At 42.8% G+C, this 52,750-nt stretch overlaps 4 protein-coding genes across 4 annotated transcripts; 1 reads left to right on the top strand and 3 right to left on the bottom strand.

Annotated features, from left to right (window-relative positions):
* Positions 1-1,658: 1,658 nt before the first annotated feature.
* dgat2 (diacylglycerol O-acyltransferase 2) lies at positions 1,659-11,015 on the bottom strand (the record flags this gene model as incomplete). The annotated part of the gene is made up of 8 exons (XM_079738654.1): positions 1,659-1,813; positions 2,279-2,481; positions 3,338-3,512; positions 4,105-4,309; positions 7,315-7,385; positions 7,871-7,978; positions 8,999-9,127; positions 10,976-11,015. The coding sequence occupies 8 exons, from the start codon at positions 11,013-11,015 to the stop codon at positions 1,659-1,661; spliced, it is 1,086 nt and encodes a 361-aa protein (XP_079594780.1).
* A 3,062-nt stretch (positions 11,016-14,077) lies between these two features.
* mogat2 (monoacylglycerol O-acyltransferase 2) lies at positions 14,078-21,311 on the bottom strand (the record flags this gene model as incomplete). The annotated part of the gene is made up of 6 exons (XM_079738655.1): positions 14,078-14,232; positions 15,664-15,863; positions 16,100-16,274; positions 16,555-16,759; positions 20,090-20,268; positions 21,218-21,311. 6 exons carry the CDS (start codon positions 21,309-21,311, stop codon positions 14,078-14,080), a joined length of 1,008 nt encoding a protein of 335 aa, XP_079594781.1.
* Positions 21,312-22,422: 1,111 nt separating this feature from the next.
* Positions 22,423-35,648, top strand: map6a (microtubule-associated protein 6a; the record flags this gene model as incomplete). Its single annotated transcript, XM_079739043.1, has 5 exons — positions 22,423-23,156; positions 29,865-30,081; positions 30,504-30,733; positions 34,048-34,158; positions 35,501-35,648. The coding sequence occupies 5 exons, from the start codon at positions 22,423-22,425 to the stop codon at positions 35,646-35,648; spliced, it is 1,440 nt and encodes a 479-aa protein (XP_079595169.1).
* A 3,703-nt stretch (positions 35,649-39,351) lies between these two features.
* Positions 39,352-48,348, bottom strand: umodl1 (uromodulin-like 1; the record flags this gene model as incomplete). The annotated part of the gene is made up of 17 exons (XM_079739042.1): positions 39,352-39,539; positions 39,900-39,984; positions 40,073-40,232; positions 40,379-40,615; positions 40,737-40,885; positions 41,031-42,199; positions 42,406-42,543; positions 42,712-42,919; positions 43,126-43,238; positions 43,568-43,828; positions 44,070-44,258; positions 44,626-44,766; positions 45,892-46,078; positions 46,285-46,412; positions 46,550-46,711; positions 47,284-47,526; positions 48,255-48,348. 17 exons carry the CDS (start codon positions 48,346-48,348, stop codon positions 39,352-39,354), a joined length of 3,852 nt encoding a protein of 1,283 aa, XP_079595168.1.
* Between the last annotated feature and the right edge of the window lie 4,402 nt (positions 48,349-52,750).

Here is a 52,750-nt window from a genome sequence, read left to right as displayed (position 1 = left end):
ATATATGTGAAATGTAATATGTAACGGAGCTAAAAGTTTAGTTTTGATTATATTTAAGTGGTGTCCTACGGTGCTGGTATGTTTGTCGGTTGTGTGTTGCCGTATCTCCTTAGAGCGGCGTTGCCATGGGAATGAGGTAGCTGCGATATATATTTGTTTATTGAGGAAGACATCGTCTGGGGGGTATATTTTTTAATGCAGTAGTCTTTTAATATAGCAACACCATTTTATGAAGACATGGGTGCTTCGTCTTCTGTTTACAGGCTTCCTTCAAAATAAAGAAGAAAATATAAATCCCGTCGTTGTTCGTAAGTCCTTCACTAAATGACAACCGTTACATACCAAAAGACAACTCATTTTTGAAAACATAAAAAAGTTTAATTTAAATATTATCAAACAGATTATGCAACCATACAGAAAGGCCTTTCGAGGTTTATTGCTTGAGATAATGATGCACATGGATTAGACACTTGTGTCCACTGCTCTCTAGCAGGACACATGGTCAAAGTAATGAGAACTTACTTTTCAGATTACACTTTTAGCATTGCTTGCTGAACCTTTCCTTAACACATACATGCTAATTTCCCCCTCCAAAATATAAAGAGACACTTCAATTCCAAAAATAAAGTTATTAAAAAACGACCAACAGCATAAACCATTCGAAAACAATTCCCTGAAATTAGCAATGGTTACTTTTCCATCAATACTTCCACTTTCTTTAATGACTGAGGTTTGAATCAAGCTTAAAGACCTGAAGGTATGGGAACATTGAGTGACGTCTCTTTAGACACCAGTCAGTCCCTAAAAGGACAAGAACGGGATGGGATAAAGAACTGTTTAGGGAAGGTCTTGTATTAAAGGCATTTTTAGAACATGACAAACAAAAACAAACATACAAAAAAGTGCACAAGTGTTATTTGAGGAAAAAAGCAGAAATCCATGTCTACCTCGAGTCTTCACAGAATACAATTAATACTTTCTGGCAAATAATCAAAACATCAAAAATGTTTGGCACATTCACAACATGAATTCACTTGGTTTCTCCCTTCACCTACATCTATGCATTAAGTAGGAACAAGTAGGATCTTTGGCTCAATTAGAGTTTGGGTCTGTCTGCCCAATAATAAGAGGGGTGACTCTTTTTGCATTGCGTTTGCATAGAAATTGGATCTCGAGAGGAGAATTATATGAATGCGTCAGTGAGTAATACAAAAAGACAACATGGCACTTCATGAATGTTTTGAATCTGTTAGCTTGTTGCTGTTTTATCGTTTATTGGGCCTGCCAGGACCAAGTGTTCCGCTCCCTATCTCTTCTGATGAAGAATTGCCTTAAGAAAATAAATTGGAATGATGATGGACCATTAATGGCAGTGCATCATCTGAAATTGTCCTCTTATCAGATAAAGACAGAAGGAAGAGAGCACACACAGAATACCATTTTCAAGATGACCCATTTCATTCTACCTGCACATTTCTTAGGGACAAACTACCCTTGCACTGGTCTAGGTCGAGACCGAGTGTCCATTTACAAACGTAATTGTGTGTGTTTAAGTTTGTGGTCCGGAGAGAATCAATCAAGGCACATGAGTGTCTGGTGGGGGCAAAAAGGATTGGTGTATCCAACGTCAGGAGCCCCGGGGTGACCACCAACCCTTCTCACAGGATTTCGAGGACATCGCTCTCTTTTAGACCGAAGTGGGTCTTGTATTTGTCGAAAAGGCACTGAAGGGATTTGATGTACATCGCGTGGTACTGATCCACCACATCTGGGGTTGGCTCCTCGACTTTTGGCACTGTAATGGGCTCCCCGACTGGTGAAAACGAAGAGTGAAAGTGTGTAAACAGAATTAATCAAGAGTAAAAAGAAAATGTGCATTAGTAGGAGTTAAACATTAATGTGCCCTTGAGGTCGGACAGAGTAAATATTGACAGTGTGAATCTTCTGCTGACTGCCTTAAATGGTGTGCTTGTAACTTATAACATTGGCCTTTTAAATTACATTACAGAATGAGCGCACATTTGAAAGCACATTTGACAATTTTGGTGGTCTTTCATCTATTTTTCATCTATTAAACATTTACCATTTTTTGTACGCATATAGGCATGGCGGGGAATAGCAGTATCCGTATTAGGTATTAGTATTAATAATAATTATAATAATAATATATTCTATTTGAAGCACTTTTCAACACACAAAGACTTATGAGGCAGTGCTCTTCTATTAGAAAGTAGACGAGGATGACGTTAACCTTCAAGTGTTAACACTTTAAACTCACCAACAGTAGTGATGGGTTTGCAGTAAGGCACAATGCCCCAGGTGTCTGCCGAGAAGAAGCTACATCCGTGGAATAGACAGGGGGCAAAGCCCACAATCTTCTGCATCTTCCTCTGCACCAGTCTCCACCAGGAACCTTCCTCAAAGATAATCTGCTGGTAAGCGTCATTCTCCCCAAATGAGTACACGGGAACCAGGTCCGACCTGAGGGAAGGCCACAGATTACTCAACAAAGCTCTTTGCTATACTTGGATAGAGTAACAGTTTTTTTTTATGATGACTTTGGTTCATACAAATAAAATCATATAATAAATAAAGACTTTATAACTTTGTACATATTCAAGTAATTCTCAGCATTGTAACTAGTGTAAAATTGATTTTAAACTTTATATATTAGATACATTTTCAAGGAAGGCAAATATCCATAATATAGTAATATTGATAATATTGTGTTTTAAAGGGTACCCTTTTTTAAGGACATACAAAGTAATACATATATATGATGTCAAGTACCTGTAGAATTTGAAATTATTTTCATACTTTACTGGTTTTGAATAACTAAACTTACGTGACCCAAATCCACTATGTGTTGGCTTCTTTTTCTGATGTTGGACTGTAATCCTAGTTATGAATGAACATTCCCGAATCTAAAGCCTCTTTGGAAAAGGCACTACAAGAGAATACATAACCTGAAATAGGACCCGGACTCATTATGGGAAAGGTTCCCACTGGCTTGCACTGAATGTTTACTTATGATGTTAACTAGTGGACTTATAGTTCTGTTTATGGGATTTAGTCGAAGCTCTTTAATAATTGAGCTCAATGTAAGGGACCATGCACTTTCGAGTCAGGATTAAAAATGTTCTCATTATGAAACTCATCTAAGCTTGAAAACCGGTTTTCATAATGAGATATTTATTTTATACATTCCTAGGCATTGAGTATTCAGTGCATCACTGGTATATTGATATATATTAAAAAAAAAATGATATAGCTTCTTAATTTTCTTGGCTCTCCATTATATTTTGAGATGATGAGTGCATGCTTTTGCCAGACATACCCTTTCTCGAGAGCTAATCGGACGAAGCCCTTGCGTCTGCTCAAGGTGACAGAGTTTTTTCCTGGGGCACACTCCAGAGATTCGGCTGCCCCACCGACTACGATCACCACAGCATTCCCTGTGCCATTACAAGTCAGCAGGTAGTCTATCGAGTTCTTGTTCACGGGGCAGATGCCTGTAGAGGGGGGGGAAACAACAACTGAGTTTGTAATTCCTTACTGTGCACAAATATCTGCCATCAATCCCGCAACTCCCTAACCTCACTATTCTGACCTAAAACTTTGGTTCCTTATTGTGTCTGGCACTGATAAAACATTTATTGTGTTTCTCCCCGCTTCATCTGATTATTTATATTGTCCCTTTATTACGTCTAGTCTCAACTTGTTCCTCAGACGCAGCAAAATAAATACAGGCCTGTGTATGTTTGTCCTTAAGTTCCCTTATTGTGAAAGACTCTGACCATGTAGCATACAAGTTCAAGGAAACCAGCTTTGACAGAGGGTTGGATATGATCTAGTAAGAATAGAACTTCAAAAAGTAGCTGTTCTTTCGTTAAACAACCATGATGAATTTGGGCCTCAATATAACCTCAATTGATTATACAGTAAAAGATAGAAATATTGCAGCCAAAACAAACTGGAGAAAAAAGCGTAGCAAGCTTAGATAAACAAAAGCCATTTGGCTGTGCAACAGGCCAAAGCTCAACCGTTGTAATGATGCTGCAGTCAACGTTATCAGAAGTTTAAGCATATAAATATCTGATGTACCTCCAGACATTAGGTAATCTCGAAGGACTGGGAAACGAAAGTTGCCAGCAAGCGTTGCCAGGGACGGCTTGATCCCTGGGAATTTCTTGGAGAAGCTTGTGGCCTCGGTCCCAAAGTTGCAGAAAGCACCAAAACAAAAGATGCCGTGGGGGTGGTATCCAAAAATGTAGTTCCGGCTGGGCAACAGGTCGTGGGTCTTGATCAGCTGAAAGACAAGGGGGGGGGGGGGGGAGAGACACATAATACGTTTAAATTGCTTCTCTGTAGAGTTCGCAAAATTTAGGAACTATCGGTTTATGTGGACAACGATTCAGTAATCTGGAACATTCTCTGGATGTTTGGCCCTGACAAAGTAGTCTAAATAATGCTGTGTGTTCAACCTTCATTTCAATCTACAAATAATAAAAAAACTTTTGCGAGAACCAGGAGGTCCAAACATCTTGTACTGTATATTATAACAAAAGACAACCAGCCTAAGTTAAACACGACCATTAGGAACATAGCTAGTACACACAGCTACTTCTCGTGTAGTCTAGGATTTGTTAACCAGTAGTAGGCAAACAATTTATGTAACCACATTAGGGGGGGGGGGACTTGGCAAATAGAAAACTACACTGGATCAGCAACATATGCCATTGCCAGGGAAGGAAGAATAGGGCATGGACAGCATAACAAGGGTTGTGCAGCAGGGACAATCACTAATATATTCATGTCAGCATAAATTGGTTCAGTCAAATTACTTTTTTCCAAGTCAAATACTATTATTCTCAACATTTCAATGTGACATTATTTAAACACTACAAAATCGGTACAGCACCAGATAGGGTTATTAACATAACCTTTCAACAACAGCAGTAGTTGAAAGAAGCCCTAGCATGAGTTAAGAGAATGATTTAATCAACGTACTCCAGGTTTAAATACAGCCAAGTAACACCAATGATTAAAGTGCAGGACACTGTGGTGAGCAAGGTTCAAGGTTCCTCCAGGGAGCACGTCTCACGTCGTCATCAATTGGCCAACAGAGCACATAAAGATCCATCCATGTGTGCACTGCTATTTTGATACTGTGTGGAATGGGGAGTGAATGTAGTGTCCAACACTGGTCTGATGAAGAACAAAAAGAGTATGGCATTTGCTGTATTTTTATTCATGATTCTACTTGTTGGCGTTGGCCATAGTTAGGGGTCCGAGCAGCGAAGCTGCTTGGTCCCCTATTGTTTCTGTAACGTTTTTTTTTTCCCTCAAATTCTGTAAAAGTCATACTGCAGCCTATACCGTAAGTCGAAAACTCTTGAAATTTCCAGGTATGGTTACCAATAACCCCCACTTCGCATAAACCCAAATTTGTGGTACTGCACCCAAAGGTGGCGCTTATGTAAAAAATCATGAATTAGGCTTATTTCTCCTCACCAGATTGACCTAGACTCAAAATTCTTTCATAATATTAATCTCTAGAATCAGATGCATCATTAAACCCCCTCATCAAACAGAATTTGTTTTATTTAGTTCCATTTGAGAAATATTGGCCAATAAAGTTGGAGCAGTTAGCCCATTTTTTCTTATATGACCATTTTGTTATTGTTTAAAAAAAACATATGACTATCATTAGGTGGATACCAATACCCCAAACGCCAAACGTCCACAGTCTCAACCCATTTTGCCTATATGACCATTTTGTTATTGTATAACTACCATACGGCTATCATTAGGTGGAAACCATTAACAGTGCACATTTTCAGATCTGTACTCTTTTAAGAAAGACATTAATTCTCTTGTGAAATGTGTGCTTGGATTTTTCTTGATGTTGTGTGCTTATCAATAGACATTTTCACCATGTGAATGAGGTTTCATGCAGTTCAGGAATGCCAATGGCTCAAAGCTGGTGATCCTTAGGTTGAGAGTTTGAATACTGATTAGAGCGTTATGAACAAGTTGAACATGACATTCTTTCATTGCCACTCATTTAAGAAACACAACATTTAACAGCACCTGAAATTCATAATGCAATCAACATTCCGGCTCTTCATTAACCGTTTTTCCTTCATAATTAACTGTCATATTTATATTTATTCTGTTAGTGTTCTTGACCTCAAATGTTTAATTTCCCCAGAATTTCAAAGATTTTTCAGGTATATGCTTAAGAAAGCCCTTAATTCACTTGAGAAATGTGTGATTGGAGTTTTCTGGATGTTGTGTGCTTATCAATAGACATTTTGACCATGTGAATGAGGCTGCAGTTCAGGATTATAAGTGGCTTAATGGGATAATGCCTTGTACAGGTGATCCTTAGGTTGAGAGTTTGAATCCAGATTAGAGCATGCTGAACATGACATTTGGCCAATGCTCACCTGAAAGCCGAGGCACAGAATGACATTAAGTGGAAAATATTCATCAACATCTTTCCTTCACAATTATATGTCATATTTATATATCTTCCTTTAGTGTGTTCTTGACTTTTAATTCAGCTCGGACCCCATTAATCACCGCTTGCGGTTATATTCATATATAGTTTTTGTTTGACTAAGAATTGGCTGAGATTTCCAAATCACCTGAAATGCACTCGCAACCTTGACTTGTGCCTCTGTCATTTTACTTTAAATAAACAACAGTTGGGATTTGAGCCCAACTCAAAAAATAGCCATGCTTCAATAGACACGATGTCCATGAGACTGTGATAATGCTTCTGTGCACAGGTCGATTTTATCTTCTACCTCAACTCAAGGTACAGAGAACAGGCAAAGAGGACAAAATACCAGCTCAGCCTTGCTCCTATCTGGCAGGACAAAGTCTAGAACTCCCCATTAACGTCAAGCGGCCCTAATCAACTGGGAGCCAGGGGCCGCATGGAACCTGCAGCTGATAAACGATCCAGCCCTTGATTAGCTGATGAAGCATTCATGCCACGCCCGGGTGTCACGCACAATTGATCCATCTTCCATCACAAAAACCAACATGCCTTTAGATATAGTTAGCGTTAGAACAGGACTATGTAGAACGTTTACACGATTTACCTATGGGTCCATTTCAGGATGGTGTTTTGGCATATTTGACTAGTTTCTCTCTTGCAATTAGTTTCATTTTTTTTCAAAATTGGGGTAGGTATATATTAGATTTAATTGCACATAAAATTGAATCATAGATTTAAAGGTGTGTTTCATGAAAATACACTTTAAACGTATTTAACTTTAATTGGGTTGTCTCTCAACTTACCCTGACTGGAAAGTAGTCTCTGAAATACGTCCACACGGTCCAGTTTCTGACCCAGGAAGACCTCCTGCCACCTGAACAGATGAATAATGTTAATAACTTTGATTATGTTGGAATGTCCTCTGTCGTATTAAGTTTTATAAAAGTATCATTAAAGTGACACAAATAGTCAAATGCACACAATAGACACATTTGCGTGTTCATATTCTGAGCCTGGAATATGGTCCAAACAGATACTATCATTTTAGAAAGCATTACCATATACTAGCAAAGAAAATAGTTTCAATCGTACAGATTACATTTTTCTTCAGATTAACTGTTATGAATGAACTGTTATGAACCAGTAATTGCATATCCTTTTTTTTGGGGACGTTTTAAACCAAAAAATCGTTATTAAATGGTTTGGACAAAAGCTGCCTGAACAGTGATGTCTTATGTTAACAGTCACATCTGCGAGGCGCGAACTGCATGGTCAGATGGCAGTTCATCCAGGCATCCATGCCAGTGGGTATGGATTTAGAGATAAACGTCATCTGTCTCGACGTCCAAGGGTTTTTACCTTGCTTCGGGGTGTTCCAGTCAAAGATGAGCCAGGCGGTGTACATGGCAGCGATGAGCCAGCAGTCCGTGCAGAACATGTAAATCAAGAGCACTGTGGCTGAAAGACCTGCAGACAGAAGGACTCGTCTAAGAAGCTGGAGTCGAAATACTGTCATGTGAAGATGCATACCCTGTACGGGGTCTTCGGTCCCCCATGAGGGAAAGAAGTGTGATCGTCTGTTTTTAGTATGACGTGCTGACTGGTGAATTTGCATAACGTCAGGTACTGTTTTAGAGGATTTCTTCCCTCAGGCAAAATGAGGATTGAAAATGTTTAAAATCTAAGAAGAAATTGAATGGTGTCTTTTTGTACAGGCACCATTTTAGTCTGGTTTGATTAATGTAAACTGATTCATGGCTTATAATATATATATATATATACACTATAGTCTATATGTAACTATTGATCATCAGAATTATTTTACTATTATAATCAAGCCATAACGATTCGACCATTACATAATGAATGGAGGAATGGAAAGTCAAATTACTTAATCCTATTGGTAGCCTTTTTGTGTGCTGAGCATAAGTCCATGGCGAGGGGGGCGGGGGGCAAGAAAAGCACAAATTACAGCATAATTATGCATGAAGCTTACTGCATTGACCTCGTTATTTGGAGCCTAATGAACACAGAGTTCAACACAGCTAAAAATTCCCCAAGGGCCCTTGCACCTATAGTGGGAAAATTATATTTTCTCATTACGTTTCTCTATAGTGTTTAACATTTGGCTCCATTGTAACAATATTTACCTTATATTCTTGAATAATTTATGCTTAAAGTTAACCTTACTTATACTTATTTTCTAAGTGAAGTGAGACTAATGTCTTTGATTACAGAGGGATGTCTGTCTGAGTGTTCTCCGGTCAACCCAGGACCCTCTGAGGTGTTATGAATGACAAAAGGGACAGGGCCCGGAGCCTGCCCCTCAACCCCTGCTGACGCATTTCTCTCTCTACCAATATTCCAACAATTTGGCTTCCTCCTATAGTTTCCACCATAAAGACAGCGAGAGAAACGAAATGTGAAAATAGAATTTTCCCACTAAACCCCAACACTGAAGACACACAGGTAAACTCTTGCACTCACCCAGGGCCAGGAAGGAGATGACCCACTGGAGCACGGAGATGCACTGGAGATGCTTCTCCATCTTGGACCTGCAAAGCCAGGGAGGAGAGGGCAGGTCCTGCAGAACCGAGAGAACACTGGATCCAGTGCCTAGAGACACACACAAACACACACACACACACACACACACACACACACACACACACACACACACACAGGAGGAAGAGAGATAAGGAATAAGGAATGAGATAGGGATTATACAAAACATGAAAATCACTCCTTTGTGAAAACATTTGAAGAAGAAAAAAAACGAAAACTACATCAATTATATATGCTCTTAAAAAGCTAAGTCACTAAGACAAAGTAATGGATTAGAGCTAGGACCGACAATGACCACACAAAAAACAACACAGGCTCTATGCTTGTTTCTTTCTCAGCAACTTTCATTCTTCACAGTGTAATTGCATTAGACTACAGCCTAATCAACGAGGTTGGGCGGGGGCGGGGGGTTGATGAGACAGATGACACACACAACACACACACACACACACACACACACAACACCGTGGCAAGCGCCTACGTCATGTCCACCACAGAAATTAAACCACAATCCTGAGGCACCACTATACAAACTCACCATAACCATCCAACTGTCTCCCCATAAACAGCATGGGACCAAGGTAGAAACTCTCTTCCCCCTCTTCAGTCAGTGAGCACTCAGTCCTGATACAGGGAGCATGTGAGGAAGGCGTCCCACATTAGATTCACGAGAGCCAGAGAAGCTCACAGCACAGAAAAGCCAATAAAGATGGCCTAAGAGACCTGATCCCATTTGTAAATAATCCGAACAACATGATGGCTGAAGGCTAGAGGGTTTAAGTCCTCACAGGGCCATCGATGTTTGGATCGCTTCCAGTCAACGGCCGGGAGGGCGGGAGATGCAATGACCACGTTTACCTTTGGCAGTTGGGTACATTCTTACAGGAGAGAAAGGCTAGGCTTACAGCAGAAGTTTGACTAAAACGGTAAAATCTGTGCTTTTTTGTATTGTATTAATATTACTGCCATCTCTTACCCTTTCTCACATGAGCCAGACCCAATTCCACTAATTCAAGTCATGGAATTTCTGCCAATATCCGTGAACCATCTAGGATTATAGGAGGAACTTTAAGACTTCTACTGAGGTGGGGAAAAAGGATCAAATAAGTCTTTATTTTCAAGCTGCTGTCCAGCAGTACAGCCATTGAGTGCAATAACAAGAACTTTAGTCCGCCTTCACTCACTTATCAGAGGTTCACTGTGTCCATGTCAATAATCAAAACCCATACACAAACGCGCTTACAAAGTCTAAGCAATAGGGCTATTTAGACCAGGTCGATTAACTCATCAATAAATGTATAGTAAACTGATAGAATTCAACAATGCCCCAGGCTTTCGGATGATCACTCCGAAAACATATACAGTAGAATTTTCCAAAAAGAATAATCACCCTCATCATCATATTGATTAAAAACAGAATGAGAGGTAAATCCAACACCTACATCTACAACTTTTAAATGTTTCAACTTTTTAAGTAGACAACTACTGACTGAAATTCAGTTAGGATCGTGGTGTTGGTTTTGATTGTATTCAGTTACTGTATACAATCAAAACCAACAACATCATCCATACAATTAAATTAAATTAATCTTCCAAAAAAAAAAATCGGCCAGTAGACTGACCCACACATACATTATTCTCTAAGCTTTGAAGCCAAAGTTTTTAAATCAACATTCTGTCTTGAGAGTGGCACAAATCAACGCACAGGAACCAGATCAACGCAAGAAATGAACACGTTCGCTTACTTTTCATTTCCAAAAAGATGAGTGAGCAAAGAAAACAAAGCAACTCGACTCAATACGTGCATCCATAACAATAAACCCCAAAACATTTAACATGAGTGGTGCGGTAGAGCATCACACAACAGCATGTCTTACAGTAATTACTGCCGAGTCTCACCTTGGACGACACCCGAATAGGCAGCAAGAAGCGTCTTCATGTCTGCAGATCTGAGTGAATCGATGACCAAACACTGAATTGTTATCTTCTGTTGTGACGTGTGTCCCGATCTACAGCTCCCCTGTCATGACAGGCTTCTTCAGACTGCAATGAATGAGCGCACTAGACAGACATTTAATCTGAGTTGGGGAGGAGCAAGGGGTGAGCGAATCAATCGCCAGTATGTGATCTGCCCGCAGAAAGAATTGGGTGGGTGCCAGCCAAGTTCAGGGATCGATCGGGTGAATGTTTCGAAGAAGTTCAACTACTGCAGCGGCTCGGTCGGTGCAGCTGTATTTATCGAGAGCACTCTCAGATGGGTGTGTGTCGATTGATTGTTATCTAATAACCGCTCTTTGGCAGTATTGTTATGATTTTTCTTTGATACTTTGGAGCAGCCTACTTGGATGTTATGTTGTATTGTCGGAGATGACCGTCATTTGCATTTATTTCCATTCAGTTGGTTGCGAAATTTAAATATAAAACACACCGATAGGGGTTTATATTTTATTTATGTAGCCTGATATTAATAATGCTTAATACGTTCAAACCTATTAAATGACATTGAAGTGCTTTCAGAGTTCAGGGATGCATGAGGTCAGCTGCAGGCGTGTGATATTTTGAGTCTTTATTTCATGATGCGTTCAATCTCATTCTCTAGGCCTACTGATAAATTAACTTTTATATTAAATCAAACTATCATCGATATAAATAGCTCCTTCAAATATCATACCACGTATGACTCTCGGACTCCCGTTCTTCCTTGCCGTCTTTTAAGATTTGAAGTTTTGTTATGTTATTTGTTATTACTCGGATAATAAAAAGTTCCCAAGGCTTTTTTCAAATATAATTATATATAATATAATTATAGCCTAATGTTTATATAGATATTGTAAAACATGTTATCAGCCAATGAATAGGCCAACATTGTAAAGTGTAAAAAAAATCCCCATTACATAAGAAAATTAAGACTACTTATGTTTAAAGATAAGATATACAGTAGGACGTCTTGAAAACGTACTTTCACCTTTGCCTTCAAAAATAAATCAATTCTATCCATTGCTGGATCCTGTGTGAGTGCTTGCATGCATGCTCGCATGCGTGTGTGTGTGTTTGTGTATGTGTGTGTGTGTGTGTGTGTGTGTGTGTGTGTGTGCGTGTGTGTGTGTGTGTTTGTGTTTTTGTGTGTTTGTCTGTGGGTGACACATGTGTATGTGAGTGTGTAGGTGCATCGATGTGCTGTTTCACTGAGCACATGTGAATTTTCCTATTCTTGATACATGATCAGGCAATATGAACATCTTTGATGCTTTAATTAGTGTGTCTCATTCAGCCAATGGTATTCACACACAATATCAAGGACTGTGAATTAATGGGAACATTAAAGAGATCACACTGCCCTCAACATTACCAAGTTAGCGTACAATGGCAGTATGCACAAAAATACAATTCTGATTTGGCTACTGCCACACCATTTTTATATATCTGCACACATATCTGCACCTATCACTATCACTATCACTATATGTCTGCTTACCGTTGCCTATTTCTTGTCGCAAGAGTAGGGGTTTATTGGCCTGGCCTTATTCCAACATGGCTGCCTTATCCTCCCCTGGTCTCTATTTGGATTGCATCAATCCTCCCCTCCACTGTGATAGCCTCGCCAGCCTGTGCCAGAGTGTTCTGGCACTCACTGGCTGCCATGCATCACCCAGGTGGGTGCACCCACCTGGGTGCACCCACCTGTGCCCCCCCCCCTCCCCCCACCTGGGCCCCTCCTCCCCCCACTCACAATGTAAAACAATTGGGGTGTCAGGAAGAAATCTGGATAATTGTGGGTAGTTATTATTGATAATTACCTATTTCATCATTCACAGTTATACTTTTTTATATATATGACCAAACCCTGGAATTTTCCTAGGGATATATTTCTGTGTGTGTCTCTCTCTCTCCTTCTCGCTCTCTCTCTGTCTCTCTCTCTGGCTTTACCTCCCTGACACGCTCTCTCTTTCGCTCTCTCTGTCTGCTCTGTCTAAACTTTCCCCTATTTCTGCTACTCTCTGTCTCAACCTCCCTCTCGTTCTCTATCCCTCCATTCCTCCATCTCTCTCTCTCTCTCTCTCTCTCTCTCTCTCTCTCTCTCTCTCTCTCTCTCTCTCTCTCTCTGTCTCCACCTCCCTGTCTGGAACTCTCAGCCAGGCTGTGTTGAAACAATATTGGTGGTACCCTGCCTAAAAAGATTGTGCCCCTTGCTTAATAAAAAGGCAGCAAAGGTCATCAACAAATATTCTGTAATAAACTGTATCATCTGGCATCCATCACTGATTTAGCTGTTAAAAATTAATAAGAGGAAGATAAACATAGGTTCAAAGCTCAACATTTAAATGATCAAAAACACATATTTTGAAACATTTAATACATTACAAGCCATGGCACACATATACAGTTGAAAGGAATAATGACATAGTGAATGAAATATAATGGGAATAAAAACTTTGATTGAACCGTATTTTGTATATCGGGTATACAGTCTTCAATTGGAAATAAATTACTTATATTTACTATGTAATTGAATATTACTTAATACAATAATTAGAATATGTTTTAATGCATATTCAACCTTGTATTCGATGACGTTTCAGGCTGACTATTTTTAATCAGATTCCACAACCTGAGTCTTAAAATGCTGTGCAATCAGAATGAATATTTGGTTGACAACGGAATTAAAAACCATGGTTTAAGTTTTGAGTTGGACACATCTTCCTTGTTTCCTTTTCATTACCCTCGTTTAATATGTGAAGTAGTTAAAATGTGCTCATAGACAGCATAATCCCAAATAAACTAACCACATGCAATGTTTGCGACAGTGTATCTGATGTCAAGGCACGGGGCAGGTTACATTATTAAACAAACTATCAAACTTGGCCGGCCAATCACAATTCATTCCATACCATGAACCATAGCCTACCTAACTTGAGGTAAAATACCTCTTTCTCAAAGCCTCAACCCATCTGGGTGCGTGAGCCATCCACGCCTCTACACCGAGGCCCCTCTGGATGTGACTCAGACAAAGTTGAGGTAGGTGTCCTTTTCCACGCCGTAGTCGGTCTTGTGCTGGTCAAACAGGTTGCTCAGCTCCTCCATGTAACGCTGGTGGAGGGCATCAAGCTGCTCCACACTGGGCTTCTCGTTCTTCTCCACCCTGATTGGTCGGCCCACTGCCCGGGGGGAAAGCAAGGACATTAAAATTGCAATATGTACAGTACCATCTGACCGTCTGGGTAACATGATTATTGTTGATTTAATAAAAAAAGAACAAATCGAAAGGTGATGGCCTTTATATTGGCCTTTCCTCTACTGATGCTCTGTGCCAGGGCTATTGCAGACATATTGCAGCAGAGTGGTTGATAAAGGCTAAATAAAGCTGAGTTCAAACATCTCTCCGTCTCCCTCCCACTGTCCTTGTGCAAATTCTTTGGCCCAACTGATGATACTCCAACACTAAGTTTTGAATTTTTGTTGCAAAATCAACAACCTTTTGGTTGATTGTAAAGTCTCTGGTAATGCAGTTTACATTTCAATGCCTGAGAGAACTCTCCAAAATGCTTGATTGCTTAATGAAACATTGATGGTAGTTTGGTGGGTGATATTAGAAGTTATAAACCTCTGCTGTGAAAACTAGCCTTCAACGTCAATAACATGGAAAACATAGCATGACGAGGGCGATCATATCTTTTCAAAATCTTGCCATAAGGGCTGCAGGAGCAAAAAGATCAGCAAATTGGAGCAAAAGGCACAGACAGTAGCAGCATCAATATCAGTTTCCCAAGAAGGAGACCTTATTGTGGAAGAACCAACAGTGCTTTAAACAAATAGCCCTATGCTCCACTTGCATGTCAGCCAAGGTGAAATTGCTATACCGCCATATTAGTCTGGAGGACCTAGCCAAGATGGATATGTTTAGAACAGTAATAAGTGACCAGCCATTCAAGTGTTGGTCTTAGTCTGACCTTCTTCTGTATTCCAAACTACATTGTAGGTAAGAACTTTAATGGGAAAATTCTGATTTCCCATCTTGCGAGGGCTCCCATCTAGGCCTCGGATGATTGTAAGATAGGCCTAGGATCATTGTTTGTTTGTTTTATGGATTATTATTAGTTTGTTGTATGATCGTTGTATGTCAGTGTACCGTTATTACCCAAATACAAGACAATAATTGTTATAAGTTCGGTATAAGTCTTTATTCTACCCAGTTTGGTCAGGTTATGATTGGCTTGGCTCAAAATTCCCGCAACATAACCAAAATTGGTGGTCTGAGATCGGTGGGAGAAGAGAAGGGACTGGGAAGCATTTGCATTCTTTTTTTTTTTTTTGGAAAGTATGGCATTGGACAGCCTTTTTGTCAGTGCCATTGTGATTCTCTTTGTATTTCAGGTTTTACTAGCAGTTTTACTAGCAGGCTGAATTCATAAAAGATAAAAAGCTTTTGAGGGAATTCTGGGTATTGTAGTCCGAGAAAATTAAAAATGCTCTATTCCGAATATGACAGAAATGTGATTATTACATTCAGAATAAACATCAACACCTTTGACAGTGCCGTATTCTTACAATATGCAATTATAGATAGTTTGATGGAAAACGTAACTTACCGACTGTGTTTATTGGTTTTCTGTAAGGCATCAGGCCAAAGGAGTACTGGAATACACCACGCGCGTGAAAGAGAGGCAAGGAGATGCCCATCACTGACTGCAGCTTCTCCTGGATTGCCCGCAGCCAGGTGCCTTTTGGATTCCCCACTTGATCAAACACCTCATTCTCTCCAAAGGAGAATATGGGTACCAGATGAGCACTAAAAGAAAGGGTGTAAGCCATTTGTTTCTTTAATCCATGTTGTCGAGTTCGGGTGCCCTTCATGTTATGAAACTACTAATGACCCTTGGTTGACTGCGTGCTTTTACAGAAAGCACCATCAACTCAAACACACATCAACTGGTGCAATGTCTTTGACACAGTAGCTCTCTCTGTAAAGACATGCACCGTAAGAGATGTTCCCATTTTGTGTGTTTATCCCTGCTCGACACTTACCCGTGCTCCATGGCCAGTTTGATGAAGCCCTTCTTATCGGCCAGGAGAATGTTGAAGGTGCCAGGGTGAGCATCCAGGGCTTCTGGAGCTCCGCCCACCGCGATTACAACAGCGTTACCGCCCCCTTTCCTCTGCAGCAGGTAGCTCGCGCTCCCTTTGTCTGACGGGATAAGACCTGCAATGCACAACCACGATCTGTGAGTCGTTGGCACGTAGCATGTCGATTTGGCTTTTTGCTACAACTCTGGATGTACTAGTGTTGATTGGTGACATGTCCAACCAGATGTATGATTAAAAGACTAACACCCCCTGGTCACTTCCCTGGTAGGCTGGAGTATGAATCCATCTATCATGTCTGGGTTAATGCTTCCACTTGTGATACCCCCAGTGGATACATTTTCAAAGGGCTTGGGGTTGGTGGAAAATAAGGTTCCTTTAAAAGGGCCGGCACTGACCTGCAAACATGATGTAGTCCCTGAAGAACGGAGCTCTGAACCACAGCGGCAGCATCAGCAGGTAGCTGTCCAGGCCTGGGAAGAGACGTCTGAAGCCGGTAGAATTGGTGCAGAAGTTACTGAAGGCTCCAGCCACCAGCACACCGTGCGGATGGAAGCCCAGGACATAGTTGTTTCTGGGGTCCAGGTCTGTGGTCTTGACCAGCTGGAAACGACCAGAGAGACCAGAGTAAGAACTTTAATGATGTCATGTATTTCTACTTGACAGTAGACAATCAATGAACGTCAAACCGAACAGCGAGTGGTTGTTGGTTTCTGACCTAAGACTGATGTTTTGATAAATCATTCACTCAGCCCATTCCAGCCTAAAATCAGTTTCTTAAGCTACACATCGGATGAGGAAAATCTCCTACCAATGTAGAACTTATTATCATTTCATTATTAATGTTAACATGACTTTGTCATACAAGGCAGGCTCTATATGGCCCATTAGGTTTGGGATTTGGCATGTTCCAATGGGACAAGTCTGGCACAAGCGTATCGTTCCTTTTACATATTTACTTTGATTACATGGATCAGATACACACACACACACATGCACGCACGCACACACACACACACACACACACACACGCAAACACACACACAGAAACACACACATGATTGCACTTTTACACACACACACACACACACACACACACACACACACACATGATTGCACTTTTACACACACACACACACACACACACACACACACACACACACACATCATTGCACTTTTACACACACACACACACACACACACACACACACACACACACACACACACACACACACACACAAACACAAATACACCTATACACTTCAGTTAACAGTGTTTACACTATATATAGATATTGTACCTTTGTACTGTATGCAAGGTCCTGATCTATCTTCAGTTACATGCATTAGTGACATATATTCCATGATTACATATTAACCCATGTTCCTGTGGGAATTTTGTTTAACAAAATCATACAAAAAACAATATGTTTAGTTGTATCAATCAATCACTTGTATCAATATTATTCATTTAATGAGCTCAATGCTAAATAGTGTTACTGTTCGACTATAACTCAACGCCAGTTCTATGACACCTTTGAAATATAAATGTATCATAAATGTAAACATGTTTATGTTTTGTCAGACGTGATGATAAAAGACCTTCCTAATGATATATGTCTGATTCTAGTGATAACAAATTGCCCAAGACTACTAGATATGACTGAGGCAGCATTTTACAGTAACAGGTGGAGTCAGAACTACTGCTGTGCTTTGAGATTAGGTAATCTATACAGTGTTCGGCCCTGGTAGGGACCGACCACACCAAACTCCAATCTGGAGATATCAGGATATCAGGGGTCACGTCAACAGTATAGCCAGGGGGCTCGTCTGTCATGCGCGGTAGCTTGTTTGCGTGTCTTGTGTGCGAGCCCTCCACATTCAAAACAACATCCGCTTGCTGTGTGTTTTTATCAGCGGCTGAGATAAGTGTTCCAAGGCCACTATGCGACGCGTTTTTGACACATCTACACTACTGCAAGCCTGGGAGCCGTGCTGTTATCCAAAGGGGCGATCCGCTCTACCTGTTGGGTGAGGGGAGGTGGGGAAAGGTGGTGGTAAGCGGGAGGACAATCCCTTCCATCCGCAATCAACCTATTTGTGTCTGTTTTCACTTTTAGGATCCAATCCAGGAATGTATTGGGGAGGTGGCAGTGAATACTATGTACTATAGTACTATTATGTTACCCTTTACAAAGTTTGTCATAACTTTGGATATTGTTCCAAAGTAATTTACAGTGATACATTTTCGATGCATGCCATGAATGAGGCTAGAGTCAGCTTTGGGGGTTAGGGCATTTTGCTCAGGGAGGCCTACAGGTAGACTGCAGACATTGGAGGTTAGCATCCCGTAAGGTCTACCCATCCCTCCCTCCCCTTTAACACCAGAACACACGTGTGGTTGGTTAGGAGTCCCCGGAGCGTGCTTTTAGCCAGTCAAAGGCTGTCCATATGAAAAGGACGTCAGAGATCAGCTGGTGGCCGTGCTCTGTCTCCAAGTCACTGCAGCGGGATTAGAGATGGTGGCGGAGAGCAGAGGCCTATTGAAGCCGACGAGGAGGAGACACTGTGTGACTGGCCCGCCTTACACTGAGCCCATTTTAATCTTAACGAGGCATACAGTCAGATGATGCTGTCAGAGGATGAGCGCCGAACGCGAGGTCAGGAAAATCCGCGGAAAGTACACAACCGTTATCTGCGTAAAGCTCACATGAGAACTATGTAATTTTTTTTTTAAAGGATGGTTTGAGGTCAAACCTATGTTAATTTATAAGCAGAAACAGAGAATAAACATAGCTCTGCTGTGTTTTGTACTGGCTTTGAATATTTCCAACTAAATCCAAAACAAGATCCACAAAACATCTCTACTCACAAGACAATTTCAGTTGGCATTTAAACCAAGTGCCCTTTGCAATTACTTATATTGAGCCATTTGAGTGTTTTAATCTTTAAGCCAGATACACAAGAGTTGAAAGCCAGTACCTGTAAATTGAGCACCAACATATTAATAAGTTTTAACTGATCTAAGTAGCCTTGCTTCCAAAAAATACAGTGTGATGGTGTTGTGGAGTGAAATCAATGTCATCCTTTCTGAACAAGTGGATTCTGTGTTGATGTTCTCTGTCTTATCAGCATGGTTCAAAGTGTAAATCTTGCTCAAGGGTAAGATGCAGCCCCAAAGTGGATTGACCTCGACAATGGAGTCCCTGTTACATTCAAAACACTCTGTTGTTGTGAAAAAACGATCAAGGTTTAACTTGATGCTTGACATACTCGTTTGTGTAGGTGTAAGTAAATAAACTCTTAGAGATTGAGCTGTCTCTTCATCGCATACTTTGATCCACGGACAAAATCAGATGCAGCCATTCGGTATGAAAAAATCTTCCATTTAAAAATATTCCAGTGAACAGTATGGTAGTGATAACACAAAGGCTTTAATAGGTAGAATATGTATTACTAAAGTTTGAATTTTTTAAGTGCAAGTGACGTCAAAGACATTCCGCGATAACGGAGTATTTACGTCAATTTCTCCAATAACTGTACACAGCAAAATCAATGGGTTGCAGTGACCTCTGGTGGACACTAAACCATCAGCAAGAGGACGAAGAGAAAAACTGAAATCGTAACCCACCTTACACTTTTCGTAAAAAGATTATGCAATTAATCGTATTAGTTTTAGTGTGAACATTAGTTTGATAATCCTACAAGCAAAATGTATGCTTATAGGATACACACTGCCCGATTTTTTCATATTTTTATATATATATATATATGTATATATATATATATATATTTATATAAAAAAAATATGAAAAAATCGGGCAAGCAGCATGATAAACATTTTAACAAACACACACACACACACACACACACACACACACACACACACGCACACACACACACGCACACACAATAATAATAAATAACTTCACACCTTTACAGGGAAGTAGTCAGTCATGTAGTCCCACAGTCGGAGGTCGCACAGGTAGTTAAATCGGCGCCCTCCCTTTGACGGCGTGTCATAGTCGTAGAACCACCAGATGGCGTACAGCACGCTCACCAGCCAGAAGCGTGTGAACATCAGGTACAAGAACAGCGCGATGCAGGTTGGTGCTGGGGAGAGAGAGGCGAAGGATCAGGGTCAGTGTGTAGTACTATCGTTTACATATGGTCCAGTTGTGATAGTACTGGTGTCAGTGAGGGTCAGTTTGTGTCGTTGCGAGGCCATAACACTTGTGTGTATGTGCAAAGAAAACCACCCCCTCTATATTGCAGTGGGGATGAGTGGTACATGAAAGAGGCCCGGCCTATGCATGATGAATGAGCTATGTGACGGTGTTGTCCATGGTGACCACTGCACTGCATTAAGGGCAGCGATGCAGATTACCTCACAGACCGGTTTAGGGGTTACTCATGGGTCACCAAGTCGAACTTGTTTACCTTTAAACCTCAAACCTGAACTTTAACACGTGCATATGCATGATATATATATACAACTATCTTGGGGAATCTAAAATATATGAGGCAAGAATGTTTAGCTTATGTCAGTTAATATGATTTGTAACATTGTAACTTTGTGTTTCTTTCAGTACATCTACATGACATTTCTGGCCAAATGCTAGTTGTTTTATAGATTTACTCTGATAACGCATATCAGATTGTCTTATCTATACTATTGTTGAATTCTAGCTCTCAGTCACGATGACTCGGGTCTTTTAATGCAATTCCTGCAAGGCTGTCTTCCAAAAAGCAGATCTTGACGATAATTACAATTTTATAAAGTGTTCACCCATTTCTGCCGAGTCATAGTAACAGTAGGCCTACTACAGTATTAGGGGCTTACTACATTATTATTGGCCTGCTGATGTCAGGGTGCCCTGCAACACATGTATGGACAGATGAACAGAGTAAAACTTTCACATCATGTCATCATCAAATGCTGGCACAACTCTGTCACACATACCTGTACATCTTTACGAGCTACAACCTGTGTTTAAACACTACACCTGCGCTCACCTTGCGTGACCCCATGACACTTCCTCTGTCGACCCTGTGAACTCACCGAGTCCCAAGAAGGAAAAGACCCACTGCAGGACGGCCGCCGTCTGTAGCCTCCTGTCCAGGGGAACATCTCTCGGGGCGAATGTTATCTTCATTTCTCACGGAAAGACCCAGAACACAGGCGATGTTCTTCGATGGCCGCAGGAGACCGAGTGAAGTTTTGGGTCCAAAGTCGTCTCCAGTTTCCACCACCCCCCTAACCCTCCACCCCCTCTTCATCATCGTCTCTCCTTATCAAGTGTTTATTACTCCATATCTCCCACATGCAACCTTTGACCCATGGCTCTTCTTGGTTGGGTCAGATGTTGAATCTCAGTAGAGCCACATTCCAGTGTTGGATGTTTAGCACTCTTTTCTATAGGCTATTCCATATCTATCTGTCTTTCCTTCTTACTGTTGGTGTTTGATTTTGGATTTTGTGTGTGTGCGCGTGTTTGTGTTTGTGCGTGTGTGTGTGTGTGTGTGTGTGTGTGTGTGTGTGTGTGTGTGTGTGTGTGTGTGTGTGTGTGTGTATGTGTGTGTGTGTGCACGCTTTTAGGGTCCTCTGCTAGGGACTATAAACTGGCATTGACCGGATTTGGAAACTGACCAGTGTCCCAAAGAGAGAGGGAGAGATCATTTTATGCAGCAATAATTGTGATTGTTTATACAATAATTCTAATGATAATTATTCGAATTTTTTTTACTATTATCATTTGTATTATTATTATTAATCATACTAATAACATTATAACTACCTAATTGCCTATCTTTAACGTAGTGTAATATAAAGGCTATGTGCATATCACAACCTAATTGATGTGATGAGCTACAAAGCGTCCCTCCCACATGAGACGCAGAGTGCGTAACGAGTCAGGTTGTTTTCCTCCGGTGCCGTTCTGAGCATCTAGGGTGGATGCTGAGCTGGCGGGCGGGGCTTCTCTATTCTCGCTGTGTGTAGCAGCTGCAGGACCGGACCCGAGGAGGAGACAGGCGGAGAAGAAAACGACCGAAAAAGAAGCTTATTATTGTTTACGAGGCGATTTTGATGTGCACGATGGATGTCTTAAGTGGTTTCATTTGAACACATTGGAAATCATTTCCACGCAAAACCACTGATTTTTTTCTTGCACATCACAGATCAGGATACAAGGGCCCTTCGACCATAGGGGGCGATTAGTAACAAATTGAATTGTTTTGGATCGAGGCAATCGAAAATTCGTGATCATGGCGTGGCCCTGCATCACCAGGGCGTGCTGCATGTCCCGCCTTTGGAACCAGCTGGACAAGGCTGACATTGCGGTGCCTTTGGTCTTCACCAAGTATGCTGATGTCTCCGAAATGCAGCACATCCAGCTGCAGCCTTCGCTCCATCAAAAACAGGCGCATTACCCGCGTGTGACCATAGCTTCGCAGCCCACCCGGGCAGAGCAGGGCTTCGCGGCTGGCTTACCGCGGAGGAGCGCCTCGGAGGAGCGAGTCAGTAGCTCCGTGATGCGCCAGGACTATAAGGGCAACTGGAGAGTTCGCCCCGAGCCTAGCTGTAAACCCAAAAATGAATACCACAACCCGGAGATCCCCTTTAACACCGAGACACAGTATCAAAAGGATTACAAGCCGTGGCCCATCCCCAAAAGAGGTGACCACCCTTGGATTTCCAAACCCCCCCGCTCCATCTCCGTCGGCGATGATCGGGTCTTAGACCGGTCCAGACACCAGTCCAAACACGGGCTCGCCGAGGTCGACGGTGGCGTGGAGAAAAGCGCCATTGCCGACCAGGTGCAAGAGAAAGACATTTTCCAAAGTTACAGAAAAAAGCGGGTTAATTATAATACCCAGGGGGAGAAGAAGGTGGTCATTAAAGTTGAAGGAGGACCCACAACAGAGGGCCGAGGCAGGGCAGCAGTTGATGCTCTAAACAGACAAATAAAGGAGGAAGTGACCGGTGGAAGCTCGTACAGGTACGTTTACACAGGACGTTACCGTCCCCTTATCTCTATTTATTTGTGGCAATTGACGATGATCAATTACCACCTGGTAAGCATTTATGATCAGGTGAGACTCTGTCCAATCAATTATTAGCATGACGACTGGGACTTCCAAACCAGTTGTGAAGTAGGACTGCAAGGTGCTACACTGTCACCACGCCCCTTCCCCCAGATAGTTTAATCAATAAAGCTTAAGGCTGTTATTCTATAAGAAATGAAATAGCCGGAATCCTACGCCACAGCTATCTGACATATGGATCCGAACAGCTGACGTGCAACACAGTAGACTTCCGACGTGGCTGAGATACGGTGCTGGTTGCATGGTTCATCTATTGACAGGATGTTTTTAATGTTTCTATCTGTTTCCATGCCTCCATACTTGGACCCGTTCAGTTGTAGGCTAGTTTATCAAAAATAATGAATTTGTTTGTCATTGTATCTCTGAAATGTGCGTGAATCTAGCCCTCCAATTTATTTCGATCCTCTGATAGAGCCTTCAAATGCATCCAAAAGTCTTGCTATAGAATTCCATGCAAAGGCCTACAGCACATTTTGACCTTTAACCACGTTGAGGCAGTTCAAGGCCTAGTTGTAGGGCTTGACCTTATCAAAACAAAAACATCATAAAATGACATGAAAATATACTTATTTTTCACTCCTGAATGTGTCAGTTCTAGTGAGGTCTCCCCCTTAAACAGCTGCCGTTTACAAAACACATCGTATGTCCATTCCATGTGCCACCGCTGTGTTGTTGGAAAGGCGACTACATTGAGTTTACATTCAGAGAAACCAAGCAATCTGTTCACCACTTTTAATATGAACAGAGGGTCTTCAATCGTTCTACTTTGCAAGTCAGACTAATTCAATCGAATGTGGAAAGTACTGAACGAGAAAAGTATCCTCAATTGAACTTGTACATAAAAACATTGCCATGTCACACTATGGACAAAATGGTGTAAAGATCAACGCACACACTCTTGGCAGCTGTCTTGTCTACCCTGGTGCACTTAACTGCAATGGACCAGCTAGGGCCTGCCATTGACGATGCTCACTGTCCAATAATGGTGGCTACTGGACATCCTTCATTCACCTTCCACACATATTGACCCGGGTCTACTGCTCGCACAGAAGGAGTCAATTGCTATGCATGTGCAATTTATTTATTTTGTGTTTAAAAGGTCATTTTTGAGATAACCTCCTGTTTCAACAAGGCTCTACGTTCAAATATACTGGTTGCTAACGGTTACATGGTTGCTGTTAAATCCTCAGGTCTCTTTTTCATTGGTTTTACCATCCCTCAGCGGTCACATAGAAGAATTATTCCCCGAAATAAATGTCATGTATGTTAAAGGGGCAACAAGGCAGAGAAGAATGATGAGAGCCACTAGGTGCTGCATAGCTGGCAGGAGTGCTGCTGGTACATTCATAGCACTTCACAAGGTGCAATATAGGTCACATAAAAACAGTAACATACACTACAAAGAGAGGACTATAAATCAGAGATGGGGTGACGGATAGGGGCAGAACAGAGTACTGAGAGAACAAAATTGCTGTGCTTTCTGGAGCCCAGAGAATAGGGCGACTAGGACAAAGACATTGATATTTTCCTCATACAATAAAAACTATAAACACCCTATTTATTCAATGTGATCTCCTAATTCCTTCTGAATGTAAAAAAAATAAAAGAATTATGAGTGTGCAGTTAGTTTGCCCCTCCAATCAAAATAAATTAATAAATAAATCAACAGTCTTGATTGCTCATATAAGATCAACTTGCTCTTGCAACTGAAGGGGAAAATAGGGGTGGCCAGGGGGAACCAATGAGGTGGTGGGGTCTCACCTGTTTACTGGGGTCCAGGTAGGGTTCGCTGTACAGGCTGCGTATCCTCCGGTGCTCGAGGGCTTTGTTGTCGGCTGGCTGGTGCTTGGACTGCACACCGCTGTAGGCATAGTGGTCTCAAGGTTGGGCCTGTCATCAGGCGGCTGGTTGTGGGACTTGGCTCGGATCATCCATTTTTTATCCAAATACATTGCTCTATTGTCCACTGTATCTCATAGCACGGTCAACAGCTAGGTCGACAGCTAGCTTTTGGTTTTGCCGGATTTCGATTATCAAGACGAAGCTCTGCCCTAGACACCGCGACACAAACCTTTCACCTTTTTGAAAAGCTATGTCCCGCCTCACGGAAGACAGTAAAAAAAAAAACCTTCTGCCTTCCATTGGATAGGGTTTTAAAGTCTCATCCCTCATTTTACAAAAAGGTTAGAAATCCCAGACACAAAGTAGCGAGGTTTTGGATTTAAAAATGATCGTGTGCCAACATAGCCCAGTGTTTATACGGCCTCAGGTCCTCAGTTGCACTCACTCCAGTCTATTATTCTTTAGTCTTTGGTCAAACCAATGATAGAAGTTGAGAAGGTAGTTTGATAGCATGAGGTTGTCCAAATGACAACTTTGGTTGTTGCACCAAATAGCTAAAGCCATTGAAAGCTATGTGTTACATGTCTGGTTGTCTTGGTCTTGCCTTGTTTCCTATTCTGGCATGACAACCTCTGGTAGCAGGGTCATCTGTGTATAATCACAATGGATAGTTTACACTACACTGCAGTTACAGGAGAGAGAGAGAGAGAGAGAGAGAGAGAGAGAGAGAGAGAGAGAGAGAGAGAGAGAGAGAGAGAGAGAGAGAGAGATCAGATTTAGATAAGGTTAATGTTTAAGGTAAGCCAGGAGGCACCATTGCATACTAAAAGGCTTCAGTCAATGAACACTCACACAGAAGACAGTGAGAAAGGTCAGTCATTTAGCATGATCATATTTCCAAATAATCTCTGGCATACAAATAAAAATGGATCAATATTATATACCATGAGGGGAGTTCCAACACATTCTGAGAGGCACTCCCAGTGCTGGGGGCGTGCGGAGTGAAAGAGAGAACGATAAGTCTTGGACTTTTGGGTGGAGTATGTGCAATCAATTAATAAATGTCCTCTTCAAACAACAAAGAGGATTCATTCCTCTCTATTCATCTCTCAACCATCCCCAGTGGTGATATCCTCCTCAGACGGCCTGAGTGGATGTGATTGCACCATGTTTAAGCCACAGCGGATGATTTTCTGCCGTTCTAGTGGTTCAAAACTGTGAGCGCCCCCACGGAGTCGAGGGAGTCCGGAGGAACTGGCCGTAGTTCAGACCTTTCTGGAACATTGTGGCATGAAGCTCAGCGGTGTGGTACACTGGCCCGCTTCCAAATCCGGTCTATGCCAGTTTATAGTCCTAGCGGAGGACCCTTTAGCAGCGCACACACACACACACAGAAACACACACACACACACACATACACGCACACACACTTGGGTGCACGCAATCATACACATACACACACACACACACGCAAGCACACACACATTCACACACACACATGCGCGCACACATTCATACACAAACACGCGCACGCACACATTCATGCACACATACTGTCCCTTGAAGGTTGCGTTCTAAAGCGGCTCTCTACCCCACAGGAAGAGGGATAAAGGCGGGTGATGGCGTAGCCGGGCACATGGAGACGTAACCCATGGCAACAACACTCCTCTCATAACTTTGTTAGAGAAAAGGAGCGAAAAAAAGGGAAAGTCTGAACACAAACAAAGGGGTTATGAACACTGGCTGTTGTCAGGGAGATTATTGTTCTGCTTGATGAGGAGAACAAACTGGTTTCCAGTCAGAGTTAAAATTCGATGAGAATCAAACAGTCGGAGCAGCTCTGACTTAGACCAATAGGGAGGAAGGATTGAATCCAGTAACTGTTGTCCACCACTGCAGCTCACTAAGCTCCTCTCATGTAGCTTTGGGCTTATTGTTTCATGAAACTTGAATGAAGATTATAGTGGAAATATCGTTTTTTGGAGATTCATTAAGTGCAAGCGGATGACGACCATCACCTTATTCTATGCAACAGTCCAAAATCAATACCTTTCCCCTTGTGCTTAACTGGAATGGCCGAATGACTGTAAAAGACAACAAGCATAACAACTACATCCTGATTCATTTGAGAGAATGGACACATCGGTACTCTTTGGCCACTCAAGCAGTGGACACTTTGCAGAGTTTGCACAGCAGAACTAACGGGGCTAGTGGAAGCGTTGTATTTACCCCTGCACTTGTACCAAGTACAGGCTGACCTTAGAGACACTGGCAGGATTGTTTTGTCATACGTACGTGACCAGCAGCCATGCCGCTGTGCAGACCGGTGTATGACACTGCCTTGCCCATGTGCTCTCATACTATCTTCATCATCTCCCCCCCCCCCCCCTCTCTCTGATACACAAACACACACAGACACATACGCACGCACTGCTTTATCACACACTGCATCTCCTGTTTGACTTGGCCATGGGCTATCTATGGACATGGTTGTGTAACCTGTCTGGTTCGGCAGTATCTTGGCCCAGTCCAGCATTACTGTAAAAATTGACCTCAGTCCTCTTGTGAAATCCTTCTCCGAGTTTTCTACCTCTCTCCTTTAAGGCTCCATCCAGCAGACATTAAGATGACATAACAGCATTTCACTCATCACTGACTTTTATATTGTTCTGACATGTGAAGATTATTACGTCAGTTACTGGAGATTTATGAAAAGAATAACATTATGAATAGAAGTACATTAGATAATATAAGATGAGATGAATGTAATGTATTACTCCGAGACGGGACCTTTGGGTGACACGGCAGAATGTCTGACACATTGGAAACACATTTCATGATGGATTTCATCAAAGCCATGTACAATGTTGTTATTAAGTCATGAGCACCAAAGAAGATATGAAATATAAGAAATTAAGATCCGGATTAGGATAATTACAGTAAATTACATTGAAAAATACAAGCAAAAATGGATAAAATAGAATAGTTTCATTGGTTATATTCGAATGATTTATTTATTCTTCATATAAAAAAAATCTTGCAGTTTATATTTTTTGCACAGTCACCACAGGATGCCAGGCCCTTTATGTCAAACACACACCAATATCAAAGCTCTGTTCTCTCTCAGCAGAGACCTTGGCAGACAACCTTCAATGCTGTTTCCTCTCCGCTGAGCTGGGACTCCCACAACTACAACCTTTCTCCACAGAATTATGGATTTCTATGTTATTTCATATTGGTGCTGACTTGCCTAATGAGTACAGTGTTCCTGCTGTGTCTCTCTCTCTCACTCTCTCTCTCCCTCTCCCTCTCTCCCTCTCTTTCGCTCTCTCTCTCTCTCTCTCTCTCTCTCTCTCTCTCGCTCTCTTTCTCTCTCTCTTTCTCTCACTCTCTCTCTCTCTCTCTCTCTCTCTCTCTCTCTCTCTCCCTCTCTCTTTCTCTCTCTCTCTCTGCTGTATCCGCCTTAATAATAGATTCCCTTAATTCAGTCCTTCCCATCACTGGCGTTGCCTTTGTGGGAGAATGAAACAGTGGGCTTTTCACTTGCCAGTTCAGCGGAACGGGGAACCGTACATTGTTTGCATTTGTGGGGGTTGGAGTTTTTTGAACAATTGCTGTTTTTAAGCAAATATGCTTGAAAAGCATTGTTCTTTATCCAGCGCCTGTCATATAAGAAATTGCAACAAAGTAAAGAACAACGATGCAGTCACGCTTTCGAAGAGGGGGGTTGTTTGCAAAATGCTGATAATTCCCTGTAAACTATTCTAGTTAAAATGAGAATAACAAAATGCTGATAAGTCCCTGTAAACTATTCTTGTTAAAATGAGAATAACAAAATGCTGATAAGCCCCTGTAAACTATTCTAGTTAAAATGAGAATAACAAAATGCTGATAAGTCCCTGTAAACTATTCTAGTTAAAATGAGAATAACAAAATGCTAATAAGTCCCTGTAATCTATTCTAGTTAAAATGAGAATAACAAAATGCTGATAAGTCCCTGTAAACTATTCTAGTTAAAATGAGAATAACAAAATGCGCTGCTTTAAAGTTAGTGAAAATGTCCAAAGGAACCATTTCTAACCCTTTTTTATGTTGTGTGACATTGTGCGATCTTGTGTAATCTGATTCATACAACAATCCCAGAAGATATTTTTCTATGAGAAACATTTAAGAATTACACACACTGGGCAGCGTAAGTCTGCATTTGATCAAATTAATATAAACCAAATGTATGTGAGTTGGGATTGGAAGATATAGAGACATTGACATATGCCGTATTGTACATGAGGTACAAAATACAAAATTTGTATTGATCAGTCGTCAGAAATAAAAGGGGTACAAGGACTTGAGTTTTTTAATCTGTACAGAACTGATTTGGTTCTGACGCGGTAACAACGGCTTCCTACAGAACAGCAGACACCTGCAGTCCTCCAAGTCAAAACGTGATATATTATACACCAAGGGAACACAGGCTTTAACCCAGATCCCTCCATCTCACTCTTCATGGGAGTCCAAGTCCAGTTCCTTACCTGGCCATTCTGTCTGAAAAAAGAAGGACGAAACAGCATTCTGCCCACACCCTCCTTCACAACCCCTGCTTCCCTGTGATTCAATGACCTTAACAGCTTGTGTTCCGAGTCCTACAGCTACTCTGCACGATTCAGCTGTGTTTCATCATCATTTAATATTTGCAATGTTGACATAGTTGCAATTCAATTGATGATCTCCTATCGCCAATTTTCCGCCCGTCCCCCCCACAGCACGGAGTTCAAGGCCTACAAGGACGTAAAGCCAACCAAGATGATCCGAGCCAAGTCCCAGTACCTGCCGCCTGACGACAGGCCTAACCTGGAGACCAGCTACAGCAACTCCTACCAGGGTGTGCAGTCCAAGCCCCAGCCGGCCGACAACAAAGCCCTCGAGCGCCGGAGGATACGCAGCCTGTACAGCGAACCCTACCTGGACCCCAGTAAACAGGTGAGACCCCACCACCTCATTGGTCCCCCCTGGCCACTCCTTGTTATCCTCTGCAGTTGCAAGATGTTGGCTGTGGATTTCTGGAGAGAGCAACTTGCATGTGAGGTTGAGAACGATCAAAGAATTCATTTAAAAGTGGAGTAGCTACCACAATCCAAAGGCTGCAGCACAACAGATGGACGGCGAGCCGAGAGGCAGTAGGAAATCACATCACAAGGTGCAATTTACATTGTATCTTTCATGAGTAGCAGTGGTGCATATTAATAGTAAAAGCAGGAAAATACTAATTTAAAAGTTCTCGTAGCGTTGTACATGTGTAATGTATCGGTCGACTGGTGATAGTAGTTACGATCAGATCCCAGCAGCGATTAGGGATGGATGGTTGCGGGCTTCTCACTGACCCGGCTCTTCATGGCTCCCAGTCGGACAGGTACAGCGCCACCCGCACCAAGCCCAAGAAGGCCGGTGGCGCCGCCAAGACGGCCGGGGGCCCGGGCAAGCCGTTGAAGAAGGCCAGGCAGGACAAGCAGGGCGCCGTGCTGAAGGGGTCCAAGAAGAAGGCCCCGGAGGAGGGGCCAGCCGGGCCCCTTGCGGCCCCGGGGGACAAGGAGAAAAGTAAAGAGATGAACAACAAACTGGCTGAGGCAAAAGAGTAAAAAAAACATTTAGCACTACTTCTATCCTTTCTTTCTCTTTTTCTTTCTCCTTTTTTCTTTGGGGTGGGGGGTGGGGTGGGGGTGGGGGGTGAGCATACACACCTCTTTGTTCTCACACCTCTGTCTCCCTCCCTTTCTCCCTCACTCTCTCACTCTCTAATTGGCTATTTCACTTCCTCCCCCTTCAAGCCCCTCCGCTCTCATTTCTCACTCCCTCTCTCCCCCCCCCCCCCCTCTCTCTCTCTCTCTCTCTCACACTCTCTCTCTCTCTCTCTCTCTCACACTCTCTCTCTCTCTCTCTGGCTCTCCGTTTAACCTTGCATAGTAACCACTACCTCTTGGCTGTGTGTGTGCTTAAGCTGCACAGTTAAATGTATCCTATAATCTAAACAGGACATGATGTCATTGCTCCTCCCAGCTCAGACGAGACCTCTATGGTCCCGGGCGGGCAGGAGCCTCCACTTCCTCCGCCGCCAACCCCCCTCTGCTCCCGCCCTGCCTCATCTTTTGGTTGCCAAGGCTACCAGCTGCCTGGCTAGCCACAGGATGGGTCTCTTGTATTTCTTTTTAAACTTTTTTGCATGGGTCCATCCACAAACAATTCTGCAAAGTTGACGTCCATCGACGGAGCAGGTTTGCTTTGTTTGCGTCTATCAAGGGTTTGTCAGGAGAATAATGGACCTCTAATTCGGCGCCATGGAAACCAACCTCTGTGTACGTCTCATAATAATAATAACAATGACGAGCAAAGAAACTCCTCCTGACATCTTTGATAAATGTGCTGCTTGGCAAGTGGTTCCATGCTTGGTCGTGTAGCCTGCTCTGCCTCTCTCTGTCTCTCTACTGCTCTCTGCGTGGCTGTGAATGCAGAGCAACAAGCCGGGCTGATGATGTTTGACGGAAATGCTTTGTTGTTTTATCATTGTTTTTCTTTTTGCATTGTGTGAAGAACTGAATAGCGCTCAACCAACAACATCAAGTGGTGCTCAGTTGAATTCAAGTGGTGTGTTCGTTGTGCTCATCGTTAGCTTGTGTAGCTTCCATCCCGCGACACTTACACGAGATCGGCTCCTCACAAGGGGTTGTTGTGTTCAAGGTCACAGCTCACTGTTTCTGATAAGGCGCACTGTACGGCCCCCAACCCAGCTGGGAGCCCTCGTCTGATGCATGTACTGTGCCGTCGTTTGCAGAACACATTAACATGCTGATGACGGTTTTGTCAATTGCACAGTTAAGGTAATGATATAGCTTCGACTTGTCCTTTTGATGCTGACAATATTACTGGCCATAGCCGCCTGTAAATTCTCCCATTCATAATCTTTATTGACAAGACATATTTAGTGCACAGCAATAATCCCCCCCCCCACACACACACACACACACACACAACCCCTCCCCCCCCACACACAAGCACACACACACACACACACACACACACACACACACACACACACACAAATAGGGTGAACTGTGGCCTATAGAATTCGCTACACATGAACCCTTTAAATGCAACAACTTAATCTAGTGGTAACCTCACTCACCTATATGTATGTGTTTGTAGAGGGAAGGATCTATCCTATGTTCTTGGTTAAAGATTACTTATTTATCAAAATATTCATCCTTTTACACCCCAGTAATGATATGAGGCATCATCTATGTTATGCTGAGTTTGAATGCAGTCTTTGTGGACTGGCTGTTCATTGTTCTTTCTTCCGACTGCATGTTATTATGCTTGTCTTACAATAAGCCCATGTTTTTGTTGGACAATGGCTGATAGTTGAACCAGGAGCACTTTCCATTGTGTAGTGTTGATGTAAGGGAATGGGGTTCGATTATTTTGCCAGGTTGGGCAATTTGAAAACAGTTTGCAAATGCTTGGCGATGAGAGGTATACCAAAGTATGCCGAATAATACAATATTTCAAATTTGTGTGTCCAAAGTAAGAAAGGTTAAAAGCTAGTTGTATTTTTGCAGTAACTTATTGTATATATCTTAATATGGCCGACAGAGCTCTGCATGGGCTTAGGTCTTACGCAACACATGGCTAAATGGCTGTTTTCTGTACGTCTTTGCGTTGAAGGGACTTTCATTTTGTTTACGCCCCTTGGTTTTGACGAGGTTTAGACCACAATGGCAGAGCATTGTACATTGTGAAAGGCCTACCCATCACTGTACCCCACCCCACTTCAATCACCCAACCCAGCACCCTCACCAAACCCAGCACCCTCACCCACCACCACCGCCACCACCCACCACCACCACCACCGCCTCCTACGAGGGCACCCGGTACACTGTTTTCGTCACCTCTGCCGACCTGCGTCACTTGGTGTCCCATTCCAAAGGGGGACACTGACCATTTCTATCTGTATTTATCAGTACCACCGCTACCATAGCTGATCATGTGAGACCATGGCTGATCATGTGACACCGTAAAGCATGAGGCTCATTGTCATTTTGTAGCCTATGGTTTCCAGGGGAGGCTTGTGTGAGGGTCCGGTTTGGGGAAGTGTATGTAAACAGTGGTTAGATCACTTGCGGGGCTATTATTATAGTCATTATTAATTATTATCATTCTTAGGCAAACCAGGATAGAAAGTGTGGTAAAGAAAGTGACGTGTTGGGCAAGAAATATATATACATATATATTTTACTGTGACGTGCTTGTGTTGCATATATTTAATGAAATACACAAATAAATGCCAAAAGTAGAAAAAAAGCAGTGTGTTCTTGGGTCTTTTGTTGAGAAATACAGAGATAGCACCGCTTAGGTTGCAGATATCTGCTCGTATGCTTCACCTCTTCCACTCCTTACCTTGGTGAGATCATATCATTTAATGATTATCATCCACATGGAAGAGAATTTCGCTCTTGCTCACTATTATTTTTTGCTTATTTAATACTGGTACCATATTCTGGCATAAGTTCTTAGGGCTTTTCAGCTTCATGCATATTGCGTTCACATGGGGAACCGAAGAATATATGATTCAAGCACTGAATATATTCAGACCACTCGTTCAAATTGGGTAGCAACATGCATGTAACAAACAAGTCTAAGAACCAAATTCCAGAATAAAAAGGCATGTGATTCTCTTTGAGCCTGGCCATATTTACACAAATAATGCAATGATGTATATACGTTACATATTCAAGTTAACATCAGATGTGTTTGATATGTTAAGATATTGACTGAAACCCATCGTAATTAACTCCTTATCTTCAGGTAACATGGATGGCCTATGTTTGAGTAAGTCTTGCTGTTTGAGCATTGTGTTTCAGAGTGCTAATGAGTGACATTCTGATTCATTTAAAGGGTTGTGCTAAAACAGCACCACTACATACAACTCTGCCAGCCAATCCGAGACATTGGCTGGGTGCAGACTCTAAAGCAACATCTGTGGGGCTGTACGCTACCAGATCCCAGGTAATGACAAATTACTACAACACAACAAGAAACCGACAACAACAACAACAACAACAACCGCAAGCCCCAATTACCACCCATTCCCATTCATACATGCCCAAGAAGGAGTCGAACCCTTCCAAGTTTTTTGTCTGTGTCACAGCAGCACACTTGCGTCTCTGTGGTCACTGATCACATACTCGATCTAAGCGAGGTTCCGATATTTCGTCTTTCATGTATGTGAACTCGCCCAACACTCCAGAATGCCCATTCAGACATTCAACTAAAAATAGACATTGCATGTATTTCTCTTCCATATGGAAACTATAGTGTCCAGGAGGGAATGGGTCTCTCTGCAGTGCATGCCGGCTCTGTCCTACATGTAAGATGCAAGGCCATCTTACGTCGCTTATGCGCAGGAAGCCTTGGGTTCTCTCAAGTCATCGCTGGTCATCCGCGAAACATCTGCCCGTTGTGGAATGGGATGCAGCCAGGATGCCGGGCATAACCCATTGCACGGTTGCATGAATATGATGGTTGAATTGTTTAATGTTTCGATGATCACTATGGAGGGATCATCCGACCCCTTCCGATTTTAAGATTTACCTACCATGCATTTTCTGCCGATAATTTGTTTTATTGGGACTCTGTGAAACTTATCTTCAATTTTTTGTTGAATCTTGAATCATTTGTTTTACTTTCTTCTTAACTGGAAACACATTTTTTCACCAAATATTTTCATTCCATTCAACAGTTTTTGGGGCATTATCTCTTGAATGTTTTAAGTATTGAATACTTTTCATTGTTAAACTCAACTGTGAGGGTAAGTATGAATTGGAACTGGCTCCGGCTGGCTCTTTTGAAGAAGACTATACAGAGAATGGTCTGTAATGTCCTTGCTGTATTTGATACTATAGCTATATATAATACAAATGCAACTTTGATTGCCTTTAAACCATCAGATTATAAAGATACAAACCAATACAAATTTAGATTGTTAAACCTTTGGGTGTGGATTCTTGGCAAATGCTTACAGGATCCCCATGGTTTAATTCGACTTCGATTTTGAGTCAATTGTTTTCAAAAGTAATTACTAATTGCTAACTAATGATTACTTTATGTTCTAATTAGTCATTCTCTCCACATCTATCATCCCGAATGAGTGCTCAGCTACACAGATGTTGATGATCCCGAGAAATGCCTCATCCTGTGTTTGTGTTTTTCTCTCTCTCTCTCTCTCTCTCTCTCTCTCTCTCTCTCTCTCTCTCTCTCTCTCTCTCTCTCTCTCTCTCTCTCTCTCTCTCTCTCTCTCTCTCTCTCCCCCTTTCTTCTTCTTCATTGGTATGTAAACTGTGCGCTAAAGGGAAGCTCATGACGAGGGTCTCCGAGCCGATCATCGTGGTGCCCAGGGTGCTGCCGGAGGAGAGTCAGAACCTCTCGTGGTAAGACCCGAGCCCCGCCGGACCACTGGGGTGGTCCGCTTCGCGCCTGACGTAAAACCGGCGGATTAGCACACCGACTGTCCAAACCCAAGCAACAGAGCTTACAGTGTGAGATGGCAGGAGATAGCAGTAGTAGTGTACATATATAATGGTTTGGGTAACGCTTTATTTCGCAGACAGTTATTTCCTCATAAAATATCTAAGTGATGATAATAATACAAAACAACAAAACCATGAATACAAATTGTTTGGGGAGTGATTAATACAAAGGTAAAATGTAGAAAAAACCCTTGTACAGAAATTATCTGGTAAAGTCTGTATATGGGTTTTCAGTAACCACACTAACACTAGGAAGTGCAATATCAACGATGATGATTGTATCATATGCATATAATATATATTTATCAGATATTAAAAAATTAAAGAAGGCTGTGATATTTTTCTTTTGCAAAGATTTTATATATAGAATTCTTACCTACCGGTAAAGTTCAGGGTGCATATGTGTACAGTAAACAACCAAACAGAACCTAGTTCATGAATAGTCTACATTTTACCTTCATATTGGTCTGTGATGAATTTAAATTATGGAATAGCCTGTAAAATAAAGCGTTACCATGACGACGTGTGACTAGGTTATATTTAGCAAAAGAGATTATTGCTCCATAACCCTAAAAGCTTTCTGTTCGCCAAAAAGATCACATACTGTAGGTCACAAGCATGTTTGAAACATGTCTCATGTTTCTCATCCACCGCATTATTCCATTGGTGCTATATGTTAATTTCAGGTCACATTATATTGTTTTCAAAACAATGTTTTAATGGGAATACTGTTCAGAATAACCACACCATTAAGTGCTTCTATAAATGTTGAACAAAAAAACTGAAATTGATGTATGTGAATCAGTTGAAATGTAAATAAACACGCTTGAAAGTTGCTATCTTCTATTGTCGTTCTGTCAGTGGCCCCCAGCTATTGTTGTTTATGTTGGGGGTGCAGCCTCACAGTAGGAGGGGCCCGGGTTCCAACAGGACCTTTGTGTGTGGGTTCTATGTTTTGAGAGGGTTTCCTCCCCCTGAAAGGACATACTAAGGTGTTCCTCCCATAGGCCTCTGGCTTGGCACGGCAACCCTCAAACTCAAAGATTATGAAGCATACAGAAACCAGTGTTGGTTATGGTTATTTCTCATTTCTAACCAGAGGGTCGTGTTTCTCCTTCCATCGATCAGTGGGTGTAGCCTACACCCACTGATCAACAGTGACATTGCTATGTAAAATAATAACATTTCCTATCGCTGCTATGGTCTTGGATGGCTACATCTTACCCGTAATGTTTTAATTCACACTATCAATGGCTCCCCTACTAAAATCTGTCTCTTTAAGTCTCTTAAAAAGAAACCAGAGGTAAAACAGAATGCCTTATCCGTCTTATATATAAAAAGAAAATCCAGGGATGTTTTGGCAATTTATTTGGCACTGCGACAGACTATATTTAATTGAAGAGGTGCAGTACAGAGAGCTGCCACTGGGGGTGTATCTGAGATAAGGTGAGGTGGTTGGTCTATATGAGTGTGCTGTTTTTTTATTTTAGAAGAGGCGCCTTGTTGAACTTCACCTACCTGATTTTTATGGTTACCATTGTTAATAGTTGACATGGATGAGTTCTACTAAATACTAGTCAACTATGAAAGAAAATTTGGCTTCTAAATGGATAGTCTGGCCTCAAGGAATCCCAAACATACACAAAAACAGGATAACATGGTTGAACAGATATCCGTATAATAATTATATTATATTTTTACTTCATAGCATCATTGTATTTACAGGCTAACTCAAGCACAAGCTACACACCACTTAGAAAGGCACGTATTTGGTTCTGGCCAGAGATCATAGGTTATCTTCAAGGTTATTACACAGAGGAACAATGGACCATAATAGCACCATGTGGATCTAGATAAATGGGTTCGTTCATCTCCATTATCCATCGATAAAGGCCTCACAACTAAGGGCCAAGTAAGTAAAGTATCATGTCTGCAAAATGCTACTAGGATAGTAGTGTTTGACTCAAAAGGTTCTTGGGTCAAATACGATGGCAGCAGTCTACACATAGGCATCCTTGAGCAAGATGCCTAGCTCTACCGGATCATAACTGAAATATATCTACCTTCAATGTAAGTCCCTTTGGTCAAAGGTCTCTGCTGAATGACTAAAAACCTGTATACATTTCTTAATTCTGCACTCTCTACCCTACCATCAGAATTCCCCTGTGTAACCAAGAAGACTTAATGTAATTATGCTCCTTAAGGATCCTTTAGCTGAGGCTCTGGCCTGGTTATGTACACTGCAGAGATGTTTGAGTGCTAATTAGCCCTGACCTGTGAGAGGTAGGGTCCAGTGTAAAAGCCTTGGGACACACTCACTCACACACACACACACACACACACACACACACACACACACACGCGCGCAAACACACACAATAAATCAAGGACGAAGGCTTCTGGTTCAGGGGCACACTGACCCAAAGGAATGGGGAAGTGGAGGTAAGCTGAAGAGGAACAGGGGCTCTGTGATGAGGTAAAGGCCATACACGTTGGATACAACGCTGAAGGCATGAATCAAACTAAACACCTGAAAATATGCATTGCAGGTCTTTAAATCTGCAACTTGAATCAGATCTTTTTACTCCAAAGCAAACCTCACATCTGGCCTAATTGTTGTGACGCAATCTGCCTATAAGGTCGTTTTGTATCATTTAGCAATTTAACATTTCGTTTGTGCAGCAATTATGAACACACACACGCACACACACACACACACACACACACACACACTCTGGATGAAAACGCGCGAAATGCGCCCTCTATATTTCATCACTCTCCTTCTATGCCTCCCTCGATCCCTCCAGGGCACACCCAGCCTGCGTGCAGCCACGGATGTCATGGCAACCCGGCAGCGGATCTCAGGCGGCAGAATGGGCTAATCAGGGAGGGGGTTTAGTTATAGCTTCCCAGATGGTTACGTGCCTACTAGCCACCAGCCTCCCGAAGTATTATTCATTCATCACCGTCTCCAGGGAACAGCATCCTCAGAGAACTGTCCTCTTGTGTTTGTCATGTAGCGCACCAGGCGACGGCTTTACCTCTACACTCCGAACACGTGGACGTATTTAACCCGGGAAACATTTTGGTTTATCATGTGTCTAATGGCAACAATGTGCATTGGGTGTGCTCCATAAATGCCTTAAAAAAGCAGGATGGTTATTATGTGGCTGGAAGGTGTTCCGGATGCCTCGTTTGCGAATGGCTTATGTTTCTTATCACCAAGCATCTGATAATGTCCTGACCTGATGTGGACCTGGCCGAGGAGAGGACCTCTGTCCCTCACATGCAGGCAGCCATCTTGTTATCTGTTCTGTTCAGTTCTTTCAAAACTGCAACACTAGCACCCTCAAGTGTGTGGATACAGCATAACACAAAACCACTTGAGATTAATTATTACAGCCAACTTTATCTTCATCATACACTCAATCATCTGTTCATTGCAAGTAGAGAACATAAAAAAAGAGTAACTAATTTCGTCTATGTAGAAAAATATTGAGCGAAAGTGCGTTACATCGTATCTTTGACTACATCTTTCCCTGGCAATTGTTGAACTGAATGCGACAGACTTTGGTTAGCTTTTAAAACATAATATACACTATGATGTATACGCTACAGCGTGAATCGATGAATCGATTATGACAAGGGACATAATGCCACCCTCATTGAATCCCTACGTATTAAAGACATGGAAGGTGAAGTTGTCTTGCTTGGGTTTGATGTTGAAGTTGTAGTGGCCGATGCGGTTTCTTTGGTAGAAGACGATGCAGGTGAAACCGGCCATAAAGATCACCATTATAGCAATTCCCAGAAAGCTGAAGCCCACGACTTGGAGTATATCACTTTCCGTCTCAAGGCTATCTGTGAAGTTCATTCAGGAAAAGTCACAGATCACACAAATCCTGACGGGAAACAAGCTGCTCAAATAACCGACTAGATGTACACTACGCAATGATGATAGTGATACAAATAATGCCTTGTGTATCCCTTAACAGAGGAATAGCTCTAGCTATTACTCCATTCAACCAATAAACCCAGACACTTTGAATACACAACTCGGATATGAGTCATCATAAATTCCTCAAAACACACACTCAACTAAAATTGGTGAAGTCACCCTAGTGTCTGTTCAATATACATTATATGGACGAGCAAACGTATCTACTGCAAACATGTTCTAGCTTATCATTATTCCGGGAGAGAAAGAGGGAAACCACTCACACTCATGCTCTCGTATCAAAGCCCCAGAGGAGCCGACAAGTGGATCAACTGTTCTGGCAAGGCGGGCCTTACTCATGCTGCAGTCCTGAAAGGACACATTTGATTGTTTGACTGGCTTTCAAGTTGGCAGGGGGAAAAGCAGCGCATCATCAGTGAACAGTGAAAGTCCTCACAGGTACACATGTCGCCGATCCCATCTCCACACAGATCTGGACCTGGCAGTGGAGGTAGACCACGTCCAACTCCACGAAGGAGAAGATCCGCACCGACAACGAGGAAGAGCTCGAGTTCCCGTTGCTTATGATTGCAGTGTAGGAGTCGGGCAGAGGACAGCTGGACACAAATAATTCATAAACAACAAAACGTATACACTGCAAAGTCGTTTTTATAAGCGATAGCCACCCCCCCCCGCCACAATCTCCAGGTACTCTCCCAAACCTGCAACTTGGTAACAGCAGAGCTATTACCCAGACACCTACCCGTTGTTCAGGAAAATGTAGCTGGGGTTTTCCTGAATATTCCTGGTGGGGGTGGCCCAGCACTTGCTGATGACCAGCCTCATCTCCTCGGCGGAGGTGTTCATGGAGACCTTTACCACCACCTCCTCGTCAGGGGACAAAGTGTAGTTGTGCGGCAGGGCAGACGTGCCGTTCAGCAACTGAATGATCACTTTGAAGGAGCCCGAGGCCGATATAGGGTCTATGTTCATGTTGTATCTGGAAATAGTAGAAAGTTCAACGTTTGCAGCACACCATGTTACCCCTACAGATAAACAGCTCCACAAAGAATAAAAAAAAAGAATAATGCTATTCGATTTTGTCTATATTGAGACTCTACCCCATGTCACCGAAGTTTGCGGAGATGAAGACGCTCTTCCTGTAGGTGCAGCGGATGGGCACCGCCATGTGCACGATGCCCTTGGTGCCGTCCAGCAATGGCTCTGGGCTGTTGAATAGGGTCACCTTGGCTGTGAGGTAGGAGTAGTTCTATATACAAACCCCACATTTTGAATAATTTTCATTGTATATTTTCTCAAAAAGGATACAACAAAGTTCACCCTCAGCAACAAAAGCAGCCGTTCATTGAGTAAGGCCTTGTTGAGATTGCTTAAAAAAGTAAAACCACACTGACGCTGAGCAGGTTGGTGTCGTTCCATGCCGCGGTCAGGCGCACGTGGGTATCGTTGAGGTCGCGTGGGAGGTTGGACACCTGGCCGAGGTGGAGTGACTGCAAACTGATTTGGTTGGTCTGCAGAAAATCCTTGGCTACCGTCACCATGATGGCCTTCGGGCTGCATTCCACCGAGATGGATGGAAGCCCTTTCTTAATGGTGGGCAGGCTCATGAACTTACTGTAGTTAAAGGGTACAGTGGTGGGCGTGGCTAAGGAAGAGGTAGTGAAAAGTACAGTGGTGGACGGGGCTAACGAAGAGGTAGTGACAGGTAGAGTGGTGGGTTGGGCTAACGAAGAGGTAGTGACAGGTAGAGTGGTGGGCGGGGCTAATGAAGAGGTAGTGACAGGTAGAGTGGTGGGCGGGGCTAAGGAAGAGGTAGTGACAGGTAGAGTGGTGGGCGGGGCTAACGAAGAGGTAGTGACAGGTGGAGTGGTGGGCGGGGCTAAGGAAGAGGTAGTGACAGGTAGAGTGGTGGGCGTGGCTAAGGAAGAGGTAGTGACAGGTACAGTGGTGGGCGGGGCTAAGGAAGAGGTAGTGACAGGTAGAGTGGTGGACGGGGCTAACGAAGAGGTAGTGACAGGTATAGTGGTGGGCGGGGCTGACGAAGAGGTAGTGACAGGTATAGTGGTGGGCAGGGCTAACGAAGAGGTAGTGATAGGTAGAGTGGTGGGCGTGGCTAAGGAAGAGGTAGTGACAGGTAGAGTGGTGGACGGGGCTAACGAAGAGGTAGTGACAGGTAGAGTGGTGGGCGTGGCTAAGGAAGAGGTAGTGACAGGTAGAGTGGTGGGCGTGGCTAAGGAAGAGGTAGTGACAGGTAGAGTGGTGGGCGGGGCTAAGGAAGAGGTAGTGACAGGAAGAGTGGTGGGCGGGGCTAAGGAAGAGGTAGTGACAGGTAGAGTGGTGGGCGGGGCTAAGGAAGAGGTAGTGACAGGTAGAGTGGTGGGCGGGGCTAAGGAAGAGGTAGTGACAGGTAGAGTGGTGGGCGGGGCTAAGGAAGAGGTAGTGACAGGTACAGTGGTGGGCGGGGCTAACGAAGAGGTAGTGACAGGTAGAGTGGTGGGCGGGGCTAAGGAAGAGGTAGTGACAGGTACAGGGGTGGGCGGGGCTAACGAAGAGGTAGTGACAGGTAGAGTGGTGGGCGGGGTTAAGGAAGAGGTAGTGACAGGTAGAGTGGTGGGCGGGGCTAACGAAGAGGTAGTGGTATCTACAGAGAGAACAAGGTGAAATAGTGAGTATTAGAGAACATCCAACAAACATCTAGACACTTTTCTTATTATTATGTTATTTCTCTACAATTCTACCAATGAACATAGGGTCTTCCGGACCATATACCTTCACAGACTCGTCCTGGCCAATCCGAGCCCATATCTTCAAAGCCATCATTACAAACACATGTGTAGGAGCCCCAGGTATTATTGCATATGGCATTTTGGGAACAGTCGCTCAGCTCCGAAGCACATTCATCAACATCTAAAGGAATGACAAAATAAAATGACATTTGAAATGCACTTCATCTTGATCAAGGATGCCTACATGGAGTCTGCGGACGTTGGGCTTTGAACATAAAAACTTGTCTTTGTCTGGGAGTCAAAACAGCTCAACTATCCTCTCCTGGACCATGCAGTGAGAGATACATACCAGATACGCTGTTTTCGTCCACACTGTATCTGGTGCTGTTTAACAGGGAGCTCAACAGTGCAGAGGACACGTTGAGCATGGTGACACTCGCGTCGTAGACGATGGAGAAGTTGACAACCACGCTGCCCTGTGACAGGCTGGTGATCTCGATTCTCACCTTCCTATTGTCAACCAGTTCTTTGAGCTCTGAAGAGAGAGACTTGTATATCTGTTGGTAACAAGGGAGGGACAGATGGATGGATGGTGGATGGATGGATGGAATAGGTATGGACAGAGCACAGGTCAATTATTGCCTTTACCTTAATAATGGCAAGTCATTACAGAAAAAAACAAGAAGAATAGTATGTTTTGTAATCATGCCTGTGCAACTCTAAACTATGTGGCTATGGAGATGGTAATGAGTGACCAACATACCTCTTCCTTAAAACTCTTGGAGAAATTGAAGTAAGCCTGACTGCTTGCGTTTAGGAAGTCATCAGTGAAGTTCAGATTTGTCACTTTTGTAGTGGCCTTAAGGGTCTGAGCAGCTGAAGAAAAGACAAAGTTCAAAGTAATTGTATAATAACGTATAAAAATGCACAATGGTCACAATGTTATCCAAAACCAATCTATTGTAAAAAATACCTTAATAGTGATACACATGTGCAATGCAACTACCTAGTGGGCCCAAAGGCTACTGCACACATTATTTCTCTGACAAATTGCATCATAGAATTGAGCCATGGTTAGCTTCGGGAATATAGTATTGTAGTCTTCGGCTACAGGCCTGAAACACTTTTGACACTGGGAAGGGGGCCTTGAGTGAAAACAGGTTGGGAACACCTGTTATAGAGCAATCGGCCCGTAATTGACTTACCCGTCTTCACATTCAATAGGTGACTCTCCCCTTGGGCATCACATGCACAGGGGGTGACGGTGACACTGTAGAGCACCCCAGGATCCAGATCTGTCATGTTCACCTTGGTCTCAAAGGTCACCAGGTGATTGATGATCTCTGACCCCTCTCTCAGATCAACTAAATAGCTTGTCTGGTTGCTCTGTGTCAGGCCAGACCAGGACAGGCAGAAGGATGTTCCCGCAATGTGGGATGAAGACAGTTGGGTGAGCTGGGGAGGAGCTGGTTGGTGGTTGTGGGAAGGTTGAGAAGAGGAAGGAGAAGAGGAAGGAGAAGAAGAAGAAGAAGAAGAAGAAGAAGAAGAAGAAGAAGAAGAAGAAGAAGAAGAAGAAGAAGAAGAAGAAGAAGAAGATGACTAAGCGCAATTCAAGTTAAACGACGGTTCTGGTAAAATGAGTTGTAGATACACATTCCTGTTTCCTTTCTCAACATTTACAGGAGACGGGTGATGTGTACTTCGTACCACATGTGGCCATCTCCTCAGGCGGTGTGGTGCCTGTGTTAGAAGTGGCGCTTGTCTGCAGGGTGGTCGGGGCTGAAGCCGACCACCTGGGTGGGTCCAGGGTGGGTCCAGGAGTGGCAGAGGGGCTTTGTCTTGTGGATCCAGTTTGTCCGTTGATACAGGGGGTTGCATTGGTGGGGGTCTGGTAAACTGCAAATCAAAAAGATGGGCGATGTCAAGGTCGTCCTCTGTAGGTCAAATGCAAACACATTCAATGCCCAATATAAAAGAAAATTGTTGTAGTGCTCAGAGGAAAGAGGGAATGCACTTATGTCCCTATGTAAGGTACATATCATGCACTGTATATCTATACGCTGATTGATATTGGAGCTTATGTATCCCTATCCTCGTTACAATACCCCGCTGCTGAGACAGAAATGATCTCTGAGTCACTCTGACACACAACTATTTATAGTCTCTATGAAAAGTCTCATCCTCTCACTGTATCGCGAACACACACACATCCAATATATCATGTCCGCCCATTCATAGAGAGAACTGCCCCTCGCCAACACACCTTCACACCATGCACCAGCATTTTGGGGAAGAACGTCTGTGTAGCCGTGGCGACAGGAGCAGTGGTAGGAGGCCGCGGTGTTGTTACACTCGGCATGAGGGGAGCAATTACGGAGAGCAGGCTGCGCACACTCATCCACGTCTGTGTTGACAAATGAAGACACATTGTGTGCTTGTGCAGTAATGAGTAGGTTTATGAGGCACAGGTATATGCTGTAGCAGTATAGTCGCGCGGAATAATAAGGTATACTGAACTACAAGGCTGGGTGTGCACTTTGGGTATATGCTGAATTCACTAAAAGCAACTTTTGCATCAAATATCGTGGTGTATATTTAGGTAAATTTATAAAGATGACACCACTGTATTACCCATGTGGCATTTCCTTGAAATGGTTCCCAAAATATGAATTGATTGTTGATAATTAAAGCTGTTGTTTAAATGGTGGTTTGGTGGTTTGGATTGAAATGTGTTTGTATCCTTTTTGTAAGGAATCACTGATAAACAATGGTGCCACAGACACATTGTTTTTCCGATTGAGGGGTCACAGTTACATACAGTTAATTACTTTCACATTTAGATTATACCATTTAAATATTATATTCATAACAAAGTGCATTCAAATTCTTGTTAGATTCATGTGTGTGAGTGGGTGTGTGTAGTGGTGATAGCTTTTCCAGCGATGCAGGAAGCGTCCCACAGATGACCGTCAAAAAGAAGTATCGGGGGAGGGAAACTGTGGCGGTTTACTGACTCACACTTCCTGAACACTGAGTTCTGGAGAATGTCATGAATCACAAACCTCCATACACAGGAGCAACCAAACAGCTAGACTGTTAGACACTCACAATCATTAAGCATGTAACTGTGTCAATTTAGGAAACATATGACTGGAACAGCTTACACTGCTCACTTTCTGAAGGTGGATGATGTCTGCATATTTATCTCTTATATATATCTTATATCTATCGTTTTTGTATTTTGCTGTAAAGGAGAACGCTAGAATGGAGGCCGATTGCTAACAAGTATGTGGGATGATTCATGATCCACATACTTTCCAGAACAAGTCTGCTCAATGATGAGATTCCTCCTGGCCCACAAAGGTTACATTTTATTTTGTCTCTTTTGAATAAATAAATGACATTTTAGCTTGGTATATAGTATAACTATAGTATGCATTCACTTACTGCACCAGTGGCCATCTCCGAGAGGCAAGAGAGTGCTTCAAGTTCTTCATGGTAATCTTTCTGACCATGAGATTGTCCTTACCTTCCACTGTTACAGAGGACACCTCTGATATGTCCCTGAGGAGTCCATGCATTTTGGCCGTGGTGACGTCCAGGGAGAGTGTGGCATCACAGCCAATTATCAGAGACGTAGCGGTGCTGTAAGGAACCACTGGACACGAGCTGAGATACTGGACCGAAATATCTGAGGAGTTCAGCGCCCCGCTCACCTAGCAGGGGTACAGACATGCACAACACAGATGGAGGAAATTGCAATGAGTTCAATTAAAGAAAAAGTTTCAGAGAATCAATGACATAAAGTATACTTTCGTAGTAGGTAGCTTCCTTCCAAAAATTCTAAATTATGAAAAGCTTCAAAATATAAGGACATTCTTTAAACCACTGATCCCATTTTTTGCATTCATTGCTAGCATACCATGGTGTGCAACAATTGTGTGTGGTTAAAAAGTCCTTTATCCAAGGCCATCATGACATCATAATCCGTCTTCACTGTCACCGTCACATTGAGCCTCCATCCTCCGTTGGCTTCGTAATGTGTAAACACTGAAAAAGATTACACTTTGCTTTTAACACACATAACACAAACAAGAAAACAAGAGATTGGGCCTCCAACAAAAGAAGACTACAAGATAAGAACCATGTTAAAAAATCCAACTAATTATCACTGAATAACTACTTACTGGCAGGGTCGACACATCGGGAACGATTCAACGTTTGGCAGCATTTCTGCCAACCTGGGCAGTCGATGTCCCAAACACAGGTTTGGCAGCCGTCATGTGACTTTTCAGCTGCGGTCGGGCAGAATCCCGGCTTGGTAGTGAACTCCCTGGTTCTGTTGAGTGCTGAATGACAAGATATAACTCACTATAAGACCTTTATATATATACATATAAACTGAAGTCTTGTTAGCGGATAGCTCCAAAGAAACATATGGCGTTATTAGTTATAAGTAGTATTTACTGGGTATTTATTTATTTAGCAGACCCTTTAATCCAAAGCGACTTGAGATGCATGTAATTAAGGCAGGTAGGGTGAGAGATCTTGATCAAGGATGTTTATTGATAGCCTGTGGATATGAAGGTAAATTACCCTAGCCCACTATTTAAATATGAATACAATATGTCATCATCTACTATGTCGTAGGGGTTTTAATCATGAGCCTGGCTGGAGATTCAGGATTATGCTGTGTTGTCTACTACTCTTTGACACTGTAAAGGTGTGAAGAAATATTCAAATGTACTGAGGTACCATATGTATATGGTACCTAATAGGCAACCACGAGCACGTAAACATTTCATGTCTCTGAATTCACCTCAAGTCACTTTGGATAAAAGGGTCTACCACATACAGTAAATATGAAATGTCAAAAGGAAAGTGGTTGTAGTAGCGTCAATGCTAACAGACAACGACTCACGCAGCACACAGTAGCGGCCCATGTGTACGAAACCATGGCAGCATCTGGTGACCTCTCGGACGACCTCTTTGTACTCCAGCCCCGAGGTCATCTTGTAAAGAGTGACTTTACACATCCGCCATGGCAGCCAGCCCCCGCAGTGTCTTTGCACGATGTAAGGGACCGCATGATATACCAACCTACTCTGTTTCCTGGTCTCATTGATGGTGCAGAGGTGGTACCCTGTCTTCGATAAGTCTTTTCCTACAATTACAGAAAAGCAAAGAGAAGGTGTTTCGTTATTCGGTTTCTCATGGAAACAGATGTTAAGTTGATGAATTCCAAAAGGTCACAACTGACACTAAGGGTACATTAATCAAGCATTAACAGTTAATTAACAGTTAATTAACAGCCACTTATGGTCTAGTAATCAGTTTACTTATAGTATTCTTATAGTATTTAAGTTTACTCATGGTGTTCACATAAAGTAAGTTGATGGGGTTCATGATAACTTCTGCATTTATTCATACATTATTTTATAGCATTAGGTTTAACCCTAACTGCCTAACCCACTAGCCCTTACCCTAAACCATTTGCTAATGCTATAAAGCAATTATTACTACTACATTAACTAATGTTAATTAATGGTTAATTAACGTACCCTAAAGTTTTACACTCTAAAATGCATTTTACGTTCTAAAATGCATTCGGAAGGTTCATGGTGTGTTTTTATCACTGACGCTCTGTAAGTATAACGTGATCCATACTTATCCATACGTAGCTATCTATCTGTAATTTTCATCTGGGAGTCACCTTGTATAAAAGCTCCTAATTTGACTTAATTTCCATTAAATGAGGACTAATTCAAATGAATAAATTAAAGGAGTTAAACTTGTAACTAAGACAAAGCATTGTCCTAATACAAATCTCCCACATACTATACAACATTTTTCTCAACAACATCAACATAAGAAATCTCAACAGAGGCCTACCTTCCATCATAGTGTGGTGTCCCCTCGCGAGGGCCACAAGGGCCCCAGCAATCCACATAGAGTGTACCCAGCTCATTTTCTGATAAAGACCCATTCCCCCACTATGCATTCAGCCACCACATCGTACCTGCGTATTCCTCACTAAGATGGTGGAATGATTCAGGGCGTATTCATCTTCTCAAGTCCTCTGTGATCCCACTCCCACCCATCCCCTAGCTGATTCGAAGGCCCCCAGGTGAACCACATTTACCACAGCAGCACAGCAGGCTAATGGCCTACGGGGAGTTGTACATGCAACATTGTTAGCTCTGACATGCTGCAAGTAAGCAGTTTATGACAAAATATGTTATACTTCAAATTCTGACATGGCCGGGTTTCGTCTAGTTCAAGCTGGTTTTGAACGTTTTTTGTTCTTTTGACAACCTTGCATGTAACATGGAGTATTCGTTAGACAGTATGGGTTAGGAAATCCATGAAGATCTTTTTGTGACAAGAGAAGGTTTTCAATAGTTGAAAACAAGTTATTATTTGACGTTAATTAGACATTAATAATGGAAGTGTCAGCATGAGTAAACATGTTTTTGGTGTGAGTAGGAAAGAGAAGCATGCTGGGAGACGGCTCGAGTCCCGGTCCCCTGTGAATTGATACCATTGATACCCACCGCGGTCACCATGGCAGCACTGTAAACTCTCAGCGTGACAGTTAATTGTCAAGTAAAGGGGAGACGGGAAAAATATAAAGTACTCGACACATTTAATCGAAAATGTTGGGTTTTCAAACGACATTGAAACAACCTTTTTCCTTAATAATACAAATAACAGCCTTTTGAGACAAAAATAAATATTTTTCAGAATTGTGCTGGCCAAGAGAAAACAACAGACAAATGCACTCTTGTTTTGCAAAACAAGATATCATAGCTTTAACGTGAAGAGCCTATATGATGTACTAATTTGATCCACAGCATTTCAGCCGTGGCTGGTTATGCTTATTTTTCTTCTTTCATGGTGTGAAAATGGGTTCAATTAGTTTTGCTTCAGTCAAACAGTCAGCCAGGTGTATCAAGCTGATTATGTAATTGAGCATGCTGAGGGAGGTAGGGAGGGAGGTGGGGCATACTGGTTGCATATCAAGAATAAATATATAATTTAATATACAATGTGTACAAATAAAAATCTCTATTAGCTATAAGAAAATATTCTTCTTGTAAATGAAAAATTTCATTAGGAAATATATTTTCTTATCATAGGCTATTGGTTATTATAGGCTATAGGTTATAGGGTACAAATAAAACATAGAAACATCTACAGCAAAATGAAGCGCACTATGAAGGACAATCCATCAATCCAGCTGCCGGAATTGTGGGGGAACCCATCCAGCGTAAGTGAACAGTGTCAAAACGTGACATTTGGCCAACAGTGCCACAACTGTGGTAAGCAGAACCACTTCAAAAGCCAATGCAGGTCTACCAAGTCAAGCAGACCAAACAGACAGGTAAACCAGCTATATGCTGAAACAAACTCCAGCAATGAAAGTGAAGACACATTCAACATTGAAGGCTTGTCCTTGCATGAAGATGAGAAGAAAATTGACAAGGAAGGACATTGTTTTGTGACTGTTAATGACAAACAACTAAACCTGAAAGTGGATACCGGGGCGAAATGTAACGCTATGTCCCTTAACACATACAAACTTGTCAGGCACACTGAAGAACTGCAAATGCCAATTAAGCAGGTCAATCTTGTAGCATTTGGCGGATCTATGATCAAACCGATTGGCACAGTGACATTACCATGCAAGCTAAATGAACAGCTGTATAACCTACAGTTGTCAGCCCTCCACGTCGTATCCCAGCTGCAGTGCAAAAAAAAGTGGAACAAGAGCTCCAAAGAATGCAAACCCTGGGAGTAATTGAACCTGAGGATGAGCCCACAGAATGGGTTTCGAATTTAGTGGCCACACACAAGAAAGAGACGGGTGACGTGCGCATCTGCATAGACCCCAGAAACCTAAACAAGGCCCTTATGCGCCCTCACCATCCCATGCACACGGTGGAGGAGGTTGCCGCTCAGATGTCACGTGCCACTATCTTTTCCGTCCTTGATGCTAAATGCTCCTTCTGGCAAGTCAGACTGGATGATGCCTCATCCCTCCTCACAACATTCACAACTCCGTATGGCCGATTCAAGTTCTTGAAGATGCAGTTCGGAATTTGTACAGCCTCAGAAGTGTTTCGAAGAGCCATGGAACAAATCTTTGCAGGACATCCTTTTCTCTGTTTTGGGACCTCAGTGGTGGAACGAGCTCCCTACCGAAGTCAGGACCGCAGAGTCGCTCACCAGCTTCCGCAAAAGACTCAAAACTCACCTGTTCAGAGTTCATCTCGACTCTGCATAGAAACCAATGCACAGCCACCATTGAATGTTGTACGTCCTGGCACTTGTACATTGCACTTATTCAAGGTACTTAATTGTGTAGCATCTACAGTAGCTGCTATCGCTGCTTTACACGGGGAATGGGTTAGCCTAGCGATTGTAATACTTGCACTTGGTTCTATGAACGTCTTTACTGTACCGACAGCGATATATTGTTTCACTTCTTTTGACAAATGTACTTATTGTAACAAATGCACTTATTGTAAGTCGCTTTGGATAAAAGCGTCTGCTAAATGCCCTAAATGTAAATGTAAATGTAAAACATCCATGTGCTATAATCGTGGACGACATCATCATCGGTGGTAAAGACCCTGATGAGCATGAAAGAAACCTGAAATAGGTACTGGATCGTGCCAGACAGATGCAACTGAGACTGAATCCCAGCAAATGCAAGTTTGGACTCAACGAGGTGAGCTATGTTGGGCACACATTCACAGAAAAGGGTCTAAAAACAGACCCTAAAAAAATAAAAGCAATCAGTGAAATGCCACCCCCAGAGGACAAGCCAGCTCTTCAGCGTTTCTTAGGAATGGTAAACTACTTGGGCAAGTTCATTCCAAACCTAAGTGAGCTAACCATACCACTACATCAGCTGCTCCACAAGGAAGTGGTGTGGAATTGGACGGAGCATCAACAGAATGCTTTTGACAGGCTCAAGACCTGCATCAGCATGCCACCTGTACTCCATTACTATGATGTGAGACAACCAGTGACACTCACCTGTGATGCATTACAATATGGTTTAGGGGCTGCCTGCCTCCAAGAGGAGAATCCCGTGGCATACGCGTCTCCCACACTGACCCAGACGGAGACGAGATACGCGCAAATCGAAAAGGAACTCCAAGCAGTGGTCTTCGCCTGCTACAAATTCTATGACTACATCTAAGGCAAGCCGGTTGTGATTGAGACTGACCACCAGCCCTTGGTCACCATTCACAACAAGCCATTTCACACCTTCCCAGCTCGCCTGCAACGCATGATGTTACAGTTGCAATAATTCGACCTGACTCTCACCTACAAAAAAGGAAAGCACCTCTGCTTAGCTGACACCCTTTCCTGTGCACCGAGGTGCAACGCCAGCCCCCAGAGGGCAGAACGGCCAGAGTTTGAGGTGATGAAAGTTTAACTAATATCCCCACGGCGTCTTCAAGAACTCTGTCAATACACTGCTGAAGACACGGTGCTGCAGAAACTCACCTGTTTCATTCAACGGGGCTTGCCAAGACGTCCATGCAGCGTACCTACAGAGGTGAGACCATTTTTCAGTTTCCGTGATGAACTCACCGCCGAAGACAGGGTCATCATGAAAAGAAACAGCGGTCGTGCCCACTGCCCTGCACTTGGAATACCTGAAGGTGCTACACATGGGACACCCAGGATTTGAATCCACCAAGGGAAGGGCAAGGGAAAGTGTTATCTGGCCATTTTTAAATGAGGACATTCAGGCTGTCGTTATGGGATGCGGAGTCTGTAACAGCCTGAGGCCTCACCAGCAAAAAGAGCCGCTAAAACTGCACACAGTCCCAGACCTTCCCTGGTCTCTTGTCGCCACAGACATGTTTCAATGGAAGAATCACCATTACCTGCTGCTTGTTGATTCATATTCTGGCTGGTTTGAAATTGACCGGCTCAGCAGCCTGTCATCATTGACTGTCATCAATAAGCTAAAGCGTCACTTCTCAGTCCACGGCATACCACAGAAGCTGTACTCAGATAATGGAACAAAGTTTACCAGCCAGGCCTTCCATGACTTCGCCCGATCTTGGGATTTCCAGCATGTGACAAGCAGTCCAGAGTATCCTCAGTCCAATGGACTCAGTGAGAGGGCCGTAAGGAGTGCAAAGAAACTGTTAGAGATCACAGAGGGGGACGGGACAGACTTCTACCTGAATCTGCTTGGAACACGAAACATGCCCCGAGACAACATCTTGGGCTCACCTGCACAAAGGCTGTTGTCCCGTCGCACTCGGACCATTCTGCCCATCTGCAAACAATTGCTAAAACCAGCTGCAAGAACCCCGTCCAGCATCAAAGCACAATTAACAAAGAAACGCCGGACACAA

Source organism: Pollachius pollachius (assembly GCF_949987615.1).
Source record: "Pollachius pollachius genome assembly, chromosome: 6".
In the NCBI taxonomy this organism is placed as follows: domain Eukaryota; kingdom Metazoa; phylum Chordata; class Actinopteri; order Gadiformes; family Gadidae; genus Pollachius; species Pollachius pollachius.
The sequence above is the reverse complement of the archived record's forward strand: the minus strand, read 5'-3'. Positions and strand labels throughout refer to the sequence as shown.